The following is a 70,182-nucleotide window of genomic DNA, read 5'->3' on the forward strand; positions in this document are numbered from 1 at the left end:
TCTGAGGGCCTTCCCATTCGGTCTTAACTTTCTTCAACTGGGCGGCGATGTGTCCACTCATTACGGAGTAATCGGCCCCTGTGTCGACTAAGGCAGTGACTGCGTGGCCGTCGAGAAGCACGTCGAGGTCGGTTGTTCTTTGTCTAGCATTGCAGTTAGGTCTTGGCGTTGGATCACGGCTACGTCGTGTTGAACTGAAGTTGGAACGTCGCGTCGTCAAGTCGTCGTTCGTCGGTGTGGTCTTGCCTTCCTGACTTCGTCGGGACGGCGGCATGTCGTAGTTATGTCGTCGAGATCGTTTCTTCGTCGTCTTCGTCGGCGGCGGAGGATCTTCGTCAGTTCGACGAACAGCAACCGCACCTCCATCGGTTGCTGCTTTTAGTTTTCCGGGTATGGGCTTGCAGAGCGGCCCCGGGCTGGGCCAGTGTATGGACGGCGCTGCGGCGACAGGTAGCGGCCTGGTGACGGCGAACGGGACGGTCGTCGAGAGTTCCACTGAGTGGCGGCTAGGTAATCGGCAATGTCACGTGGGCGCTCCCCAAGCTGTGGACGCGGCGCGTTGACGGCGAACCCTCTCAGTCCCATGTCGCGGTATGGGCATCGGCGGTACACATGGCCGGCTGCTCCGCAGTGATAGCAGAGCGGGCGGTGGTCGGGGGCTCGCCAAATGTCCGTCTTCCTCGCATAGGTGCGCTGGGCGACGGGTGGGCGCGCTGGCGGCGGCGGCGGCGGACGACGGAATTGCGGTGTTGCAGGACCTTGGAGCGGTCGCGCAGGGGGGCCTTGACGGCGGGCGACGGCGGCGGCGTAGGTCATTGCTTCCGGCTGCGGTGGTTCGGGTTGCACCTCAGGAACTCCAAGGGATCGGTGCACCTCTTCTTTCACGATGTCGGCGATAGAGGCCACTTGAGGCTGCGACGAAGGCAAGACCTTGCGCAGTTCTTCGCGCACAATGGCCCTGATGGTCTCGCGCAGATCGTCCGTGGCCAGTGATTGAATTCCTGCGTAGTGGGTAGAGCTTGTGCGGCGGTTGAATTGCCGGTTCCGCATTTCGAGTGTCTTCTCAATGTCGGTGGCCTCGCGAAGGAACTCTACTACGGTCGTCGGTGGGCTTCGTACCATTGCGCCGAAAAGTTCTTCCTTCACACCACGCATGAGTAGGCGTACTTTCTTTTCCTCGGCCATATCCGGGTCGCCGTGGCGGAACAGACGGCTCATTTCTTCCGTAAAGATGGCAACGTTCTCATTTGGTAGCTGCACTCGGGCGTCCAGCATAGCTTCGGCCCTTTCCTTGCGCACGACACTTGTAAAGGTGCGCAGGAAGGCGCTACGGAACAGGTCCCACGTTGTCAAGGTCGACTCCCTGTTCTCAAACCAAGTTCTGGCGGCGTATTCTAAGGCGAAGTAGACATGCCGCAGCTTGTCGTCGGGGTCCCAGTTGTTGAATGTCGCGATCCGTTCGTAGGTTTCCAGCCATGATTCCGGGTCTTCGAATGTTGAACCGCGGAACGTTGGAGGCTCCCTGGGCTGCTGCAGCACGATGGGGGACGCTGGGGCTGCCATTGGGGTTTCCTTGGCCACAATCTTCTTGGTCTTCTCAGGTAGAAGTCCGTGCTCCGGGGGCAGCTGTTGAAGACGGCGGCTTGCTCGATGTTCCGGGACGGCGCTGGTGTTGTCTTTGCGGTCTGGGCTTGGATTACGGCTTGTCGGGGGCGTCCGGTACATGGACGTAAAGCAGCTCCACCAGATGTCACGTGGTAGTGACGGTGAAGAAAGAAGCAATACGGTGAAACACAAAACTAGCTTTTATTGGGCGAACCTGTGCCCACAAAAACAGGCTACACTTATAGCACAACGATAGCGGCGAACACGGTCAGCGATCGTCGGAAATCTCCTCAGCGGGTCAAGCGCGTCGGCTTTTATAGAGCAGTCGTCGAATGTTCCAGACTAATCGTTCGGACCCGCGTGCCTTCCACAATGTTCTACACCATTCGCGTTACGCGATGGAATCAGATAACACAAGGTTCGGCGACAACAGACAGCCGGGTAGAAGCATCGATAACTTTCCAGAAACGTCGGATACATGCAGGCGTGTCCCTCGCTGTGCGATTACATTTGTTAAGCGGCGAAACGTGGTCGCCCGATAAAGATAAGTACACGTGTCAATATATTGACCCATTTCATGCAAAAGAAGAAAAAGGGAACAAGCACTCGCTACCACCACTATCAAGAAGAACAAGAACGATAAAAGAATCATGAAGGTTTCATAATTGACCACAACGCATGACACAGCTGTGGTAAAGTGAATATGCATTACTTGTAGACATCAGGGCTTCCAACCTCAGGCGTTTCCAGTTATCTCGAAGTGACATTAGGAGGCATTCAAAACGAGGTTGAATGCCCTGTGAAAAGCCTTTAATGCTCACAGACGCCAGGTTGCACATTCAGCATGCAGATAGCTGAGGTGAGCGTGCACCGAAGGTTCTACGCCGCAGGTCGCATTTCAGTGCCATGGATAGGTAGTGCAGAAGCCGGTTCCCTGAAACACATAAGTGATTGCACGTCGTTTTATTTTTTTTTTATTTTTTGAATGCGCCATGACCTGCTTTTTAATACGGAGCCTTTTGGTCAAAGCGTCTAAACACAATGAGCGCTTCACAGCTTCCCCAGGTTCGCCATTCGCCATGTTCTTTGCCAGTGCCCGCAGTACAGTGTGCAGGGACAATCGCTTTCAATTGTTCTGAACCAGTTGGACGACGAGCCTTTGTCGGAAGAAATAATTTTACAACATCGACGCGACTTAAAGGGACACTAAAGGTTACTATTAAGTGAACGTGTACTGTTGAAATACCATCCCAGAAACCTCGAAACGCATGTTTCGTGCCAAGGAGAGACTTATTTTAAGAGAAAATGCGTTCTGAAGCGTCCGCGTACCTCTAGTGCAGTTCAAATCGCCCGCCCTCCGATCAAGGAGTACTGACATCATGGTCTCATAGTGACGTTCCGCCATCGATGAGTAGAACGGCGTCCGCAGACGGCGCTACGGCTTTTCCGCGCAAAACGCAAACGCGCGGCCAGAAACAGAGCCAAGACAGAGCCGACAGCAGAGCGAAAGCGGGAGTATGGTGGCTAGCGGAAGGAGAAACGCGCTACCATAAGCCGGTGCTTTATTCTATGACGCAAACTTCGACGCTCGTCGCAATGGACCCTGACAACGACAGATTGGCTCGCGATGCTGGGCTCAACTTCAGCGATTTGAGCACTGACGAGCGCGACCTGCTGCTGAAGGCTCGCGCTGCCGGCGTCGTTGCGTACTATGACGGCGGCCTCGACACCGGCTCTCCGGAGCGGGAAAGCAACGAGGGCTTCCCACGACATCACAAGGACGTGGCATTCTCACTGCTTGTTCGAAATGAAAGTTTCGCGAGCCAGCAGAACCCGCACAGCACGACGCAATAACGAAACTACTGAAACTCCAAAGCGTGCGCGGCGCAGAGTCGAGCGCGCAGAGTCGAGCGAAAACGAAACCTTTCGACCACCCATGCTACAGAAGGGTAACGTCAAATGTTATTTTTTTCTTAGAATCGAATAGACGTACAAAAGTAGCATTTTCTTCCGTCTTATAATCGGATGAAATGATATTTTCAGTACGAGTAGTTGAGTATTAGTAACACAAATTATGAGGAGTGCTTTCGTCATCGGGCTAGTACCGGAATGTCGCCGGGGGGTCTCAAATCGTGTCAAGCATTTACCTCAATTTCTCGATTACTAAAGCTCTGTTCGCGATTATATTGACGCCTTAGACGTTCTAGAACATTGCTCTACCACTTTAACTTGACTTTCTGGTAACCTTTAGTGTCCCTTTAACATTGCATCAAAAAGCCGTGCAAGCGCTACTCTGCTTGATGAGATTGACCGGTCTGTGACTTGAGCGCTTTTTCTGTTACCTGGTTTCATTTTTCTTATTCTTTTTTTACTTTTCTTTCCTCTCGCTCTCTGTCGTCTCTAGGAACCCTATATCCCCCAACCCAGTGCAGGGTAGCCAACCGGAAACTCGCCTCCGGTTAACCTCCCTGTCTTTCCTCCCCCCTCTCTCCCTCCATAGCTTCCCTCTGCTTTCTCTGCCTTAGCTTTTCGCATCCTTTTTTTTTTCAAAGGGGGGCATCCCGTCTCATTAGTGACGACAACCTAATGTTTGCTGTATCTTCTGGACTGTAGACGAGGCGACCAAGTCTAAACGACCTGCCGTCGTTGCTTAGTGGCTGTATGGTGTTGGGCTGCTAAGCACGAGTTGTCGGGATGGAATCCAGGCCACGGCGGCCGCATTTAGATGGGGGCGAAACGCGAAAACACCTGCGTACTTAAATTTAGGTGCACGTTAAAGAACCGCAGGTAGTTCAGATTTCAGGAGTCCCCCACTAAGGCGTGCCTCATAATGAGATCGTGGTTTTGGCACGTGAAACCCTGTAATATAACAATCTAGTGTGAGTTTAAATTCGGAAGCGCTTACTAAAGGCGCAGTGATATCAAGCAAAACAAGAAAAAAAAACATAGTAATTGCTCCGAAACTGCAGTAAACAAAGCGCGCTTGCTTATCTTCTCCGTCGAACAGCCGCGATCCACCGTCGCTCTTACTCGTGAAGCAGCATCGGAAAGTAGGTGTGTGCCTGGCGAGTTTTTGTACGTTTTAGAACACCAACTTGCGCAACAGTTGTTTCAAGACATCGCTGAAGGCTGACAGAAGCGTTAAATCACGATCAAGAACGCAAACATGACAGCACGCGCGCAGGCGCTGACGGGAACAGCATAGAATAAAGAACCAACATTAGAGAAGGGAAACTATACCTTGCGCAGTGGTTCGAAAATAAGCAGCGGCAGCGCATGGAAATTACTTAGGTGGACGCCTGATGGCGCTGATCAACCCGGAAGCGGAAGTCTGCTTTTTTACAGCAAAATTCAATATGGCCGCTTTTTGCCGGTAGCATTACAGTGTACTATAATAGGGGCAGTGTAAGAAAGGGGCTGAGGCGCTTCATGTAGATAGCACGAGATGGCGCTGTAGGAACATGGGCCGTACGGAACGTACGGCGCAGCGCCAGCGCTGCAGGTTGATATTTTGATAATCATTTTCTGTCGCAGTCAAATAGACGACAGAATAACATCAGCAAATGTTCAGCTGATGTTAAGATGCATCCCCGAAACTCACTTCACATAAGAGATTAATTGTATGTGCACTCCTAGCGCATCTCAACGCCCATTACACGGATTTATTAACCTGACAGCAAAGGTTTTGCAAACACCGAAGTAGTGGCGTAAAGCCGTTAAATTTCTTTTGAGGCACGCTGCCACGTAACCAGAAATTATTCGGACGGAAAAGTCAGACGAAAATAACGCCGTAGTAAAGGACATCGAATTCATTTAAACCAACTCGAATTCCAGGTGCACACATTTTATTTTGCGGTTCGCATTCATTAAAAAAGTGGTCGCGGATGCGTCAAGCACTTAGTTCCTCAGCTGCTGTTGTAGAAGAGAAGGCAAAACAACATGTACGTGCATAGCCCAAAGCCAAACAGCTTCCCTGCTTGGCATTTACCTACTTTCGCCATAAGCATTTGTCCCTCATTCTTACATACTGTTTCGCGAACCCCCCGCTGCCCCACAACTAGATTTGCACAATTTATTCGTGAATATTTTTATTTACACCATGAAGTGTGCCCGAACGTCAGGCTCATGTGCGAGTATGAGACACACCGACATCCTACATTTCTATGGAAGGAATAAAACAGGTAGGAAAGACGCCAAGTAAAAGGGATCTTTGCAAAACTACACACAGTATGCCAAACACAGAACTACAGGGCAAGTACATTCCTACCCAAACAATGGAGTCCTAGAATGGATTATTATGCGCAAATGAATTACTTAATTCATTTTTAATTATATTCACAAAATTAGCTTTCTGAATGCACCAGAAAAACTTGTGCATTCAGACAAAAAAAGACAAAGAAGGGTCAGCATACATATGTTGCACCAGCCTGCTAAGAACAGTATAGCTAACTTTAAAATGCAATTTCTTTTTTCGTCGTGCTTCTCTTCACTGGTTAACACCTTTAACGTAAAAGTGCAGCCTTGTTAGGACATAAAACGCACAACTGCTGATGTGAAATTATGAGCATGTAATTAGCAGCGTATGGCATAGCCAGATTTAAAGCTTTCACTAGAATCATGACATCAACTATGCTGTCGCTGTAAAGCTCCTCTTTGCTAAAGAAGTTTGTGAATATATTCCCTCAAGTTATTTAGTGCTTCAAAAAGCAACTTGAAGGGATACAGCAATCCTCCCCCGTCACAAATTTCGTGAATTTTGAGACTCTGCTACTGACACTAGAATTCTGCAAAAGAAGAGAGCGGCAGTCCTCACGTTTCTTGCGAGTAAAAAATTTCTGCGCGACATACCCTGCCATATATAATGGATGAAGTGGTCATCGCTCCTTTCCTCCACATAAGCCCGGTGCTCTGCCGGAGTATTGTTTAGCCTTTGCTCTACCAGCGTCAGATTTCCAGCTTCAACTAACTCGTCAATTGTGACGCAACGTCCCCTTCCTTGTCAGAATTATCAGGTGAGTGAAGTAGCGATACCAAATCATTACTGACTTCGGTGTTCCCTGTTTGCATTGCCTTCGCCAAGATATAAAAAGGCAATTCACAACAATCAAAATTGAGACGGCGTTGGGTGATCGTTGGACCCGCACGACTACCCTCACAAGAAGTTCTCCAACTTTTATTGGCTTAGTCTAGATGTCAATAGGTATTTAAAACCCTCTCCTTCCAAGTATTCTAACAGAGCCAAAGTGCTGCACAATGTCACACGGAGCCCACCTGCCGTCGACTGCTCAAGCCGCAAAGTCCTTTTGCAATGGAAAGCATATTTAGCGCCAGCGAACGAGGACAAAAGGGAGACGACACCACAATGCGCTAACTTCAACAACTTGATTTTCAGGAAACACCCACCTATTTAACCCATGAACAGTTAAATAGGCGGGTGTTTCCTGACAATCAAGTTGAAATTAGCGCATTGTGGTATCATCTCCCTTCTGTCCTTGCTCGCTGGCGCTAAATATGCTTTCCAAGTCAGTCTACCAACACGCCCAACAAATAGCAATCCTTTTGCATGTGACTCCCAACGAGACAGAAACTCGAGGAATTCCTTCAGAGCCCTTCAAAGCAAGCACTTGGCAATCACATGGCAAGCACGCTGCAACTGGCCGCAACACACGGAGAACGCGTCCGTACAGCCCGTGCGACTGCAGCGCCGCCGCATACATCCGGGACCTGTCTACGCTCTTGGCTTCAAAGCAGTGCGTGGCGTGCTCCGCCGTCTGAACACACTGCCCCTACTCTAGTACACTGCAGTAGCATGGAGCAACGTTCTTAGACATACTTCAGTTTCACAGCTCCGCTCGGGAGATGGCCGAAGTGGTGGTCACGCGAACTAGCGGCGCTGCGATCGCGTCTTTCGTCACTTTTTGTTTCGTTTCTGGTAGATTTCCGGTTTCCATTTTGAGAAGTAGTTATTTCACAGTTCTTAATTTTGAGCCTCCTTGTGAAAATTTGTCATATCTGAGCTAGGTATTGTAAATGCGTTTCTGGTAATGAACTTGAAACTTGACTTCTGCTTTCGCTTCTGGTTTCATGTTGGTTGCGCTGCATCGTCTGCCGTTATCCTTCTCCGTTTTGTAGGTGTTGTGTGATGTGTCGTGATTTGCTCTCTTGAAAAGTTTCTTGAAGAAGCGTTTCCGCGTTTCATGACAGCAAAAAGTTCCCTATGCCATGCTGTTTGCCCCCGGCTGCACCAGCGGCCCGAGACACGATCGATGCCGCTGGTCACCATTTTTTCGCACCGCCGCAAGACGCTGGAGAGTTTAAAAGTTGGGAACGCATGCTACACCGAAAAGACAAGCGCCTCACAAACAAATCAAAAGTGTGTGAACGCCACTTTGAGGACGGCGACATCTTGAAATACTACAAGCATGTTGTGGGTAACAAAGAAATATTGATTCCTCGCGGAAAATGGATGCTTGTTCCCGTCCCACTTCTTCGGCTCTTTCCTGGGCTGCCTGAGCACATCTCAAAGCCAAAAAATGTGAAGCGAAACCGACGAACACCAAAGAACGAGCGCAAGTGCTGGCAAGTACATCGAGCGAAGCTTGTGACAGCGCTTCAACTTCAAACCTGCTGTTGGGCTTGGACCTGCTGTTGGGCTCGGAAGAAGGAACTTGAGAAATATGCGCTACATGTACACTTGGTGCTCAACGAACTCACGAACGTGACACTGCCTTCTGCGCTCTGGAAGTTCGAAATTGTTGAGGACGACGGAACACAGAAGCGATGCGGAGTATCTTATATGAGGCAACTGGTAGCCGGGCATCTGCGAGTAATGAAAACTGTTGTGCTTGAAGAGGATGGTACTCGCTGCATAAACGGCTACAGCAAAATTCACAAGAGGCTATAGTATTTTGAGCTGCGACTAGCATTGCAAGTGTGGAAAGAATCCTGAGAGAAGCAGACAGCTTGAACATATGTGCGGGCGTGAAAGCAGGCCAGCGTGACACGGCGACATCAGATAATATGCACCACAAGCAGTGCAATGTACTTACAAAGCAACTAGTCTGCGCGCGTTGTCTCCGTCTACAGAGGAAACTTCGACTGAGCATTAAGGCTCCGAGCGCAACGCTCAAACGATATCAGAAACTACGCAATGTGAAGAAGAGGTTGCTTAGGGCAGCTGCTGCGCATCAAAAGCAAAAGAATGAAATTTTGGCTCTGAAGAAAAGGCTTTCTGAAATGCCCGATGACAGAATCGAGGGAGCGTTGGCCGAACTTCCTTGCATTTATGACATCGTTTAAACAGTTGAAAGCAAAGTCTCCGTGTGGCGCGCGGTACCAATGCGGACTGGCTTCTGAATTCTTTAATGCTGAGGATAGCGAGCCCTCAAGCATATAAGCTTCTATCTGACATGAATATGCTGCCCTTGACCTCCCTGAGCCGTCTCACACAAATTCTGAAAGGAATACCATGCAAGTACGGTTTCAATCCTCTTGTATGGAAGCTATTGGAAAACAGCTGGGCAGCAGAGCAGACGGGAAGAAATTTGGCTCACTGATTTTGGATGAAATTAAGTTACGCCAGGCGTACAATTTCAACAAGTCAACCTTCAAACTTGATGGTTTGGTGGACTATACGGTGGTATTTCAAGTGAAGGAACTGACCAACTTGCAGATCATGCCCTCGAACTGATGTTCGTACCACTTCTGGAGAGCTGGGTGCGACCGATTGCCACCTTTGCCACAAAAGGTGCTGCGCCTGGCAGGATTTTAGCAGAGCTGGTGTTGCAAGAAGTAATTCAATTGCATAAACATGGTGCTATGGTGATCGCCGTAGTCATTGACGGAGCTGGGAACAATCGCTCGATGTGGCAGCAGATGGGAATCAGCGGCAGCGTAACCTCACCTTCTCACAAGATTCCACATCCATGCCTGCCTGAGCGCGCGTACCTTTATTTCCTGTGCGATGTGCCACATGCCCTGAAGTGTGTACGCAACCATTTGCCCAAGCACAAATATGGACAGGTGAGCTAGCGTAGTTTATTTCATATATAACCTGTGCTGATTGGCGTCGATAACTATCTCACAGAGCAGGCGCAAGCAGCCAGAAAGAGGGCAAAATTGCTTTGAGCAAAAGTTGCTCAAAATTACTTTTTTGTGCACAAAAGTAAATAAAAAGTGTCACTGTGTTTGTTGTTTGGTTTGTTCGTCAAAAAAGAAAATGAATTAAGCTTTGACCTAAATATTTTCATAGTATTTAACTTCGTCCTTGCCACTGCTGCCAGATCACTTCCAACGCATTGGCACGTATCTGCGGACAACTATAAAACGTACATGTGTCAATTAAATTTATTAGGCGAAGAAGCGTTGACGGGGGTGGATCAATTCACCACAGCGTTGTCTCAAGCGACTGCTGGGCGTGATGCGTTAATGTCCCCACGTCTGCACAGGCGCTCGCCGTCTTTAATTAATACACATCTTAAGAATAAGCAGCAAATAACAAAGCCCCTGCTGAAGGGAGCACCGTGGAGCTTTTATAGGGAAAAAGTTGGTTGAGAAGCGGAATCGCAGTGCACGAGCGCTCATTTGCGGTGTAGTTGCAGCCTTTGAAGACTAGCTAGACATGTCATTCAAAGGTCCTTGGCATAAAATATTGTCCGGGCAGCCAAAACACAGTCGTCAAAGAGCGAACGGCCCAGGCCAGTTGGGGAAAAGGACCCACTGCAGAGATGACGTCGCAGGAGTAGACGATGCGCGCTGCGTGAGAGATAGGTCATTGCAGCGCCGATAGTGCACAGACACCGTGAAGTCCCCGTTACCTACGCGCGGCAGGTTTGTCACAAAACTCAGACTGCGTATCTAAACTACATTTACCGACGGATAAGCGCCTACATGCCTGTTGGTGCAAACGACGCGTCGCAGCAGGAGCAGACGACGCGCGGCGCATGACGAAAGATGCTACTGCAGCGCCGGTAGTTTCAGTGACACCCGCTGCGGCCACGTCGGCCAATGGGCTCGCATAGGGAGCTGCGAAACTAAAGTATGTCTAAGAACGTTGGCATGGAGGAAGGAAACTGAGGGGAGGCCCTACCCCCTCCGTGCGCTAGGAGAAAAGTGTGGAGGAAATGTGCGTAGTAGGTTCTCCTTTTTTTGCTGATTTTTTTATTTCTTTGCTGTAGCGGCCACGCCTTTCGGACCACGATGGCGGCTTTGTTATTCTGTGCGCTCACACGTGTTGCTCCGTAGGTTTCGTACCGTGGCAAAGGCGCCGTGCGGGCAGGTTTGCGTTGGTCTCCGTGTTTTGTTGCGCTGCGTTATCTGGACCGTGCTCTACGGGATGTTGCGGTGGCCAGGTGGGAGAGGAGGAACTAAAGTTCGTGAAATGAACGCGCATGCAACGCTGTACGCAATGTACCGCGCCATGGCAACGGCAACGGACGAAGGAATATCCGCGGGAAATTTTGCCTTCTTTGGCGGAATCATGCTAACGTGCTAACGATTGCTTAGTATTGCTGCGGAGCGCGCGCGGCCAAGCAGTACGGTTGCGCACAGCGCGGCGTGATTTCGTGAGAGATGTAAACGAGAGGAGAGCTGGCCCGATAGGCGGAGCAACGCCATGAACAACGCCAACTTCCGGCTTCACTTTAGCTTCACAAAGAGTGACGTCAGGGCCTCTCCTCAGTTTCCTTCCTCCGTGGCCGGTAGCGTACGCTGGTACGCGCAGTGTTTAAATTGCCCTGCCGGCTATGCGGCATGCGTCAATGCCTTGGCTGCCGCGTAGCTGGTGCGTTATAATTGCCAGGAGACCAAAGTGTCTCTACTGACGCCCATACAAACAAGTCACAAGTGAGTGAACAGAACGTGCGACTTTATTGGCAGAAGACAAGCAGTGTACATTCTCGTGCAATAGCAGAAATAAAATTTGCATGTCGAGATACGCTGGAATCATTGACGCGAGCTCGTAAACGGCTCACCGTCGTCATCACACATGGCGGTGTAAATTGGGAGTCTATGTCGCTGCGCGCACTGCAAGAGCAAATGCTTACTTCGAGAGACTGCTTCCTAATGCAACTGACCAGGCCGCCATATTCGAAAAACATAACACAGCGACCGTAACCAAGTGAGATAATAGCAAAATTAAACAACAATCAATCACCGCATGAGGTTCAGACAATACATTATACATTGGCTACGAACCATATGGCAACATTGAGCATTCACATACACGGGTCTCTTAGGATACATTCAGCCGCCTACTTACAGGCATAATGCTTGCCTTTGTCGCATGTGGTGGTCTGGTAACGAGCGACAACCAGCGGTACAAACATTGGACAGAGCGTCGCACCTGTTTGAACCGACAGTTGCCGTTGAAGATGAACAACTTCCATTGCGAAGCAATCAGGTGACGCAGGCATCTGCTGCCGCAACCAACACAGTGACATGGACTACCCGGCATTTCAGCGCTAACTCCTTTCCAAACTGCACGCTTATTTTCTTTCGAGGGCCGCTAATGTGTGGCTCACAGTTGGTGTCCCACTTTGTCTCAATATGTACAAGTCGCTTTCGTGGGCATCACCTTCGACAGCCATTTTTGCGGGCCTTTCTACCCATACAGCTATCAACTTCATACACTTCGAACCGTGTGAGCACATATGCTGGTCTCCGTTTTGAGCAAATCATGGCCAAGGTAGGCTACAAGCACAATTTGCCCATGGCTGCAGCAGGAAAAAACGAACGGGGAGCACCAGTTACGGTGTGTGTATATTGGGAGTATATGTCGCTGTGCAGACTGCAGGAGCAAATGCTTACCTCTAGAGACTGCTTACCACTGCAACTGAGCAGGCCCCCACATCCGAGAAACGTAACACGGCTACCACAACCAAGTGGGGCAGCAACACCAGATTGTGCAATCAATCACTTCAGTGTAGCTTGCACAAAGACCCAGGCTATCGATGAAGAAGAGCAATCATCAAGGAGACTAGGAATATGGAAAATGAGAAAGCTTGCATTCAAGAGGCCAAAAACATTAAGTAATATATTCCATAGCAAACGGTGCGTAGGTTAATTCAAGACACATGTCGATGTTGCATCAGCTATTTCATGAGAGGAATTGTGCATGACAACATACACTAAAAGGTACTGCTACAGATATGTTATGCTACTAGACAGTGACTGGTAGTATTAATTATCAGCGAAGAATCGGTTGACCTTTATGTTTGGATGAATATGAGTGATCTCTAATGAGAATAGGCAATGAAAAAGCTTGCATATATAGAAGAAAAATTACACTTGGCACAAATGGAATTGACATGGCCGGGAAGCTGATTAAGGGCAAACTGACGGAATTCTTTTGACCAGCGTCGTCTGTGCTTGGTCAGAAGTTGCAGGTGGATCTGAAGACGAAGAGCTTCTAGAAAGTTCTTTCTGAGTTACCTGGATGACTCAACCAAATGTTCGTGCTGGTGGAATGGTGGCTGAAGCTCTTTTCAGTCTTGACATAGTCCTCTGTAGACTTGATATCTCATCGAAAATCCTCTGCATGCACTTCTTTGTTCGTGGCGTAAAAGCCTTGCAAATTCGGCTCCAGCCGCTTCTTGTTGGTGTAGATAGGAGCTCCTGTGATGACCAAGATGTGCTTGGCATAAACTCTGTTGGGGCAGAACGGTGACACATGAGATACAGCACTGATTAGCCAAACTGATGTGTGTTTTCTTTTATGTTCGACCCAATCATACTGAACCATAAGTATGAACAAACATTCATATTTGCTGCAAACAGCAAGCCAATACAAAATATATCAAGCATATTTATTTCTGAACCATGTGTTGTTTACCTTGTAGTAGCAGCCAACGTCCACACAATGGCTTTGTTGTAGCAAGCAGCAGCTTCTGTTTAGTGCATGGAGCATGTTGCTTTATACTGGTGCCATCCTCGTTACTGCATGTCTGGAACAGAAATTTTGACTGAATCAGAAATTGAAAAAGCACAATTTTGCAATATAAAATGCAAAAAGGCGTGACATATATGTTGTAATGGTTTACGTCTACAGAACACATGCAAATGTACATTGTCTGTTCTAGGGTGCCTAAGCAGCATGTTAAATAAATATTGCTATTGTCCACAAAATTGATGTCTGCCTAACTGCAATACATGTCAACAGCTTAAGTATTATTAAGATCACAAATGAGAACATTTCTGCGTTCATTTATACGCAGAGTAAATGCATGAAAGTGATGAAGCTATTAGAACTGATGCATTATTTTTCTTCACGAACGTGATGCACCGCTTCGCTACTGCAAAAATAAATGCCCTACGGTAAACCAAACTGAACAGCAAGAACATTTGGAACCAACAAGTACGAAATATGGGTGAATTATCATGCTTGCAACTGTTTAACACATTAAATTCTGTACTTTCACTTCATTTTACCAAAGGATTATTCTGTTTTGTGGACGAAAGAAGTTGCCGGCGGACTCGAAAAAAAGTTTTATATGTATATTGATAAGGCTACTCAGTCACCTGTGACCACGGCTACAATAAGATGAAAATTGAGACGCGCGTTCCGATATCGCTCTTTCTTTCCTGATTGTGTGTGCATAACAACAGCCTCGCAAGTAAAGGTTTATTTAGGAAACAGCAACTGAGATCCTGACTGCCCATATGTAATGCAGGATCTAGTTCGTTAACTTGTCCCCGCCTGTAAGTTAATGAGACGGATATTATATAACGATTCAAGCATTCCGAATGGCTCACGACCGATACCTAACTTCCGGGCTTGCATGTCCGCTTGCGAACACGTCACTTCACCCCAAGTTAAATAACGCGAGACATCGAAGCTCAATAAACTAGTTTTAGAAACAACGAAGCAACCAGCCTGAGTGTCCGAAGAATGAATACGTGCCGCCGTGCAGTCGAAAATACCGGTAAAATACCAGGCCAGAGGTCACATGAAAGATCGATGATGCTGAACGCTATTTGCGTTTATATGACGAAGAAACAATAAACTTACTAACAAAGAGTACAATACCTAATTAGCAATGATAACATTGCCCTCTTTTTTATGTAATAAAAATGCTTCGGTAAATATAAGAGAAAGTTTCTAAGACAAAAGTGCGCTTATTACGGCGCTTCTAGCGGGAAATGTTGGAATTAACTTAAGCATCCCGAAGTCATTCTACTATGCTGGTTTTGTTAGCAGCGGCGCGCGGTCTATTTTTTCGCCCTCAGTGGCCATTTGTTGAACTTGAGAGTGTGCTACCCCTGAGAACAGTGCTCGCGCGAACCCACGATGCGTGCCCGAACCCGCCTACGCTTCGCAGCCTTCGCGACAGGTGGCGTTGTCAGCGTTTTGCGCATGGCGTGTACCGCAGTCACACGCTAAAGCACATTATATGCTTAGTCTTAGTTCAAAGCAATGGCTTTTTTTTTACCTTTTGCAAAGCAGCGATCTCAGTATCCGTGGTTTCCATGTCGGTGGCCATAGCAGACGACGCCGACCGTCGGAGCGGCGTCTAAGACTTCATAGAGGAGTCTATTTTTCCAGAACAGCTCTATAACGTATAGCACACTCAGTTACGAAGTCATAGCAGTATTCTACTGATTGCGTGGAAGTGAAATACGATACTGATAAAAAATAGACGACGCGAAAGCGGCTGCGGGTTGAGCAAGAGAGGGCTGGCGGAGCAATCCCGTTCTTTTTCGTCACACGGATGACTCCACATGGCGGCGCCACGGTATGTTCTCGCCCCCATAGATCGCCCCCAATGTTACTGATAATGATGCAAGGTTATGTTATTGTCTTATACGGAAACGCTTAATGATGATGGTGATGATGGCTTATTACGCATAATTTTTCGCCAGGGTTCCTTTCATCAGGACTTATGAGGTAGCGGAGTCAGCTTACTGAGCGATATTACTAGCTGCGACTGTCCCCTTATTAAAAAAAGAAAACATCAAACGCCACAATGAAAACGTAATGTAGCATCATCCTACATATTCAAGAAGAGGACGTGCTATCATGCAAAAGACGACGAAAGCGAAGAAAAAGCGTTCACTTTGCGACGACGATGTCTCGTCCCTGCCGCAACTTGATTGCGAAAGAATTCATGGCCACGACCGACTGCGTGGTCCGAACGGCGGACGGCGGTGAGTTCCCAGCGCACCGTGCGCTGCTCGCAGCGACCAGCGGTTACTTCCGGGCTGCGTTCAGCGGTGCCTCCAGGGACGTGATGCTGGACGGTGTGTCGGCACTCGTGTTCGAGGAACTGCTCTACTTCCTCTACACAGACAGCGTGAGTTGCCTCAACCTATAAGCCCTTGCACTGAGCAGTGGCTCCGAGCGGATGTGTAATTTAAGCTGGTGGAGGATCGGGGAGGGGGGGGGGGGAGGGCAGGAGTCGGGACTTTTCACTGACGCAAGCTATTCTTGTTTTGTGGAACTAAGGCTCAATTTTCTGTAATGGAGCAGGGTCGGGACTGTGTTCAGGACGAGTGCTTTCACCTGCAATGAAACCTGTGGGAGTGCTTGCCCTGCCTTCGCAAAAAATTTAATCAAATGTTGTGGCGTTACGCGCCAAAACCGTGGGACAATTATGAGGCCCGCAGCAATGGGGGACTTGTGAATAAATACAAGCACCCCGAGTGGTCTAACGTGCACCTAAATCTAGGGGCACGAGCGCCTTTGTAGTTCGCTCCCGTCGAAACACTGCATCCGCGGCCGGAATCGAACCCACAATCTCGAGCTCGCCGATGCGACGGCGGGTAAGAAAATTTGGAGGACGCTTAAGCGTCGCCCTTTAAAGTGGAACGCGATCGCATTCAAAGATTCCTGACTGCTTCTCACGCTTCCCGGAAACTGCAGCGTATGTCACCTGTGGTATTGACTGAAGGTGGAAGTCAGGCTCCAGCCGTCCCGATGTAAAAAGCCGTTTATTCAACGTATATAACCATATATATATATATATATATATATATATATATATATATATATATATATATATATATATATATATATATATATATATATATAATGAAGAACAGAAGCGCCCCCTGGGGAATAAAGAACTCAAATGAATAACGAAGCTAAATACAACATACTCCCTCCCTTATTTTTAGTGATTAGTTCTTAGTAAGTATTAGTAAGGAAAACCCCAAGGCATGCACACTGTACTTATTTAGACATATTTGCAGAATATGTACGCAACGTCAGACCGCCAACTAGTCAGTCTGATAATCTTGGAGCCAGGCCGGTGGCCGGCGCTCTCGGGTCGGCCGCTTTGGACGTCGCACTGGCGACGATGGCGGCGGGCTCGTAGACTGCTGCTGCAGTATGCCAGGAGACCGCGCCTGCGTCCTGGGAGAAGCCGGCTGTAGCACGGTAGGCTGCCGCACATCAGGGGACCGCGGCTGCGGCGTGGCGGACTGCAGCGTATCAGGAAGCTGCGGCGTGGCGGGCTGTAGCGCATCAGGAAACCGCACTTCAGTTTGAGCAGGCGGCTGAAGAGCTAAAGGAGCTTTCTGCATCGGTAGAAGCAATTTCATTGCGGCAGTGTCGTAAACCATCTCATCTTCGTCGCCAATGTGGCATTGACCGAAGGTGGAAGTCAGGCTCCAGTCGTCCCGATGTAAAAAGCCGTTTATTCAACATATACAACCATATATACATAATATGAAGAACAGAAGCGCCCCCTGGGGAATAACGAACTCAAATGAATAACGAAACTAAATACAGCATAACCGTAGGTGGTGGTGAAACTTCACTATTACAGAAATCGTTGCGCGGTTTATTCCTGGGTGGTTCCCTCTGAGAGGGCTCCACTGGCGATCGCGGCTCGCCGGGCCTGGTCGAGGGTCGCCATTTGGCTTCCCAGGCCTAGTTCGGAGAGTCTCGCCTCCCAAGACCACGTAGTGAGTGTGTGTGCTGGGACTCGTGGCGAAATGCGTCGACCGGATGGTCGGTGTATTCGTGTGTTATGCGCGCGAGTGTCGCTGTGTGGTTGGTACACCAGGGGCATGTCCGGAATGTAAACGTTAGTAGACCAATTTAATTCCTTTTTCTCGTCTACTGCAGCAAGCTTGTCCGGTAATACGGCTAGTTATTGTATGCCACAATCGGTAGTTGACTCTGCATTCCTGCCTGAGTGCACCGAGGATGATATTCGCTATATTTTATTTAACTTAAAACAGCACAAGTCGGTTGGATTAGATGGTGTATCTGTGGACGTCCTTCGCAGAAATTTCGAGGCCCTGAAGAATGTTATTTTAGCAATTATAAATAACATTATAACCACAAAAGAAATACCGCCTGGCCTTAAGGAAGCGCTTGTAGTTCCTCTCTTCAAAAGCGGACAGGTCAATGTTGTCACAAACTACAGGCCAATTTCGATACTTTCGTGCATTGCTCTTATACTTGAAAAGCATATTTTTCACGTAATGCAGAGCTTCATTGATGCGCACAACATAATGTCGCCTAATCAGTACGGATTTACTTGTGGGCGTGGCACTAGATTAGCATTAGATGAATTAACGAATTTCCTCAATAGTACTCTTGAAATTAGTGCATTCGCTTGTGCATTATTTCTAGATGTATCAAAAGCTTTTGACTCCGTCAACCATGAAATTTTACTTTGTAAACTTCATAGCTATGGCTTCCGAGGGGCTTTTCTAACTTTCCTCGAGAATTATTTGCACGGTCGAATTCAAGTAGTAGTTCTCGGAAATATTAAAAGCAAACCTAGACAGTTGAGCGCTGGAGTTCCCCAAGGGTCGATTTTAGCTCCCCTTTTATTCAACTTGTACGTTAATGATCTCAGTCAAGCAATTTTTCGCTGTCGGGTGTTTCAATACGCAGATGACACGCTCTTAGTATCTCGTCATACTAATTACCATCAAGCCGTGGCTGAATTACAAACTGACACTACAAATGTTATCAGTTGGTACCGTAAAAACTTAATTTCTATTAACCAGAATAAAACTAAATTAGTATGTTTTCACGATCCGCTGAAATCTATTCCTGTCATCACTCCACTGTTTCTTCATTCTCCTCTGTGTAACAATTGCTCTTGCTCTCCTATTCCATACCTCTCAAGTGTCAATTATCTCGGTGTTTATTTCGATTCTAACATGTCCTGGAACACTCACTTGGCTAACGTTTGTGAAAGGCTGCGCAAAATAGCCTGCCTACTGCATTCTATTAAAGCACTATGCCCAATTTACGTAAGGAAAACAATAGCACATGCATTAGCGTACAGTGTGCTGAGATATGGAATCTGTTCTTTTTATTTCTGTTCAGTGTTTTGGCGCAATAAAGTTGATTCTTTACTAAAATCCATAATTCGGGCGGTGATGTATGGTGTGCACATTACTAACGATTCCAGTCTTTTTTCATGCTCGCACAAAGCCTCGTTCAGGCTGTTATTCAAAGAAACGGTAATCCTTTTGTATATATGGAACAATGAGTTCTGCCTCCCGTATGTCCCCGCCAGAGCATTACGTACACGCGACCGCTTTACCTTACCAAGAGTACGGACAAGATATGGCAAACGTCTCCGTGCCTTCTATGTACCTGATGTGTTAAATGACCTGCCAGATAAAGTTTTATCTTCCAGCACACGGAAAGAAGTTGAATCTTATATTTTTGATTTGTATGTGTAATTTCGTTTCTTTCCTTTCTTTCTTTCTTTCATTCTTTCTTTCTTTCTTTCTTTCTTTCTTAAGTTTTATTTTGAGTCTTGTACATAATTGATTTACTGTGCCGCTCCCTGGCTTGCTCCATTCTGCCGAGCGCTGCCCCACAAGCCCATTGTTGGCTTGGGCAGGCTCGTATTTGTATGTCATTTTCGAAATAAATAAATAATTTATATATAAAAAAAATATCTGTCTGGTGAAACGGCTTGTAGACGAGACAAGTGTGGGTATGTGTTTGTTTGCAGGCGGCGCCAGTCCCTAGCCTGGAGTTTATTGAGAGCTTTGTATGGGGAAGCATATTGTGTTCTTTCGAGACGGTGGTCTTGCAGTATTTGTTGACTTGTGGTTAATAACTCGTGGGTCGCTCGTCGGTCTGTCGGGGGCTGAAGAACGACGTGGTCTGTCGCTCGGCTAATGAGAAATCGAGCTGCGCAGTCAGCCTCTTCGTTGCCCGCAGGCCTTCATGCCCGCAGCACCAGACGATACCGTGGATACATTCTAGTGAGCGGCCCAGGATTTGAATGGCTTGTATAGAGAGTGTTCCATTCATGTATAAACGACACGCCGCTTGTGAGTCCGTAAGGACGCGGGCAGATCTTCACTTGCTCTCGGCGTCGCAAAGTGCGAGAGTGATCGCTGCTGCTTCTGCTGCTGTGCTGCATGTGGCGTGGATGGAGGCAGAGACTACCAGGTTCCCCTGATTGACGACGGCGATTGTGTATTTCCTCTCGTGACGGGGCGACGAGGGATACGGGCTAGCGTCCGTGTAGTATGTACCTGGGTCTCTGAAACAGCGTTTGTGCAACATGCGGGCACACGCTCCTCTCCTCTCTTGATTGTGGGTGAGGGGCATGTTCTTGGGGATAGGGTCTACTACGATGTTCTCTCTAATTTGGTTAGGCAGGAGTTGTTTCTTCTTCGCAGTGCAGGGGTGTCAGCGGGTACCCTAGCCGTTGAAGAAGGTGCCTTCCCTGTTGTGTCTTGTTGAGTCGCTCCCTCTGCACTATGAGCGTGGCGCTTGCTAGCTCATCAAAGGTGTTGTATACTCCTAGCGCTAGTAATTTATTTGTGTTTGTGCTTGACGGTAACTGTAAGACCGTGTTGTACGCCGTTCTTAAAGAGTGTCCATGCGCTCGGTCTCGCTTTTGCGCTTGACTTGGCACGGGAGTGCGTACGTGATACGGCTGATGACGAGGGCTTGTACCAGCCTTAAGGTTACGTCCTTTGTGAAACCAGCTTTTCTGCGCGCTACTCTGGGGATGAGTGATGCGATGCTTCTTATAACGTGATTTAATTTCTATGAGGCTGCCTTTATACCGTTGTTCCCCTGGACGTGCATACCTAGCAGGCGTGTTGTCGGGACGCGCTTTATAGGTTGCCCGGCAATCTAGAGATGTATTGGCAGGGCTCGATGTTTCTTAGCTTGCTTGGGCCGGTGTTGAAGGTACTCCGACTTGTTTGGGGGCACATCTCATTTCTGCAGCGGTTAGGTATGACTCGATGTGTTCGATAGCTGTCAGTAATGTGTTTCCTCTGTCGCTGTATGAACCCTTGGTTGCCCATAGGGTGATATCGTCGGCATAGAAGGCCCATCCGAGTTTCGAGATGTTTTCCCGTTGTAATGCATTTTTTCTAAGTCCGATGTTGAAGAGGAAAGGAGACATTATTGATCCTTGCGGAGTACCCTTCTGCGGTAGATCGTATATAGTTTAGCTCGCCTTTGTGTCCGTCGGTTGGATTAAGCAGTCCGCACCGTCTCCAGATGGGTCTGTCCGGGTTTGGGTACACTTCGGTGGCCCTTTTCCCTGCAGATCATGCAGACTTGGAGCGTCGGTCTAAATGAGTAGCAGCGGAGTTCACCTCCGTAGTACTACACAAATCGTGGAAGATGGGGCCCATTAAAGGTCAGCGCTGCACTTTGAGTGGCACCGATCGTCGTGGCTGTAAGGATTTCCACGCCTTGTGTTCTCACTCTGAGATGGGCCATGAGGGTTTTGGTGGTCGCGTGCAAGGATATTCCATGTACCACTCCCCTAAGGGTGCCTTGTCCTTGGGCGGTGTATGCGCGCACTGCGTGACTTCTGCTGCTAAGTATTTAGGTGTGGATGTGTGTGCTTTTCCGGCTACCTCTTCGTACTGGGTCGATAGGATGGCTATGCTGGATCCCGGTTGGTTCTCAGAATAAATTTGTCATCCGTGAACTCGTTCTTGCGCGCGTCGAAGATCGCTCGTGCGAGTCTATGAGCGAGCACGTTTCTTAATGGTAGTCCTTGATTTGGACGAATGAATATTTTGTAGTCATTTTTAGGAAGCGGTGGAGGTCTAGCGACTCTCCGCGTTGTTGCTGATGTCTTTGTGGTGGTTGCGGGGCCACTACCGCGTCGCCTCTACAAGACTTCTCGCTTGCTTTGCTTTTGTGTTCGGACTCATTGGCAGGAAACATCTCTCACGGTGTCATGGTACAGAGCTGCTTGGCTCACCGGCTTGGTAGTCTGGTCCATGCGTTCTTCTTCGGGTCCTCCGAAGTTCTATGCAGGAGTTCGACGATCGTAGTCGCTTCGTTCACCACGGTTAGGCCAAGTGCCGTCGCGGGAATCCCCGTCGGCGAGGCGAGCGGCTGCTGCCGCCGGTTAGCGTTAGCGGCTCACCCGTGGTGACGAAACTTCCAAGAATCCTCCTGGGGTCCTCGGTGTCGGATTTCCACGCGGGTAGTGTCGATACGGCTCTTAGAATGTTAGAAAGTTGGTGAAAGCGTCTCGAGGCGTTTTCTGTTGAAAACGCCATCGAAAACTCGCGAGACTGCGGAGCCCGATGCGAGCCCGTGTTGACTCGACGCGACGCCTATGTAACCGTAATTTTAACCGGGAAACGCTCGTGGCGAACGCTCTCGAGTTAATCGGGCGGGCACCGAATCGATGAGAAAACTGGCGTTCACACCTCAGGAGATGCCGAAAAATACCGTCATCCAAAAGGAGTAAAAAAGGCAGCAAACTGTTGACCACCGAATAGCTGTCAAGTCTCAACATTGATTTGGCAGCACTTTAGGATGTGTGTGAGGATTGATGGCGTGGGCTGGGAGGGGGGTATGCCGCTTAGTTTCGGGAAGGCCCAGGCTCCCCCCCCCCCCTTGAGTACCTGCCTGCTTCAAAACTGGTCCAGCCCATATCACCCTGCTGAGCTTCATTTGTAGTCTTCCCGTGAGCGCCCAATGCTAGGAGTCCCGCTGACCTTTTGTTGCAATCGAGTCCGATTGTACCCCTGATGTCAAGCGATGCGGTGGAGGCGAGCGCAATCTGGAAGTGCTTCAAGGAAGCGGGCACGCTGCTTGGTGGACTCCCAGATACTTACACGCTGCACTGCGCAAGTGCTGGACGTCGTCTCCAGTCTATTAATTGTAGAAAGGCTGGAAAAGGGGTTTGTTTGAGATGTCGCGTAACATAATTATGTTTTCTCGTATATTCAAATTTCAATCCGAGAGCTATGATGTCTGTAGGTTGTGTGTAAGTTGTAGTTTACGATTTTTCTACGTATTTTAGCTTGAGAAATTCAATTATTTCAGTCAATTCTTTGCCTCACATGGACGGCCTGGGTATGTGTGGTTCGAAAATCTTTTTCACGAAACGACGTTCGAGAGCGGATTTTCCGCAACACGGGCTCCTTAACGTTAACGCGGCAAACTGTTGTCCGATGCATCCCCGCGCTGTGTGGTGCCACGGTTATAAAGGAAAGCGACTGGTCCTCCGCCTGACATGATATCGCCGCCGTTCATCTACAGATATGCTTGGGCAGCGACAACGTGCTGCAGATTCTCGAGGCAGCCGACTACCTGATGATGGACGAGGCGCGGGACAAGTGCCTGCAATACCTAATCGGGGAGACGCGCCAGGACAACTGCCTCGGCTTTGCCGCGCTGGCGAAACCACACTACGCGCCTTTCTTCAAGGAGGCGCTGTTGAAATTCATACGGGAGCACTTCGATGAGGTGAGCCGGAGGCGTTTTGACATCCCTTCCACTCGCCGTGTACGCAATGTTTCCTTTTTTTTCTTGCTCTGCTTTTCCGTAGTGGTAAAGAAGAAAAAGATGAAAAAAAAAAGGCGGCAATTGTACTTCGGGCAAATCGTACGCTCTGCTATTATAGTGATGCTCGAGCACGCATCAGAATGCAGTGTATCGCAACATACGAACACTTTGCTGAAACCGCTACCATCTTTGACGAAATGTTCGGCTTGCAGCGCGTTCTGCTATAGCGAAACTCTTGCATCGTTGCTATAGCAACGCTGAAAGGGTAACATATCTTGTCGCGTAAGTTTGTAATGCCTGCAGGAAATATTTACCATGAACGCGCGCTTTTGAGGCGGGAATTCAATACTGTTTGCAAAGAAACGCAGCTAGCATGACAGACTTCACTGTATATACATATTTCATTCCTCTGCAATTGTAATGGATCACTAGAAAACACGTATGGCTTGATCCTGCTACCTTGATTTGCATTGAAAGCGACTGTATAGAGACTTAAAATTAAAATATGTAAACTTTAGATATTTATTGGCCGTCTGTCCTAATTCGTGACTCAGGGTTTAACGTCAGGAGAAATTAAGAAGGAATGTAGAGGTGCTCTACACTGTAAAATAATTTACGCCCTTAAAAGTGAAAAGGAGTGTAAATATATCTGTAACTCACACCTTTAGAGTGTGATTTACATAATTGACACCCTAAGGGTGTGAGTTGTTGACACATTTACACCCTTTTTCACTTTTAAGGGCGTAAATTATTTTACATTGTAGAGGCTGACAGTAGTAGGATAAGGAAGGGGGGGGGGATATAGCACTGTCCAAAAGACTCCTTGTTGACCTGTTTGCAGGGTCAGAGTAAAAGTTGCACTGTCGTTATTATTCCAGTTTACGAAATGGTGTCACTTTTTGTACTGTTTCGGTGATTAAAAAACTGCTGTAGCACTTTGGATGTGGCCTGGAAGAAAAATATAAAAACCTAACCTAATTCTATATCGATCTAACAGAGTGCCCTGTCTTCTAAAAACCCTTGTATGTAAATTTTGTAGCATATTGCGTTTTGTCCTTTTCATAATTATCTCAGAAGCGATTTCTTTAATTATTCATATAGGATATGAATGCAGATGCGTGCATAACTGCGTTGGAGTGATTTCATCATATTTCTTCCATAAGCTTTGAATAAAACTGACGCCACTTTGATGTAGACAGACCGCTGTGCCATCGCACACGAGGAAAAGCACCCAGGAGGTGCGTTTGAAGCACCGCGAGGTGATATAGAAATTCTAGATGTGGCATGGAACGTACCACTGCACCGCGCGGCGCTGCATTTTAATGTATGTGCTTATACAAACAAAAGCGGTATTTAGGATAACGAACAGTAGGAGACGGTTACAATTACCCGCGTACATGGCGGTGTTGGTTTGAATTATTAACCGTATTTCTTTTTTTGTTCTTCAAGCAGGTTTTTTAGTTCTTTACATACCGGTACGTAATTAAAATGGAATTCAAAAGCGATTATTATACATCTCAGCTACCTTCATATCCCAGAAAGACATAAAGAGAAGACGACGCAACTGAACGCCCCTTGCATTCTCATTGGAATTAGAATACAGGGTACATTGAGTTGCGTCGTCAACAAAACTTGCGAAGATACTCTTTTTCTTTTTTTGAGCGACGAAGCTGTAACTGCGTAGTTTTGTCTCAAGGACTGGAGGAATTGAGGGATTCCAGTGAGTGAAGTCACCAAAGAAGAAGGCTATGTGCCAGGGCACCAAGAAGGGAATACAGGTTTGTGTTTTAGAGCAAATAATGTACTTTTTGGTGTGAAGTTTTCTGGAGAGTAATAGGACATGGAAAAGCAAAAAAAGAATGAAGCATGTTCATTTTGTAGACGGGAACAAGATGCTAACTAGTGTGCTCATCCGGGTAGGCTTATTCATTATAGTTTACATTATAGCGGCATAGGAAAAAGCGTAAAGCTTCCGCTACATCAAGACGTTAGTGTGGCGTCCACAAGTTAACCCGGCCTCTGTTATGCATCAGTAAATTACTGCTGATATTGTTGTAGTGGCTTGTTCAGAAGTATCCGGTACTTTAGAGGCAACATAACAGAAATGTCGAAATGCACATATATACGGATGCTCACACGCAGCTTCAAACGCACATCCGCACTTTGATGCAAGCACAGAATATCCAATGGGTATCTCGCTATAGAAATAAGTACACGTACCTTTGTTATATAGACCACACCTCTGCTGCACAGTTTCGATCCGGTCATTTTGACAACTTGGTTTTCTTCTCCACTTTTGCACTTGCACAGTGAGCCTAAAGCGTTATCGCAGGAAGCAACACACATTTGTGACGCTCAGAGCACTATGTTATTACTGGAATTGTTCTTTGTCACGTTTCTGCCTGAAATAAACGCTCTAGCTTGTATTTAGCACTTGTAAAACTCTAGCATGTCGTTCTGAGATATAAGGCTGAAGACGAGTAAGCCTGCCGACGGAAAGGAAACGTCGTTGGATATGGCATTGAATATACGGGAATACAGGAGGAATGCGCAAATGACAGTGACCACGTGTGACCGATGCCAAGGTAACGCGCCTTCACGATGCCCATGAATTACCTTGGGGCTTATCAACTTTTACGAAATCTTGAGCGTCCGAGACGTGACAGAGGTCTCCTTTACTCACAAGGTGATGTCACGAGCACTTGTTTCGCTCAGGTTTGGCGCCACAGCGACGAGTTCCTGCACACCAGGCCCGAGCTCCTCTGCGAGGTGCTTTCGTCGGACGAGCTGAACGTGCGGAATGAGGCGGACCTGCTACGCGCGCTCGACCGGTGGACTTCGTCAGCCACGGACGAAGACCTGACCGCGCTCCCAGCGCTTCTTCAGTGCGTCCGCGTCGGCCTCTGCAGTCAGTCGTGAGTTGGAGACCTCTGTGACAGAGAGGAACTGCGAGGATTGCGCAATACCGCGCAATATGACGCATGCGTAAAATGCTTCAGCAAACATCTGTAAAGCCCTAAGCAAAGCAAATGCGCGATACGCGAACAAGACGAACTCAATAGTGTTCACGTTCTTCTTGTGCTTCTAGAAATATTATTTCCAATCAGCTAAAGTAGTTTGATAAACTTCATTACCTAACGAATAAAGTGTTCAGTTAAACAGCACTATAAACGGAGCAGTTGTAGAGCCCGTTGAGGAATACACCGTCACTTTGTTTCCATGGCCATTGCTCTGTCGTGTACAATGTTCTGTGTGCAAAAACCACTCCGCATTTTCACCATTGCACAAGCTTTCGATTAGGCTTTTGTTGCACGCAGAAGAAATGTCTAAATTAGCCATAAGAAGTAGTGAATGCTTCCATTGCCCCCACTGCTATGCGCAACTGGTCAATAACAAAACAATAAGACAACGTTGAGTAACCACGCGCCCTTTATCGCTAACGGCGTAATTATTTTGAAATTATTTCTGAATTTTTTTTGATATCGCCTGTGGAAGATGGCGTAATTATTGTCCTTAAGCTAGATTATTCGAAGCGGCGGGCATTAGTAGCAGGCGCAATTGAAACAAATTCGACTAATTAACAAAATATACTAAATAACTTACTTAAAGCTACTTTACAGCACATATTGTAGCCGGTGAGCTTGCAAGATGTATTGACTTAAAATCAATCTCTAGGATGACAGCAGTTTCGGGAACTTATTTCCCAAAGTGTGCGACGAAATGCATGGGCGTTCCCGTCGCTTTTGTGCTTCAGTGCATAAATGAGCGTCTTGTTAAAAAAAGCAAGTGGAACAATAATTCACTTTTGCGGCGAGTTTGATGGCGTATATCTCCAAACGAGACTGATTCCAAGTGGATACGCCTTGCAAACTTACCGGCTATAATTTGTAAATTGCAATATGTACCGTAAAGTAATTAATGAGGGAGTTAATTAGTGAATTGTTTTATTGCGTTGAATATATCTTTCAATTTCTCATTCAGTGCAGCTCGATAATACAGCTCAATGACAAGGATTGCGCTAACTGCAGCAGGCGGTTTCGAAAATTTCGCGAAGCTCATGAATGACCACCTCACACTGTGGCCCCATTGTATCGTGACCAAAATGATTCCAGAAAGACCCAGTTAATTACCACGGGTCTTGCGGGAAGTTTTCAAACCATGAACACATTATTTTGAAGATTGGCAAAACTGATTGCCCAGAGAAGTCGTTGGCATGCCTTTGCATGCATCCTGCAAATTCTGTACCTTACATGTTGCTTCTAGGCCCAAATAATACAGTTAGAAGTTAATATTTTCTGCTTAGTAAACAAAACTCAAAGCTATGAATAATTCTAAATTGCTCAAGAGAACTCTGAAGAATACTTCATCGGTGGCGTTCGGGCACGGCGTTCATGCAATGTTGAAGGCTTTGAGAATACGCCAGTTTCATCTATTCTTATGCTAAAAAGTGGGTAATATGGCGGATTACAGAAATGTTCATTATAACAGATACAGTAGCTTGCAGGCACGTATAATTACTGCAAAAAGTAGTCTCTGCTGTGATATTTTTTAAGGTGTGTTGTTTATTTAAAGCGCACGGTCTACGTGCGTGAAGTCAGCGTTTTATGTAGGCGCAATGTCCCAGGGAAAAATTAGGAAAGTCAACACCATAAAGGTGAACAGAAATTCAGAGTTACATAAACAGGCTTCCAGCTCAGTAACCGGCGGCGGGCTTTGAACCGGAAGGCGAAACGATCAGAAGTGTGGCGCACTAAAGAACGCTTTAAATTGCTTTAGCAAAGTAAGCCTAAAGGTATTTCAATTGCCACATTAAAACAAGACGTAAATGTACAGCTCTGCTCTAGTGGACCGTCGTTTTGGCTTCACTTATTACGCCGAGATCAGGAAATGATCGCCGTAAATATATCGCAGATTTCAACGTCTTGCTTTTCTGTATGCGAAGCAAACTGATCCGAGTAAAATTCAGAGCCGCACTTGCACACCAACAAGATGTACATTCGTAAGGCACGCTTGGTGGCATGACAAATGCACCATATCGATCTCAAAGCTAGGCGCCTAAAAATTAGTGCGCAGGCAATATAACTTTTTAATGCGTAAGCATCCCTTGGCGAACTCCCGAGCCCTGTCCTACTGAAAGCGTAATGCCTTGTATATGCACAAAAATGCATAATTGCAAAGTGAAGATATTTAACCTTTATGGTTGTGTAACTGTAGATTATTGGTAGCTTTTAAGCGATAAGGAACAATTTAAAGTAAAAAAAAATCAAATAAGACAGTACCCATATAGGTACACTGGGCTCCTTAGAAAATGCATGGGGAAGTTTGTAGTAGGGGTGGGCCAAGTGAAATTTGGGGGTGGGTCAACTTCAAATTTGGAGGTGGGCCAGCTTGAAATTTGTGGGTGGTCTAACTTGCAATGTGGGGTGGCCCAACCTAAATTATGGAGTGGGCCAACTTAAAATTTGGGGGTGGACCTACTTAAGTTAGGGTGTGGGCCAACTGGAAATTTGGGTGTGGGCCAAATAGAGATCTTGGGGTGCCCCGATGTCCAACCTGAATGCTGTTGAGCGCCCTTCGAGTTATGAACACCTCACGGGCAAGCCAGCGCGTTGAGATGCTTGTAGCGTTTTCATTGGAGCTTACCGAGAGAGGAAGTCAGGACGAAGGCGCGAGCTTGCGTGAACAAGCAACGTCCGCATAACCAATGCCTCCTTTAGAAGATGCCTGCCGCTTGAGCTGAGAATATGGTTCTGGCCCCTCTCCTCTTTCCTCCTCTCCACCAGCGTCGGCTGCAAGTGCTAGTTGTGGCGGCTGCTCCAAACTTGAATCGCGTTCCCTTGCCTCCGACATTTTAGCGACGTCTCTTGCGATCCCGGAGGCAGCACCTGCGGTCTCTTATCAAGCCATTGGTCGGGCGCGCGCCAGCCTAGTAATCGTCACTTCCTCCGCAAGAGGAAGTAGGGTTAAAGCCCCTTAAACTTTGTAAAGTAGTGCCGCGCTTTGCAGAATACCGCCTCCTCCTCGCGCGCTCTGGCCGAGGCCGCGTCGCTATTGGCCTAATAGCATCACGTGGACCCTCGCGCATTGCTTCAGCGAGATTTTTGCTCGAGAAGCGTCTACGGAGTGGCGAGGAGCAAATGTTGGCGCCGTTGCTAAGCTCGAGCAGTGTAGGTGGCGCCACGGTCGAGGAGGGAGCGTGAAAGAGAGGAGAAACGAGGAGGAGTGAAGGCGGAGGAGGAGAGTGCCGCTACTTTACAAAGTTTAAGGGGCTTTAAGTAGGGTCGGCAGCGAGCGCCGTCTCTCTGCGACTACCCTGAACTACAGGAACCTCCACTCCAATGGGAAAACTAGCGACGCGGAAGCATCTAGTGAAGGAGGCATTGGCATAACGCAGGCTTGCGAGTGACAGCGAAGGTGGCATGCTGCATGACATCGCGGTGGTGCGCTCTCCCCTCACGCAACGCGTCGCGCACTACTGCGGCAGCTGGTGTTTTCTTTCGAGCGCTCCGCTCTGTAAAGGCGCGGTCGTGCCCGGCGTTCCGGTTCATTTGGTACGATTGAATTGAAGATGTTCGGGGCGGCCATGGAAGGGCGGCCTGCTCGAACGTTTAATGACGAAAATAATAACGAATTTAAGAACGCGTTCTTGTGCGGCCTAGGCTTTGTCTGTGGAACATTTAAGAACGCGTTCTTAAATTAATTATTATTTTCGTTATTGAATGGTCGTGCAAACCGCCCCTGAAAATCTCACAGTTGTCTACTGAAGCCTAAGCTATCTTTGCCACCGGCAAGGCCCTCGGTTGACGCGCATACGCTAGCAAAAACAAGTAAGCAAAACTAAGCAATAAGGAAGTCACAGCCGAGTCAAACAATGCGCACGCATTAGTAGACAATTCCCAAAATATATGTAGCCCCTTTAGGCACCATGCTGCATGTTTGGCTCATGTGGATGATTAACGCGCAGCGTTCTTCAAACGACTGTCCCCCTTTACATGTCGTCGATGCAGGGTCACCGCTACTGCTTGAATATGCAGGGAAGTCTTTACCCTCGTTACACGGGCACTTTGAGCTGCCGTTGAACGGTAGCTCGAACTGTCATTGACATAAGAATGGCAGTTGACATTAACTTAGATCGGCGATCCTAGTTGAACCAAGTCAACTGCGAAGATGGCTGCCGTCAAAGTTGCGAGTGTGGATAACGTGGTGCCACAAGTTGCTTCTTCTACGCATGCCAAGCAGTTTGCTTGATCAGAGTCAATAACCGACATACATATCGGTATTTGGGAGGCGTCTTTCAGTAAGGGTTGCGCAATGATACTTTGCAGGTTATATCATGATATGATACAGGATACTCGGGCAACGAGTATTTCAGATACAGATACAAGATACTACCGCAATTATTGTACCCGATACACTACTTTCCATTTGTACCTTAAGATAGTTCGATGCATTCCCAAACACCTTATTATACATGTATATAATAGACAGTTTTAGTATTGCGTCATGACGATACGTACGCAGCACGCAAGCGCTTTGCGGAACGTGGGAGCGCGTGTCACGTCAGAGCTTTTAGTACTGGAAATGCGTACGCACGTGAGTGGGCGAGCGTTGTTAGACGTCGGACGCGTCGGAGCGCGTCGGCCGCGTTCGCCAGTGCGTCGAATGATCGGTCGAACTTTAGATGCTGTTGATCTCGCCAACGTTATGCAACGTGTTCGCGTTCACGCTATGTCGAACGATATTTACGCGTTTAAAAGACTGTACATTTATTATGGATGCAATACGCGAATCATAACGAGAAAAATAAAAACCGAGTACTCGCTTTCTGAGGCTGGCACGATCATTTGCGACGAACAGCGCCAACAGGAGGTCGAGCCTTTCGCACTAACAGCGCCCACTGAACTCTTTCTCAAAAACAATGTTCCTATGTTCTTTATGCATTTCCACTGTGCAGGATCCAGGAATGGCTTGTGCGCGTTCACTTCACGCAGCAAAGTCAGATCGTAGGCCATTGAAAAGTACAGCCTTCCGCTGGTCGCCTTTGACGCCGCCATTTTGCGAAACCCTTTTGTCTCATGCTCTCCCGAACAAGAGAGAACCACGAGAACAGCACGCAAGGCTCCCCACGTACGCACGCAAAACTTGGATGCGTGCGTACGCAGCGACCGCGTACGCATCATGTATCGTTCGTGTTGCGTTCTGTACATGCAAACTCTGCAGAACGTAGCGATCTTACGTACTCAACGCCGCTGCATACGCAACGTACGCACTACTAAAACTGTCTAGTAGAAGCAAACGCATATGCACAAAAATATTTGCTGGCACATTTTTTAACTCCGACCAACCTCGTTTCATTTGAATGAAATGTCTGTTAGCATCTCAAAACTTCTTTCTTACTCGAAGTATAATATTTTCATTCCAAAACAATTATATTGGGTTGATTTAGCTGCCTAATATGAAAGCTCTTTATACGCTGTGGTGTCAGTGGTTTTTGTTCGTCGCTGTTGTAATTGGCGGGAGTCACTGCTCTGCTTGTCGGACAGTTAGCGGGTCGCCTTCCGATTACAAGAACATCGAAGGGAAGCCTCCGCATGAAGGCGCAAATGCCGCTGTGGAGTTTTGCACTGTCTGTAAACGTACTAACGTTTACGCAATACCGGATCACCGGACAGGTGTACAGCAGCAACAGCGCTGGTAGCGACATTTTTTTTACGCATCCTGTGTACAGAGAACAGATAAAGCTGCAATATGACCTTTTTAATTCCACTTATCTGCTGGCGTAAAGCGTTCGTTAGTGACATATTCATTAACGTGCAACACCTTTACGATGTTTCTTCTACGAGAAAACTTGTGCAGCCCAAAAACAGTTCATACGTATTGTAGTGGCACAAGGCGTCGTATGATACCGCCACTATTCACACTACTGGCACTTATAGTTCTGATTACCTGGTTATTTGTAACAATAAGAAATTTAAGTAGACCCGCCGCGGTTGCTCAGTGGCTATGGTGTTAGGCTGCTGAGCACGAGGTCGCGGGATCGAATCCCGGCCACGGCGGCCGCATTTCGATGAGGGCGAAACGCGAAAACCCCGTGTGCTTAGATTTAGGTGCACGTTAAGGAACCCCAGGTGGTCGAAATTTCCGGAGTACTCCACTACGGCGTGCCCCATAATAAGAAAGTGGTTTTGGCACGTAAAACCCCATAATTTAATTTAATTAAATTTAAGTATAAGCTAAAAAAGAGTATATCTAAATAAAATAGGAAGGCGCTTCCAATACAGACAATCACAGTGAGTACGTAGAAACATGATGCAGGTGGCACCACTGATAGATATGACATTTACACATGAAGTATTGTCAACTTACCTGTTAGGGTCAGACAATAGAAGATTCAGTGCCCGTGGAAATTGAGGTGGCTTAGTTGCCAGCAGTATCAGCTGAATAAGCGGAGTTCAGCCAACGTTTATAGTTTTGCATGGTGATGTTGCGGTAGCCAGTATCTTGTATATTAAGATACGCGATACTCTTTCATGCATCGGAAATACAGATACTGATGCACATCTCGCCAAACGTATGACAATACAGGTAGCAGATACCAAACGAGTATCTGAGGTAGTATGTAAGATACATCTATCTTTGATACGACCAAGCACTAATTTCAGTGAGCGTCGCTCGTCGTACAGTGCACATCACAAAAGCTAGCGTGGACACTCCGAAAAAAGCAGGTAAAACAAGGAAACCTGTGAATATTTAGATTGTCTTCGCTTTTTACCTTGCAGTTAGTTTAATTTCATGGTCAAAAAAGCTCAACTTTAACACATAAGGACAGAGAAACATGTTAAACTTGCGCGTTTTCGACCCTGAATCTGAGCTAACCTTGCTTTTAGTTTACCGAAAAAATAGGCCATTGCAAAACTGAGTAAAAAATTACTTGCCAACAATAACAAAAAATATGTTATTGTCAGAAGCATACTAGAGGAAGCTTTTTTAAGTCATTTCCAGATTAGTCCACGTTGCTGTCACGTGACAACGTGTGCTCAACTGAACTGAAAGAAAGAGCGCCTTAACTCTGCGTAGACTGCTGTTCAGTCCAACGGCAATTTGTGCATCGACTGCCGTTCAGCTCATCGGCAGTTAACGTTCCCGTGGAACAGGGGTATTGAATAGCCATGAGTGGTTTTACCATCTGACCAAAACAAACAAGAGTGTATAACATTCGGCTGATTTCGGCATTTTAAACTGAAACATTCTGTGCCAATGCTTCCAGAAAGGCACAATAGTATCATCCCTACTGTGTCTCTATTACGAGAACGTGTTTATAACGAAGTGCAAAAATGCGCTAACAATGCCAAGAAAAAAAAAAAAAGGTGAGGAGTGAGGTTAGTACCTGAAAGGAACGCTGTTCCATTAATAAAAGTAAGACAGCACGCAAGAAAGAATAAAACAGTTAGCACTTCCACGCAGAGATAGCGTACAACTTCGTGCAAAGGTCATGTATCACTGCACGCTGTCAAAGTGAACGTAGGCACAAGATAAATCGTGGGATTTCACATCGCGATGCTGCAGAGTTGGTCATCAGGGATGCCGTAGTGGATGGGTCCAGAATAACTTTCACCTCCCGGGTTCTTATTATGCACCGAAAACACGCCCCGCGAGTGTATTTCGCGTTCTCCTCCACCATATGCACAAGTTAGCTTCGCGCATACTGACCGGCCTCCAAGACCAGAAGATCTGTTAGCAACGTTGCTTAGCCAGGTGAAAGGCTACAAGCAAGTGCGCCATTCAACAGCTACATTTGTAGCTGTGAAGTGAGTAATACGTCATGCGCAAAACGCCGACAACGCCGCCTGTTGCCAAGGCTAGGAAGCGGGCTCGGGCGAGCACTGTTCCCGTCAGCGCCTATGCGCGTGCTGTCATGCTTGCGTTCTTGATCGTAATTTAACGCTTCTGTCACCTTTCAGCGATGTCTTGAAGCAAGTGTTGCGTAGTTGGGCGCTTTAACACGTACGAAAACTCGTCATGCACACACTCACTTTCCGGTGCTGCTTCACGAGCAAGAGCGGCGGTGGATCGCGGTGGTTCGACAGAGAAAAGCAATTTCGCTTTGTTAATTGCAGCTTTAGAGCGGTCGCTGTGTTTTTATTTTTTGCTTGATATCGCTGTGGCTTTAGTTAGCGCTTCCACGTTTACACTTAGATTAGATTATGGTGTTTTATGTTCCAAAACCACGATCTGAACATAAACCACGCCGTAGTGGGGGTCTGCGGAAACTTGGAGCGTGCACCTGGGGTTCTTTTAATGTGCACCTAAATATAAGTACACGGGTGTTTTCGCGTTTCGCCATCGTCGAAATGCGGCCGCCATGGCCTGGATTCGATCCCGAGAACTCCTCCTCTGCACGCTCATCTGCGGCAAACATTTGGCGCGTAAGGAGACAATGTCCTCCCAGACAGCCGTGATGTCCGACACATGTCCACTGTTGTACAGTGCGATTTCCTTGCGCACACTGACACCGTAGAAGTAACTAACTGGGACGCGCACAAGCTGCAAATTGCACGCACTCACTTGAGTAATGCCTGCAGTGGAAGCAGGCGTCTTGGGCACGAGGCCCGCCTGCAGTTCCAACGGCCGCCGCTACGCGGCTTTCAGTGGCGCCCCTATATGCGCTGCACATGGCGGATAGCCTATAGTGCACACAAATTACAAACAGGTAGATTAAAATAACGTTCAATATGTAAAACACTGCCACACCACGTTTGTAAGAGCGCGAATATGAAACTACTGCGAATAACACGAAGCACACGAAGGATGAATGCCAAGGCAAAAATAGTTGTCAATATTTTTTGGAAAAACAACCTATTAGCCGAGAGCAAATGGTACGAGTACTAATGCGCATGTCTAAGGTTGTATGAAAACTGCTGTTAAAACATCTGCGGATCCTCTCGCGCCGTGGAAATTAGTTTAAGCGAAGCTTTTCTTTGTGTTTGTGAAAAGCTATTTCTGCCTAGAGACAATTTGCATATAGAGATTCAGGATCCAGATCGACACATTTTCAATGAAAGCTACCTCACTGAATTGGGTGTTAATTACCCCACAGGTCGTGCGATCGACTCCAACTAAAGAATGGGGATTCGACTGGTTCGGTTGCCTTAACTTCGCCTTATTTTACACCAAAGGTCACGTGTTCGACTCTCGGCCTTCACAATGTCAATTGGAATCTAGAGTCGAACCCACGACCTCCGTGGCAGTCAAACACCTGAGGTTCGCCCATAACTCTCATAAAAGCTCGTCGGTCTTAATTCGCCTTAATTACACCAAAGTTGGAGATTCCACTCCCACCAAATGTCGTCGGTTTTAATTAACTTTGCCTTCATTACACTACAGGTTGTGGCTTCGACTAGCACCAAAGATAGAGGGTTCGACTCCTTATGAATTTTGGTACCATAACGCCGGATAGCATAGCGACGGACATCGGATTTTTCGTCCTATGAGTCATCTGAGGTTTTTGCCTTAATATGGAAGTAACAGGAAAAATACAGCAAGTTCTTTAGTACACGTGATGAAAAACTGGCTAGACCGACTGACTGAACTTGCTGAATTTCGATAGATTGACTCAGTGAGTAAGCAAGTCAGTCGGTTATTCAATGAGAACTACGGTGGTGATTTCTTGTTTGCCAGCATACTATTGGTGCCACATTATTGTGGAGGGTCATGTAATAATGAATCTTTCTTGCTAAGAAGTTGAAGAAAGATACCCGAATCTAAATTTTTTCCTGCGCTCTTCAAATAATTCTAGCATATCGTTTTTTTATTAATTAAGATGGTCAGTCTCACAGGGAGGATTTGTTTTAGTTAAATGTATTTGATTTACGTCGAATTCTGTCGATATGTTCACATTTCCGATTGAGAAGTGATACCACAATTGCAGTTTCGAATTTGTGCCATATAATTGGAAAAAGATGGGCGAGAAGTTGAGCACTAGAGTGGGTGTATTTTAGCTTTTGTCTAAAAATAACACAGATTACAGTAGGCAGAAGAAAAAAACGCGGTAAACAAATCATATTCCGTTATCTTACGTACCAGAAACGCAATCTAATTTTAAAGCACGCCGCAGCGGGATTCTCAAGGCTAGTTTTTACCACCTGTGGTTCTCTACCAAGGCGAGTGTTTCTACAACTCCCCCCCCCCCCGCCCCCCCTCCCGATCAGAACGTGACCTCCACGGGCGCGATCGAACACACGACCTTGGACTGATCGAACTCACCCTGTTGCCACTGTGCCTCTACAGTGGGTCACGAAGAAATCCTCTTCACATGCGAATTTCACGAGGAGTTGCTAGTTAAGGTTAAACCTGCAGTGTGTCAGAATGGAACGAAAAGAAAACGAAATGAGAACGATATTTTTTGGCGAAATGATAACACGTAACCGAAACGTTATTAATTATTTTGTTGCGGAAGGAAACCGACATGTATTTTATCGATTTTGGGTTCTAGGGGAAATTAGGCCATCCGAAGCAACCGACGTCAGGCAACGTCAGCATCACCGCGTATCTCAGGCACGGCCGCTGGATAAAAAAAAAAAAAAAGAGACCAACCTTTCCCCTACGGGGAAATGGGGGGTAAACGAAGCTTGTCTTGCGTGCATCTGACCTTCATCACGGTTAAGGGACCCACAGGTAATGGTGCCGGATTGCTTCGGCCTCCCGCTCCCTCAGCTCGTGAGCTTCTCGTTGCTGGTTGATTTAAGCTCGCGCGGCTCTAACGGCTGGATCGACGCGGCGACGGCGAGCTCTTTCACGGGCGAGTTCTCGCTGCCGTTCGTCGGAGGCTTCCTATTCTTTTGTGAAACGCACAACGCGCAGCCGTCCCACCCGCTTTCCGAGACTAAACTGAACGGAAACGAAGCCGGCGCACAGAACACCTATACAAACTTAGAGAAGGGAAACTGTACCTTCCACAGTGCTACGGAAATAAGTGTAGCGGTGGCGTCGTGAACTAAAGTATGCGACCACAGGTGGCACTGTACAACAGGAAACGGAAACGGGGTTTTGCACAGTATGGCCGTTGGCTTTACCAGGTGTTCTGTGGCTTTACTGGGTTTCTGGCTGCTGCGCCTCGATCGTGCACCCGCCAGTTTAGTTGTGTGGCAGACGTAGCGCCTACATATATATGTAGGCGCTACGTTTGCCAAACAGCAACCAAACTGCCGGTAGCACGATCGAGGCGCAGCAGAATACATGTAGCGCTGAGTCATATCGAGTTGAGGCACACTCTGAACTGACTTTTAAGGGCATCCCGAGTGGGTTTTCGTTTATTACGCCGCCGTTACCCCGATTTGTGCCGCCGCGCTCCAGCTGTTGCATTTCGTGTAGGGCTACTGACAGAATGCGGTTTCCAGGTGGCACGATGGCCTCGACTGGAATAAACGCACACGACACCAAAGATTGAGTAAGCCTCAAAATATTTTATTTGCATTTTACAAGTACAACAAAGAGCACACGTCTACGCATCCACACAAACGCGGTTACATAGTCAAGAACATAGTCAAGAAATGGCTCATTAATAAGGGTAGCACAAGCGCACAAGAAAGAAGACCTAAGCTACAAAACGTACGGTCGGCTGCTAAGTATAATAATTTCCCTGTCACCGCGTGTCACTTTTGTACAGCCTCTTTACAGCAGTACCAGGCCGGGTAGTTTGGCGGAAAGAACGCAACAGCATACGGCCGTCAGCTGCCTCTTCCTTACGGGTGTCATAATTATCCTAATCTCCGCATCAACGTCGTGCAAGTCCGCAAACAGGCATCTGTATCTGAACCATATGTGCCAGCTTAATACATGTGTAGTAAAATTATGATAACCACTGCGTCTTATCAAACGTATAGGTTTTGCAAGTGCGCATTACAGCTGACGGAACGACATACTGTAAGTGAAGCACAAGAGAACAAGGACAAAAGGAGGGTACAACACTTGAAGAAGAAATGAAGAATTAGTAGGCGTACAGCAAACAAGCGATGACGGAGAACACACAATGATGCATCGGGTGTTCTGCGATATCGGTTTGCGTACTTACGGTGTTATGGAGATCAACGGCATAAAAACGTACCTTCAAGCGTACTCCCTCAACCTCCGCCGCATTCATTATGATAATCAACGCCCAAAACAAAACGAGGCACTATTTTTTGCCAAGAGTAGACCTCTTTACAGCAAGTCTATGTAATGACTCGCAGACGAAACCAGCATGCTTTCGAAAATGTTTTACCGCCGTAGTATTCGAACGCCAACGGCCAGGAAACACATCGATACCAATAGGCTGTCGGCTGTCAGTGGTTATTCAAGTACAAAAACCTTGACGCTATGACTAAAAAGCAGCTTCAACAATCGAATTTAAAAAAATCAACTGCCTATTTGTCTGAGGTAAGAAAACATCCTTAGACACCTCGATTGTTTATGTCAATGGTTTGGGTAAAGTAAAAAATCCGGCATGTTCAGCGCCCCTAGCAGAGAAAGCATAAATTAAAGTATTCGACCAAATTACAGTAGCTACACTTGCGCGCTTACGCTGAAACGCGCCTCGATTGACTTTTCGCCCTCTGTGGCCATTTGTTGAACTTGAGAGTGTGCGGGGCCTGGCCGGCGCAGCACACGCGGTACACTTTCCCGCCCATTCCCTCTCAGGCGGAAGCGAAACGACTCTGATTGGTGGCGCGCGTGGCGTGAGCGCGCGCCTATGCAGAGGAAATCCTTGATACGCTCCAGCGCTGGCGCCGCGGTCAACTCATCAAACCGCCCTTTCCCGTAGCTTCTCTGCTCCAGTAGCAACTGTTTTTTTTTTCGTGACTACGATAACGCCCTTTGTGAGTCAATACAAGTTCTTGAAAAGAAACCTGCCGAGTAATCGGTATAAAAAGTGCGTCAGGAAAGCGCCTGGAACGCCGTCGCCGACGCGTCCCGTCCCCAGCAGTTAGCGCCGTTCGACCCAGCTACCCAGCCAAACGGCCGAGAATGGAACCACGGGTGTCACGTTCGCTCCCATTGCAGCCCGCCTGACGCGGCAGGGAGCACCTTCTTCATTTCATCCGGCGGCCGTGTCTCAGGGGTCCGCATAAGCGCGTGTCTCAGGCAAAGATAGTGCCGGCAATAGCTGGTCAAATGCTCCACTAATCCATGCTTGCTGCTCGGTGCACTAGCAGATAGGCATCGCAGCAAAACCCAGGTATTGCGCGCTGAAGAGCTTATCGTTTCGTTTTCTACCGGTACAATGCTTTGTTACCGAAGTTTTATCTTTCGTTAATGTTCGTTTGAGTTCGTTTTATCGGAACCGCGGTTTCGCATTTGGCGGGTACACTCGATGATTTGCTATTTCTGAGATCGTGTCAGTGGTTCGATTCAAGGCACTGAGCATGACCTCAGAATTCGTAATTCACTTATTGAGAAATATAAATTTTATTTCTATATCGTTACTTTTCTTCTTAAATTCTTGCATGAGAACCAAAAGCCTTATGAACCGTTAAGGATCATAGTTTCTTTTTTTCGTTCCTGAGCTGAACCGGAACGGAACTTTTTTCGCTGGAACGAAACTAAAAAGCGAAACGAAAAACAATTCATTCTGACGCCCTGCGCCTGCATACTTGCAAACCTAGCTTTTTATTGGCTGGCGCCTGATGAACATTCGTTACGACTGATGGCGACTGGTGAACAGGGAACTGGACGAAATCCGGCAGCGATGTCCGGATTTGGTCCGTACCAAGGAATACCAGGAGGCCGTTGAGGAAGCCCTGCAGCGGGGTCTCTGTCGCTGCCAGCCCAGTCCGCTGGTGCTGCGGGCCACCCTAACACCAGGTGAGATATGGAAGTTGAAGACATGCGCTTCGTGTACGAAGCTCCGATTCTCCGGCTAAGCAATTAGTGAATATCACCCAGTATGGTGTCACGTTGTAGCAAGAGCGGAGAACAGAAGAGCGAAAAGCGATAGTTTAAGATTTATCTTTTTGTGGTCCAGCAGAACAAGTAACACTGGTTGCACAAGGATAACGGCGATGGAGTCGTCATTTGTTAAAATCTGGTCAATGGGTAACTTTACCTGGTTAGTTATGCATGATTCATCACACATACGAAGTAATCACTGGTGCTCGCGTATGTTCCAGAATGTAGGTACCCGTTCACGTAACGTTTGCAATTAGAAGAAATCGTAACAGTGCGCACACTGGCACCGTAGAAGCCATGTCACCTGTAACTCGTCTTCTGTTCCTAGAGCAGGTTGGTTTCTATTCCTATTATGGTTACAAAAATGATAATCGCTTCATTGTAGTGCTGCCGTGCCCAAAAGTGCTTTATTTGTCATTCGCTTCTCTATGTCTGCTGTTATCTGGTGACATTGAGACAAATCCAGGTCTTAGCACAGCAGCACTCTCGAAAGAACTGTTTGACAGGCAACAAGCCATCAAAACGGATTTAGAAGCCTTGGGCGAAAGAATAAAACAAGTTGGGAAGACGGTGCAGGTTGTCAGGGACCAAGGCAAAGTGATAGCTGAGTTGAATAAGGCAAACAAAACCCTGAACGCGTCTGTAAAAACGCTGGACGATAGGCTTGTGTCATTGCAAGACAGAAGAACACGAAATAACCTCATGGGTTTTCGAAATCCCGGAGGGCAAAAAGGAAACAACTGAAGAATTATCTACAAAAGGGCTCATCGATTTATTTGATAAACAGCTGAACGTAACTCTGCACACAGTTGAACGAATACATAGGATCGGGAAACGGCAGAGCAAACAGCCGCGACCTGTTATTCTAAAGCTTTACGATTCCAGAGAAAAGTCAAAAGTATACAAAAACTGTAAAAAACTAAAGGGAACTGGCATATCCATTGCTGATAACTACAGCAAGGAAACAGTGACAAAACGCAAGCTTTTTTTTGGAATTCTGCGCAGGATGAACGAAAACAAGGACAGCGCGTGCGCCTTCACTATGTTAAACTGTCCATCGATGGTGACATGTACTGTTGGGACGACGAAAAGAACCCTCGAGTCAAGGTCAGGCGTAATCAGCAGTAAGCCAGGACTGACCGAAACAGAGAGGGCATCATGAATTTCGTCTAGCTATTTTTAATGCTAGAAGCATCGTGAATAATAATGCAGCCTTAAAGTACACTTTAGTAAATTATGATCCAGACGTTGTTAAGATCACAGAGACATGGTTGCGTTCAGAGATTCAAGATAATGAGATATTACCTCCCGGATGCCACAGAGTACGTCGGGATCGACAGTCTCGAGGAGGCGGCGTTGTAATAATGAAAGAAAATATTCAAATCAAAACACTAAGCGGTATCCCAGGACACGAAAGAATTTGGTGTAAAATGAATTTTGGAACGTCACCAGTACTTCTCGGTATAGTGCACCGACCGCGAAACTCGCCTTTCTCATTCTTAGAGAAGTTACGGAGTTACTTAGAAGCAAACAAAAAGCGCAACTGCCGGCTACTCCTAACCGGTGACTTCAATTTACCTGCGATTAGCTGGGACACATTCGCAACAGAGTCGCGGGAATAGGCACACTGCGATTTGCTCCTTGACGCTGCATTCACCCATGACCTTTCACAAATTGTTCATCAAAGTACGCGAAAGTCAGGGGAAAGTCCGTCTATCCTGGATCTGGTATTCCTTGACGGGCGCTTCGACCGGTTTGACGTGTCGGTTGAGAAGGGTATCTCGACCATGAAGGTGTCTTCGTTCAGATGGCACATAACGAAACAATGTCAGCACGTAAACAGGCGATTACATATGTTCCCAATTCTTTCGAAGCTGATGACACAAGTATCATTGGCTGCTTGTCATTTTCACTGGGCAGTTTTGATTCTTACGGTGATATCAATACCATGTGGGAATCGTTCAAGCATATTATTTTGCATTGTATTAGCAAATTCGTGCCGCTTCGTAAAAGAAGGAAAACAAAGCGGAACCCTTGGATCAAAAGGAAAATCATCCATCTAAAGCGTAGAATAACACGCCAGAAACGGAAATAAAAGACCCCGCAAAAATAACTGAGTTGTCTGCACAACTGCGTTCTACGATTACTGAAGCTAAAAATAGATATTACAAAGAAACATTGACAGATTTCATGAGGTCGTCTCCCGATAAATTTTGGCGTGACATGTCGAAAAAGGACAAAGATTCACAAAGCATTGTAGTTAATAACAATGTAGTTACTGATCCTGCAGTGATTGCTCCTTCTTACAACGAGTTCTTTCAGTCGGTGTTTTTTTCCCCGTCACAATTCAGTATTGAGTATAGCATTGGAGAGATTGCCTCTTCCTGCCTGACGCCTTTCTTTATTGGGATTTTGTTGCTTTCTTTTGGAGGACTACGGTGGCTGCGGAGCCGCTATAAATTTCGTTCAGTATCTTTACTTACGGGTCGTCAACACCCTGATTCCGTAATGCTTCCATAACTGCTGAGGTTTCGACTGAATCAAACGCTTTCTCGTAATCAATGAAAGCTATATATAAGGGTTGGTTATATTCCGCACATTTCTCTATCACCTGATTGATAGTGGGAATATGGTCTACTGTTGGGTAGCCTTTACGGAATCCTGCCTGGTCCATTAGTTGACAGAAGTCTAAGGTGTTCCTGATTCTATTTGCGATTACCTTAGTAAATACTTCGTAGGCAACGGACAGTAAGCTGATCGGTCTATAATTTTTCAAGTCTTTGGCGGCCCCTTTCTTATGGATTCCCTTTCTTATGGATTAGGATTATGTTAGCGTTCTTCCAAGATTCCGGTACACTCGATGCCATGAGGCATTGCGTATACAGGGTGGCCAGTTTTTCAGTGGCCAGTTTTTCTGGAACAATCTGCCCACCATCTTTCAACAAATCTGCTGTTACCTGATCTTCCCCAGCTGCCTTCCCCCTTTGCATAGCTCCCAAGGATTTACTTCTTCCGGCGTTACTTGTGGAACTTGAAATTCCTCTAGACTGTTCTCTCTTCCATTATCGTCGTGGGTGCCACTGGTACTGTATAAATCTCTATAGAACTCCTCAGTCACTTGAACTATCTCATCCAGATTAGTAATGATATTGCCGGCTTTGTCTCTAACGCATACATTGATTCTCGCCCATTCCTAGTTTCTTCTTCACTGCTTTTAGGCTTCCTCCGTTCCTGAGAGCATGTTCAATTCTATCATATTATACTTCCTTATGTCAGCTGTCTTACGCTTATTGATTAACTTCGAAAGTTCTGCCAGTTCTATTCTAGCTGTAGGATTAGAGGATTTCATACATTGGCGTTTCTTGATCATATCTTTCGTCTCCTGCAATAGCTTACTGGTATCCTGTCTAACGGAGTTACCACCGACTTCTATTGCACACTCCTTAATGATACCCATAAGATTGTCGTTTATTGTTTCAACACTATGGTCCTCTTCCTGAGTTAAAGCCGAATACCTGTTCTGCAGCTTTATCCGGAATCCCTCTATTTTCCCTCTTACCGCTAACTCATTGATCGGCTTCTTATGTACCAGTTTCTTCGGTTCCCTCCTCAAGTCTAGGGTAATTCTAGTTCTTACCATCCTATGGTCACTGCAGCGCACCTTGCCGAGCACGTGCACATATTGAATGATGCCAGGGTTAGCGCAGGGTCTAAGGTCTCTCATTTCTAGTCTCGCAATTCGGACTCCTCAACGTCCACTTTCGGCTATCCCGCTTGAGGAAAACGGTATTCATTATCCGCATATTATTCTTTTCTGCAAAGTCTACTAATAACTCTCCCCTACTATTCTTAGAGCCTATGCCATATTTCCCCACTGACTTGTATCCAGCCCGCTTCTTGCCTACCCTGACATTGAAGCCGCCCATCAGTATAGTGTATTTTGTTTTGACTTTACCCATCGCCGATTCCATGTCTTCATAGAAGCTTTCGACTTCCTGGTCATCATTACTGGATGTAGGGGCGTAGACCTGTACGACCTCTTATTAAGTTTCACAACAAGGCCTGCCAACCTCTCGTTAATGCTATAGAGTTCCTGTATGTTACCAGCTATATTCTTACTAATCAGGAATCCGACTCTAGTTCACCTCTCTCCGCTAAGCTCCGGTAGCACAGGGCATGCCCGCTTTTTATCACTGTATATGCTTCATTTGTCCTCCTAACTTCACTGAGCCCTTTTATATTCCATTTACTGCCCTTAGTTCCTCCAATAGCACTGCTAGACTCGCCTCCCTAGATAACGTTCTGGCGTCAAACGTTGCCAGGTTCCAATGGCGGCCTGTCCGGATCCAGGGGTTCTTAGCACCCTCTGCTACGTCACAGGTCTCACCGCCGCCGTGGTCAGTTGCTTCGTAGCTGCTGGGGACTGAGGGCCGGGGTTTCATTGTTGTATTCATATGGGAGGTTGTGGCCAAATACTGCACCAGGGTGGCCAATCCTGCTCTGGTGAGGGAGTGCGTTATCTGTTTTTGTCATCGTGATCAGGCCGCACTCCAGGCCTGTTCATGCAATTTTATCAACACGCGGATTTTTTTTCATCGGGTGGAAAACTTGCGCGGCACCGAAATTCGAACCATGGTCCTCTTGCACGCGAGGCGGATGCTCTACCTCTACGCCACCGCTGCACCTCTCGCTTCCTCGTACCGAAACGTTTTATGCCCCTTTTTAATCATGAGTCATTGTCATTATTTTGATGCTTATATATTTTACGCAGTTTACATTGACCTGATTTTATGCCTCTCGCAGCCACATGACGTCTAGGTTTGCAACTCAATTTCATCCTTTAATACATATTACTTACACAATTTATTACCATATGTCACAGCGCTCTTTGGTCATTGCTTGCCTTTCCGCCATTAAACGCCATACATCGTCACTGCGCTAAGCACCATTCCGCTGGTACCACGCTCGATGTAGCTGCCAGTTATTGTGAAGCCAGTAAAGCAGCCGTCTCGTCAGTACAAAAATTAAATAGCGCACAAGCAATAACGGCTACCAAAGAAAGACGTCACCCCGGTCGTTGGTCCCCGTTGTTGCTTCTGCACTGTTTTATTTCCGTAATCGGGCACCAAGCAGCCCAGCAGGTCTCCAGTATTTCGTTTCGTCAGGCTGTTGAGTGCTGCAGCTTTTATACGGTGGTTCTTTTCATTCCGATCACGGGAACATAAACAATCGTCTTGCTGACTGATTCTTAAAGAAAGACACAATAAAGGTGGCGCGGCGCATTGTCTTTTTATTTTCGGCACTGACACTCAGTGGGCTTTACCAGGGTTTCTGAATACATTTATTGAAGGACCCTGGCTTTATTATTTCACTTGGCGAAGACGATCTCCATTCAGCGAACACCATGAGGGAAAATAATAAATGTCTGCAGAGTTCCGTCCTGATTAATTTATGAGCCATTATCTGCCATAACACTTGGCAAGGACGCAATCTAATTCGCCGATATCGCGTGGCTACGATAGGCGTGGGCACTGATGCAATCGTCACTATTCTTTTACAGCTACGTTGTTGTTCCGACTAAATGTGATGCAGAATGCCTATTCTGAAAGCTCCCAAATGCCGTAGGTCCCAAACGCTGCATTTTTCTATGCGGCACAGTTATAACGCTCCGGATAACCTGCATACGTATTTGACCGCTAAGGCGCCTGTCATTTCTCCACACACATTGAACTTTTTTTTTCACATTACATATAACCTACCGCTAATTTGAAACAAAACAATCTGTCATTTGTAGTTCACCGAGAACAACGTACACGCCTATTATAAACCCCGTATAACGGAAAAAATAGCGTAAGAAAGGAAAGTCCAGTAATTATTTTCAACGCTTGTAATCCGGCCATGGAAAATATACGTTTTGTCAAATATCGCAATGAATATAAACTCCTCTTTCCAGTAAACGTAAACATGCTGTAAAATAGAGTTAAAGAGCTGGCTTTATTAGGAAGCATGGCTGATAACGGCAGTATGACACTTTCGAGCGTTTGCCTAATTTTTTTATCAAATTCGGTATTCATTTCAAGAGCAATTACCTTGGCACAAAAAAAATTGCTGTAGTGGTCCCTCCACTTTTGTTAATTTAATTAGGTGGCAGTCAGGCCACCCAAGTCAGGCCACCACAGTCAGTCAGCCAGGCAAACGGGCCAAAGCCGGCGTTAAGACAGTCATACCGCGCCAGAGCGCTCGCATATGTAATATTCTGCTAAAGCAACAATGAAGCCACCAGTTCTGAACATTGCGTACACATTATTCATTACCTGGGTATTGCTTTAAGCGAACAGAAACAATATCACCCCCTTCAGTTAGCCAAGGAAAGCAGGCAAACATCTTAGCACGCATTGAAATACCGTAAAAAACGAGGATTCATCATTTTTGTAACGCTTCTTATTAAGCCAGTAACATTAAAATTTCAATTCACATTGCACATGAAGGCCACTAATTGCTTTTAAATATGAAAATTTGGTAAAGCAGTTCCTCGGAAAACTGGAAGTTGCAGCCAATAAGGGCAGCGTGACATTTGGAAGCACTGTTTTAAAAACTTTCTTCCAAAAGCTGTATTGGATCCACAGAATTTAACTTCACACACATTTTCTATTCTAGTCCGCCTATTGTTCGTAAGTTTGATCTTGGTTGCATTTGTAGTTGTGTGATGGCTACTTTCAAAATTTTGCGCCGTTCGCCGAATTACACATGCTCTAGCTTTAGCACTTCGCTACTCATTTTATTACAGAGGACGTATTCGGCGAAACACTATTAATTTTGTGTATAGATTACCCATAGCCTGCCCATACTTTTGCTCAGTGTATACGTTTCGTAACGTAGGGTTCCCTCGGGCCACTCGGAAACATAGCGCAGGCAGTTAACATATCTCTTTCAAGCACATGGCCAAGAATTTTTCAATTAAAAGTTGCATTTAACGCATAGGTATTTCACTTCGCACAGTATTGGGAAGACATTTTACAACATCTTGGCTAAATTTGACTTTGGTGGAGTTTGTTGTTATATCAGGACAGCGGGCTAAGTTATGCGCCGCTCGTAAAATACACTCACGACTCTTCAGACAGCTTGCATAATTAAATGTTTTTCAATAGTTGCCACCAGTCAACTGACATCGAACATTTTTTGCACGTCACACATCGCCTGGCCTTTAGTTTGACCTTACCGAAACATGGTGCATCACTTACTTCAATGAGGAAGCCTGGCCAACCTCACATAGCGTATGAAAACACGGAAAAAGAAACAGATGTTCAATAATTATTCTTTTTGACCTTACCAAAACATGGTGCATCACTTACTTCAATGAGGAAGCCTGGCCAACCTCACATAGCGTATGAAAACACGGAAAAAGAAACAGATGTTCAATAATTATTCTTAACGCTCTTGATTAGACCAGTAACCTTATAATTTAGGATGCCTCACTGGAGTCAATTATAAACATTGTGCAGTGAAATGTTTTTTCATGCATGAGGAAACGCGTATAATAAATTTGAAACGAATCCTGGATTTTTACAAGCCAGAACCCGCATTTGATTATGAGGCGCGCCGTATTAAGGGAGACCGGAACAATTTTGACCACCTTGGTTTCTTTAACGTGCACGGTACACGGGCTTTTTCGCGCTTCACCGCCACCGAAGTGGGGCCGCCGCGGTTGCAATTCGATCCCACGCTCTATAGGCTTATTAGCGCACAGCCATAGCCATACGCCACCCTGGCGGGTAAGGCAGCGAATACGGGCAGCGTGACATTTGGGAGCAATGTTTTTGATTCTTTTTGTTTGTAAAGACTGTATTTGATGCACACATATTGAACTTCGCAAACAGAATTCCCATAAGGGCTCACATGTTCCCACAAAGTTGGATGCTGGTTGGTTGTGATTATTTAATGGCGGTGAGTTGAATGCCGGTGGTCAAACTCATAACGCTCCTGAGCGACTTACATGCGCAATTTATAGCAAAAGCCGTAATTGGCCCATATGTTTCGAATTTTCCATTCAGTTTAGTCCATAACTTGCCACTTATTTTCACGAATTATGAACAGGTTGTCCCGTCTAGTTTATCGAGCACGCCGGATGGACGGATTGCAAACGTTCTATTGCGCCGTCGAAGCAAGGAAAAATTTCACCGACAATTACGATACTCGCCAATGCGAAATTTGAACGCAGCTCTATCATCATCATCATCAGCAGCAGCAGCAGCAGCAGCAGCAGCCTAGTTATGCCCACTGCAAGGCAAAGGCCTCCCATACTTCTCCAACTACCCCGGTCATGTACTAATTGTGGCCACGTCGTCCCTGCAAACTTCGTAATCTCAACGGCCACCTAACTTTCTGCCGCCCCCTGCTACGCTTCCCTTCCCTTGGAATCCAGTCCGTAACACTTAATGACCATGGTTATCTTCCCTCCTCATTACATGTCCTGCCCATGCATGCCCCATTTCTTTTTCTTGATTTAAACTAAGATGTCATTAACTCGCGTTTGTTCCCTCACCTAATCTGCTCTTTTCTTATGCCTTAACGTTACACCCATCGTTCTTCTTTCCATAGCTCGTTGCGTCGTCCTCAATTTAAGTAGAACCCTTTTCGTAAGCCTCCAGGTTTCTGCCCAGTACGTGAGAACTGGTAAGACACAGCTATTATACTTTCCTCTTGAGGGATAATGGCAACCTGCTGTTCATGATCTGATAATGTCTGCCAAACGCACCCCAGCCCATTCTTATTCTTCTGATTATTTCGGTCTCATGATCCGGATCCGCGGTCACTACCTGCCCTAAGTATATGTATTACCTTACAACTTCTAGTGCCTCGCTACCTATCGTAAACTGCTGTTGTACCGAGACTGTTAAAAATTTCTGCAGATTAATTTTGAAACCCACCCTTCTGCTTTGCCTCTCCAGATCAGTGAGTATGCATTGCAATTGGTCCCCCGAGTTACTAAGCAAGGCAATATCATCAGCGAATCGCAAGTTACTAAGGTATTCTCCATTAACTCTTATCCCCAATTCTTCCCAATCCAGGTCTCTGAATACCTCTGATCGCAGCTCTATACGTGTTTTCATTTCGCGATATATTGGTTGGCGCGCACATTCTGTTTCATGCGCCAGGTTCGAAACGGAGTGAAGTTTGGCGCGAAGTTTGGCACGACTGCCTCGCTAATCGGGAGATCGCGAGAGAGAGCGCGTCAGTGACGCATGGTTGCGATTCACAGCAGCCGCCGCAGACAGACCTCCGCGCACACTGTAAAATAATTTACACCCTTAAAAGTGATAAAGGGTGCAACTGTGTATATAACTCACACCCTTAGGGCGTCAGTTATATGAATCACGCCCTAAGGTTTTGAGTTATAAACAGATTTAACCCTTTTTCACGTTTAAGGGTGTAAATGATATTACAGTGCATACAGCGCTTTGTTTCCATACAGACGGCGCGCGCTACTCCGACGCTTTATCGTATAGCCATAGTCGTCACAGAGCTCGCCCTGCGCTCCGCTTCTCGCACTATCGTTCCACCAACGACGAGAGTGGCCCATCGTCCCGGGAAAATCGTGCCAGCAGTGTGAGCGGCAACGACACCCAAGGAAGCGTCACATCGAGCCTTACGCGCAGCCGGTCGCCATCACCCCTGGCAGGAGCAGTGATTCTCGTCACACACGCTGGTACAGCGGACTGATCACAGCAGCAGACGCCGTGGACGCCGCCATCTCACGCCACCTCAGCAGACGCCGCCCCCTCGAAGCGCAGGCGAGATCGCCCGCGAGGCTGTGGATGCCCGGGCCGCCGTAAATGCGGCGCATGCGCAGGCCGTCTCCCTTCCGCTCCGCTCCGCTTTCCACCTCATGGTTCCGCTGTACCTTCCGCCAGTGCTTTCCTCCTCCTATCTTCCCAATGGCCTCTGTTTTGTTCATTTGAAGCAGCCGCTCCCTCCCCCCCCCCCCAAAAAAAAAAAACACACACACACACAAAACACACGGACATGGAAGAGCGCAGGACCAGCGCTGGCCCTGTGCTTTCATATACTGTGGCGCCCCGGATTCGCCTTCATTCTTCACTGCGCTCCTTCGCTCGGTTACGACGACGTCGCCGACGCTCGCCGCAGGAACGGGCTGTTAAAAGCTGCGCTCTAAACGCGGCGGTTCAGTAATTCTACGTAAACTACGAACACGAAGGTCTCGCCACACCTACCTCTTAACATTCCAAATATTTTAACAGAAATTAAAGCTCATGTCTTGTGCAGTTGCGTTAGTACTTTGCGGATAGTACATAGGGGATTGTGGAAGCACGCTGTAATGTATTTTACATCCTTCAATTGAATGATGGTGTAAATCGGTCGGTAATTCGCACCCTTTTATTCACTTTCGAGGGTGTTAACTTCTTTACAGTGTACGACACTCTTGAGTGCTTGGATAAGTATCTTTCTACAAAGGCTGTAGTTAGGCTACACAGATGAAACATCCACCGTTCGTTACGCACATCATGTTTCTTACGTCGAAGAAATATAAACCTCTTCCATCGCATAGTTCACCAAGATCAGGGAGGAGCAACTACATGCCGTTTATCAGATATAATAAAGTGAGAGAGCACAAGTACTCAGTAATTCTTTTTTAAATCACACAGATACTCGAAAAACATAAGACACGTTGGGTACGCGTTGCCCATGTAGCGGTCCCTATCGCCTCAAACTATGAAATCTCTCCAAGGTTGAGGACTGGGCATGTTGGTATAGCATATTAGAGGCTCGATTGCGCAACATTTGGACGACACACACAGAAGAGAAACACACCACCACAGAGCGCTACTTGCAACTATCGTTTTATTCCCTTGTCAATGGAATAAATACTGGAAGGTACTCGGGGGTGGGAGGGGGGGAGGGTAACGACAAAAACAAAGATTTTTACAAACATGGCCATCCACCAATGCCAAGCCAGCTTTGTCATGTGATCATTTCTTACATCGCAAAAAAGGAACCACGATCCAAAATTGCAGATTAGCGCTTGAGGAAATCCATTTCCTCTCGCGCTTTTCCTTACGATTTTTGCAACGCGTTTCTGTAACATGACTTAACTATGGCTCGTCTTATGACTTTCGAATGCGCAGATTCGAAGGGCAACAGAGGCTTATTTGCACGCGGCTCGTATTGCCAACAACAATGACTGGAGCCCATACTTAAGCCATAGTTAAGTCATGTTACAGAAACGCGTTGCAACAATCCTGCCATCACAGCATTGCTGACAGCTTTCGGGAGCAAACGCGCAGGCTCACGGGGGCAGGTTATCCGTTCCATGTATTAGTATCTGTGGTACAATGTTTGCTCAAGGAAATCGGAACCAGGGCACCGTTATCTGGGAAGGAGCCTTGCGGTCCAAGCACACGAGAAAAAATAGTGGTGATGCCGTGCATTCATTCGATCGCGCACCGAGTTAAAAAAATTGGTAAGAGATGCGATGTAAAAGTGGTGTTTTCCGTACCGGAAAAATTGCTGAGCATGTGTGCAAAGGTATACCTAGGTGCCACACGGAAACGAGGCTGTGAAACACGACACACAAAAAAGTTCATCGACTGCATTAAGGCAGTGGTATATTCCATTCCACTTCAGTGCGGCAGAAACTATATCGGACGGACTGAACGATGTTTGAATGAAAGATTAAAAGAGCATGACTATAACGTTTCAAAAGCACTTGCCGAACACCTTGGGATACATTGCAGAAATTTCGGATGTCGGCCATTCTTTAAGAAATGCAAGACTGTGAGCAAAGATAGCAGTCAAATGATGCGAGAAATAATCGAAGTCACTGAGGTTGCACGTTTGGGAAGTATGCGCGTGAGCATTCCATCAGTCTCCCTTAGTGTAAAGGAAATATTTCCTCACGCGCTAATCCGCAATTTTGTATCGTGGTTCCTTTTTCGCGATGTCAAAAATGATCACATGACAAAGCTGGCTTGGCATTGGTGGATGGCCATGTTTGTAAGAATCTTTTTGTTTTTGTCGTTACCCTCCCCCCCCCACCCCCCTAGTATCTTCCAGTATTTATTCCATTGACAACGGAATAAAACGATAGTTGCAAGCAACGCTCTGTGGTGGTGTGCTTCTCTTCTGTGTGTGTCGTCCAAATGTTGCGCAATCGAGCCTCTAATATGAAATCTCTCCCGTTTATTTATTGTCCGCCCACGTAAAGGATAAAAATTTTTAAGCGTTTTACAGCCATGGTGCCCACGACTGCCGTATTTCGACGAGGCGAAATGCTAAAGCACCCGTGTGCTTAGATTTAGGTGCACGTGAAAGAACCCCAGGTGGTCGAAATTATTCCGGAGTCGCACACTACGGCGTGCCTGATAATCATATGCTGGTTATGGCACGTAGAAGTGCAGAATTTTAAGCCTTTCATATTGGGCTAATTCATGGTTCGTGAACGAGGCCTTAGCAATTTTAATTTAACCGGTGATTGGCACATATATAGAAAGCTTGCCTGCCTATTGCCCTTAGCAGTTCCCACATTTCTTGAAAATATAGACTTCTTTGTTGCTTTAGTTTTCGTAACAGCGTGAAAACTAACATAATAATGTTCTTGAGCGGTTCTAGTCGCAAAAACAGCTTCGTTCTAAAATTCCAAGGCTAGAAGTGTGTCGGGTGAGAGTTCGATAATGCCTCGTTTCAGAGTACTCGTACGCATAAAGCTGGTACTCAGTAGGAAAAAAAATGTGCGTTTGTAGAAACATACGGAGTATGCGAAAGTTGTTGATGTGTAGTACGGGTGCTGTAGGAAGCTTCTAATCTTTGGGACACATTCAAATGCTCTTTCAAACAGTGAATTGAATATTTTATTAGAATAATCGTTGTAGTAAGCAAAGTGTTCAATATTTATTACTATAACATTCCACATATAAGGGAAAGATTTCGCAAGCTTGAAGTCGGGCGTTTCAAGTAGATATATATATCAACATTCAGAAGTCTAAGTTTGCGATCGCTCATCAATGCCGTCGACACCGGCGCAGTGACGAAGGTGCAAGAAAGTTGTGAAGAAGCTCCACAGAAACCGCTACCGGAAGGTCTTTTCTGCCGGCCAAGGCCTCCGAGGTTATGTCGAAGAGTGCAACGGTCACTGCGCCCTGTTCTGGTGGTGCTTCGCTTCACTGGTCTTTCTCGCTCTCTTTGAGCAGAGTACGTCAACATGGAAGTATGTGTAAACACTGTTATGCTTCCTGTAAACATCGAGCAAGAACGTAGGATGGAAGTGAACCGGTTATAAAGCATGCATAAGCTTGGTTCTCTGCTTCAACTGTCCAGTCACTGCGAGTTAGTCTCGGAACTATCGCTAGCACTTCCTTATGGCAAGCAAACATGGGGCCCTATAAAGTGAAACTATTCCAATATGCTTCCATTCTAACTTCTGATGTTAGATTTGCGTAACCGCCGACGCAAGTGTCGGGCGGTGACCCGCCGCGCTGTCTGGACAGCCCAATGAAACGCTCTGTCCTATAGTGACTTCTGTTTGCTTTCAAAGCGAATAACACTGCCTACCTTGACAGGTTCTTCCAGATAATTGGCTGACAGGAGGCGAGGAGGGCAGGAGGCGATTTCGGTGGGGCCGAGCAAGCGCAGTGAAAGTAGATGACCCGATGAGGTGTGTGGTGCCGGCGTCTGCGATTGGTCCGCTTCCGCGCTTGTTTAACTTCCGATGGCTCGTCCAAACGTGGCGGCGTGCAACGGAAGGCTAAAATGCCGCTATAAAGGATCCTCAGCAAAGTAGAATTGGCAGGGCAATGTCTTATACGGGTCGAAAGGCCTCGACAACGTTATTATGCCATGCAAAAGTTTGTATTCTACGCAAGTAAGTCCATTGTGTCCGGCAGCTCCGAGTAGCCAGCGCAAGAGTCATCGGTAGACAGCGATCTCCTATTCCTTTCGGAACGAGGCATTCTTTGACTATTCCGAAAAATAGATCAGTTTTGGTCGGTATAATACAGCTTCTTTAATGCGTGCACGTCATCTTGACGGGGTGAGTTTTAGATATATTTTGACGTCGCGCGAAAGACAGGCGATGTAGGCGCGGCTCGAAAACTATTTATAAATAGTGAAAAGTTAATGGTATAAAAACGTACAAGTGCAAATAAGTATATTTCATTTGTTCGGTCTCATCACGCATGATTGGTGTGTAGACGTCATAGCAGGTTCGCTAGGTTTTCGTAGCGTCGCTTGACAGAGAGGCGAAGTGGAGTGGCCCGAAATATTTTTGACAGATCGTGGAGGCTGATTGGAGAAACTGAATAGAAACATTTGGAAGAGCTTTACGCTAATGCCCCTCTGTGTCAGCTTGCCAGCGAATGCGCCCACCTTAGAGCAGTTATACAGTACAACCGTACGCCTCCTGGTAATCACAATGAAAACGATGTACCCGGTAATAAAACCTTGTTTTGTACCTTATTATGTACGGCCGGAATCAGATGGCTATATGAAATAGCTTTCTTGCAGAGTACTGGCATAAATACAAAATGGCACTATCATTATCTTATATCCCCGGCCTTGTTCAGTACACAGAATTGCCGCTGCATAGCAATTTGATGGGCACCGCGTATGCCCTCGCCAATTGGCCCGGTACAATTTTTCATTGCTGTCTCATTCGCTTGCATCGCTTAATCGACTCGGTATATGAGCACACGCCATTAGTGAAGAGTCTCGCCTTTGGCTTTCGTTTTTCAACTCATTTTTCTCGGTGGCTTCGTTCATGCAGGTTCCCTGTTCTGTGGCGGATGCGGTGGCTCACCCCCCCACCGCTGGCGGCCACGGCTCCCGTACGAGGTGCTGGCTGTGGTGGGAGGCTGCTCCGATGACGGACAGCCGCGCGCGTCCATCGAGGTGTATGACCCCAAAGCCGACCGATGGACAGTGCACACCAACAACGATGCCGTCACACCCAGGCAATAAACTTTGTCCGCACTTGGCCTCTACCATCAGTGCGGTGTATCATGCTATCAATTAAACAGGGGCGCTAAAACGTAAAGCTATTCCAAACTTTTCCATTCCAATTCTGCAACCAGCCCTCCGCGATTGGTCAAAAACTTTTTTTGGGTCAGTTCCACTTCGCCTTTCAGTCGCGCGACGTCACGCAAACCGCGATACGTCCCCATCTGATATGACGTGTACACTCTTATCATGCTTGATAGGATTGTACAAAAGAAAAATAGTTATTCCTTATTCGACCCCTTTTCGCCATTAGCCCTCGGCTGTTGGTGAAAAGTTTTAGGGCTGCACCCACTTCACCTGCCTGTCATGCACGTCGAAAAACCGCGAAAACTCACCGCGTGAAAGTGACGTGTACGCGTTAAAGATGCGTTAATATGCCGAACAAAACTGCATTTTTCACTGAATAGCAGCAGGCTGCCCTGTTCTCCAATAAATAAAGGATGGCTGCCGCCGATGGCTCAGGCATGGCTACACGCACCTGTCGGAGAGGATGAGTTTATTTGCGTAGAATAAAGCTTTTTGCGTGGCTGTGTAACGTTTTCGACGTGGCTCAGCCAACTTTCCTTTGCAGAGGATCCTTTTTAGCGGCATTCTTAACCTTCTGTTGCATTCCGCTGCGCGTTTCGACCAGCCACCGCAAGCTAAGTAAGGGAAAACTGACCAGTTGCAGACGCCGGCACCAGCCTCTTCAACCGGTTATCGATATTCAGTGCACTGGCTCAGCCCCATCGAATCCATATCCACTTGAGCGTGCTCCTCGCCTCTTATCAGCTAATTAGATAAGACAAGCCGCTCAGTTTAGAAAATTCGTTTTTAGAGCGAACAAAAGTGACCTCCTATAAACGAGGAGAGCGTTTGATTCGTCTGTTTAGACAACCCTGCGGGTCACCGTCGGATGTTTGCGACGGCGGTTACGCACATTTGATATCAGTAGATTGGAATAAAACATATTGGAATAGTTTTATGTTATAAAGCCCCAGGCCGTTGAAAGTGCCCATTGCTAGCTGTCCAGTGAAGATGTCGGCAGCTTACGCACGGGGAGAAACGTGTGAAGTGCGACCATAGAGAGCTTGCAAGAATAATGCAGAAAAACTTCAGGTTGTGGCGCCAACGTCGTTCTGTCGTCGTTAAATACAGTTCAGGGTGCTTGCACAAGTTTGCCATTTCGCGCGAAGAGGTGCGAGTTGGCCTGAGAGCATTGCTAGAGAAGCTCCTGAGGTAATAAAAAAAATAAGGTATAGGGTTTTACATTGCAAAACCACTTTCTGATTATGAGGCACGCCGTAGTGAAGGACTCCAGAAATTTCGACCACCTGGGGTTCTTTAACGTGCACCTAAATCTAAGTACACGGGCGTGTTCGCATTTCGCCGCCATCGAAATGCGGCCGCCGTGGCCGGGATTTAATCCCGCGACTTGAGGTAATCAACATGTCCAGGGAAAGGAACTATCGTTGAGATCTGGTGACTTATTCAAATCTTGAATTTGAAAAAATCTGGCAGGACCAATGGAACAACGAATTGGACATTAATGCTATTATCAATGCAGCCACACACCGTATCGCGCACGCGAAACGTGTAGGCGTCCAGGCTCTCTCTCTCTCGCGCTGTCCACTGCACACGCTGTGCCATTTCGCGGAGCCGCCTCGAAGTGTGCGTGGGGCGTGGGTTTGATTCCGCCGAGTACAGGATAAATTTTAAAGTGTATTTATTGTCATAGAAGTGCGGCAAATGCTCAGGGGTACAAGCCCAGTTATCCAAGTTAGTGTTATTGAAGAGCAACACAGACCAAGTGGCAAAAATCTAATGCCATACACCCAGAGAGGTTCATTGAAACGCAGCGCATACCCAGTACCAAAAACCAAAAACCCAGTGAACCAAGTTGGCCTGATGGTTAGTGTCAGACCTTGTTCCTTAGTACAGCCACCCGATGCGCTACCCACTAGACAAGCGCTTCTCAAACTGCGGGTCATGACCCCAAATGGTTCATGAGACCTTTTCTGGGAGTGGCCAACCAGACACTTAATCTGATTAACCTCTCTGCCTTTCTTTTTGAAACAGAACAGCGCGGTTTTGACGGGGACAAGCAGGGAGAAACGACACGGACGAGCTCTGACTTACAACTGAAGTTTATTGCTTGGAACGAAGAATATATAACAGCTCCAACCAACACGAGAAACGAAAAAAACCACACATGTACTCACAGTCAATCGTACCTGCTGCACTCAACAAGGGAGATAACTGTAACCATCATATCCCCTCCCCCCCCCCCCCCCGCTAAATATGCCACTTGTTTGGACGTAATCGATAAGGAGGGGCTACTGACGCATGTGTCTTTTGACCAAGCGATGTGCGCTGTTTCGATGATTTTAAGTAAACATAGTAAACAACTAACGCGTGAAATCATCGAATTAGCGCACATCGCCTGGTCAAAAGACGCATGTGTCAGTAGCCCCTCCTTGACAATTACATCCAAAGAACTGGAATATTTAGCGGTGGGGGATATGATGATTACAGTTATCTCCCTTGTTGAGTGCAGCATGTATGATTGACTGTGAGTATATGTATGTTTTTTTTGTTTCTCCTGTTGGTTGGAGCTGTTATATATTCTTCGTTCCAAGCAATAAACTTCAGTTGCAAGTCAGAGCTCGTCCGTGTCGTTTCTCCCTGCTTGTCCCCGTCAAAACCGCGCTGTTCTGTTTCAAATATAGCTTAGCAACTCGCCCAAACGTCCGTTTTAACGACTCTCTGCCTTCCGCCTCTTGTTTTAATTCCTTCCTTCTGGGAGCCAGGGAGGGTCCAACTATGCCTATACTCTGGTTGGTAGAGCAGATATCAATATCTGCAGAAACCCAGTACTACAATTTTCGTGAGACAAAACTGGTTGCGGTATGGTTGGCTGCGGGTCATGACCCGCAGTTTGAGAAGCACTGCTTTAGACAGTAGCACGGCTAACGAGGTTGTTAACGCTAGAAATTGGGCTAGTTGTTGGTATATTTGCTGTGACATAGTTATAGCGCTAACAAGGCTAACGAAAGAAAAAATGGGACAGGACCGAGCGCTATACTTTAACTGTCAAGCTTTATATAAAAAAAACACGCAAAAAACCACCGTATGCTCAGACAAATGCACAGACACACGCATAAACGAATGTGCCGCATAGGAGAAAACCAAGAGCGCAAAGAAGCCGATAGGCGCCCACGGCGAGCCATTACAAAGAATTAGTGAGGTTCTTCTTAAGGTACAACAGTTCTTTATCAGTGAGTGCCAGTGATGGAGCGCTTACACATTTATCAGCAGCTTTTGAAATGCCATTCGCCTCAAATATTTTCTTAACTGCCTGGCGAACCATGTGAACATTTGCGTGTTATGAAAACACGGGGAGTATTTACATGTATACATATACGGCAGTGGTCAGCCAAGTGGGCAGCGCGTGCCAGAGCTTTTGCAGGATTCCGGTGCTCCCTAAGTCGGTCATTCAGGCACCTGCCTGTTTGTCAAATATAGAACTTTCCACTGGGAAGAGGAATTTTGTATACCACTTTCACATTGCAGTCAACAAAGCGGGTGACATGGTCCTTAGTGCATGTACCTTGACTCCCGCCGTTCTTTACCAGCCTGCACATTCTTGCGAGCTTGAGTGGTGATGAAAAAAACAACACCCAAACCGCACTTGTTACCACCTCTTTTAGGCGGTGGGACACTCCGTGAATGTATGAACACGGCCACAGGGCGCCCCCTGGGTTAGTGCGTTATTGCACTGAGATGTTGCCAGGTCAGCTTTTACCTCTTCAATGAGACTCTCATTGACTGACACCAATGTGTCATCGGGATACCTGGCCCCACGTAAACGGCACGCTTGTTGCTGAACGCTGCAGGAAACCTAGTGCACACAAGATTTAACGAGAACACCTTTCAGGCAGTTAGTAGCTATACCTCTTTTTACTAACTTGGAGTGCGCCGAACGGTCGTCAAGCAAAGGATTCTTGCTCCTAGGAGAGTAGATCCAACAAATGTAACCATCATTTAGAGTGATACAAATATCTAAGTATTGTAGGCGACCATCTACTGGCAACTGACGTGTGAACTTAGGACCTACACCACACTTTTCCAAAAAAAGAAACATGACATTTTTAGCAGCGTAGCCACTCCCCTCAGGCTTCACACCTTTCAGCGCAACAAGAAAGTCATCGACATATCTAAAAAATCGTAGCTACAAAAGTATTGTGAAGGAACGATAAAATACGATTCTCAACAGCAGATAAAAATACATCACTGAAAACAGGCGCTATGGGCGATCCGATGCAAACACAATCTTTTTGGTCAAGAATGTCCTGGTCGAAAACAACAAGGGTATAAAAACATATTAACGAAATTGTCAACAGAAAGGCCAATGGCATTTGGAAAGTCAACGGAACCAGACTCTTCGATATGCTCCCTGACGGAAATTAAAAGCTGAGCCTGGGGGAGGGAGTAAAAAAGCTATTCTACGTCAATAGAAAATGCCGACAACGATTCCCCGGTGTTATCATGCGTCGAAGGTAGTTAACCAGTTCATGAGCGTTGCGCAACACGAACGGGTCATTGACATGCAATATTTCAAGCTGTTTCTGAAGAAATTTTGACATTTCCCCTTGCCAAGACTTTCTTTCAGTTACAGTCGCTTTGAGAGGGACGTGTACTTTATGCGTCTTAACGGAAAATAATATTGTCAGACTGTTTCCCTTCGTGGCTAGCATACGCTCCCTGAGGCCATCAAGATGCAAATGCTAGTATAGTGTCAAGGCCCTCTTCTTGACCCTCGTCACTACATTAACCGACTGTACAAAGTTCTTACTGACAGCAGCACGTGCCTTTTCAAGAAACCATGTCTGCGACAAGACAACGAAGGCCCCCCTGTTTATCAGACTCCAACAAATACAGGTTATTGTCCTTTGAAAATTTAACAGACTGCTTAATTGCCTGACTAGTATTGTTAGTACGAGCCCTGGAGGGCAGGCAGTAAACACATTCCGAAACACATCTGCTTTGCTCCTGAGGGTTAGAACGGCTGGCTATTTTTCTAAGACGACCTAAGAAAGGGATAGGCGTTTGATTTGGTTCATTACAAAATTTTTGGTCATGATTTAGAACATCATGAACTTTGCTAGGTACATTGCAGCCGCCAAGGTACGTCACCTTGGGCAGACGTAGGGGCCGGATTCCCGCAGCAGGCTCATTTCCACGTTCACAACCATGAGCCTGCTGGATAAAGCTTGCTTAAATAAAGCTTACACACCTTTATTCAAGGTGACGCCATATGCAACAGTGACGCTTCGCGCTCTTTTTTGCCGATCTTGAAACTTTCGGCAGCAATGGCAGCGGTTCGTTCGTGCTCTTCGCTTGCGTAAAGTGATACTTCGTGCTCTTCGCTTGCATAAAGTGATACGAGTTATCGAGTGGAGACCTTCGGACTGTGCTTGCAAGAGCGGCAGCAGCAGCAATGCTTTACTTCGGTTCGGTAACTGAACTTATTAAATGATTAAAGGGTTCCTACTTTGCCGAAATCATGTTGCCCGATTTGAATGGTATAAACGTCAATTACGTTCATGCAGTTATTGACGGAGGTTGTTTCAGATTGGAAGCTTTTTTAGGCTTGTTAGCAACATTTTTTTTTTGCCTCTTTGAAACTTCGATGTGGTACTGACTTTGAGGCTATGACGGGGGCTTTGTAGTTCCGTTGTCGACTGGATATGCGGTTTCGATACTATACTCATCACTATGCATGACCTGTGTTAAAACGTGATCGCATAATTAACAATCGCAGATTGCTACCACAGATAATAAATGAGCGAAACCACAAAAGTATCGCCATCGCATGACAGTCGCCTAAACACCGTTCGTCGACCTCCCAAATCGGGAAAAATCTACTAATCTCCCCGCATATAGTTTATGGAAGTGTGTCCACTTCACTATTAGGCAAGAAGGCAATTCAATTAATACCCACGGCAGGTAGCAAACAAATGCGGTCGCCGAAGGTAGCCTGCAGCTTAGGCCTCTTCTGCACAATGATACAGTAAAGAGCAGACGTTTATGATGCGGTTTCAAGGGAAGTCACAAGGCAGCAAAGCAATCATCCGCAGCTCATAAGCATACATATGCAATATTTCATGAAAATTTAACATTTAATGTGGTTCCAAAATCTGGCACTGCACGCTATTATGAGTGCGAAAAATGGTGCACCACCTTTACACGCTAGCTAAATGAAAATTGCAATTTCATGTTCAAGAAATTTAGCACTGTGCGACTCGTTTCATTGTTCCTATGTGAAATGTAAGAAAGCCTCTCCGCAAATGATGGTGAACTTTAAATTACTGTTGCGTGTATTGTGTTAGTTGAACATGTATAAATTATTTAAAATTCTTTTTTGTGTAAAACAGCTTAACGTCAGTTGGGATTTATTGTGGTTTTACTGAATGAATTCTGCACTGCATGTTCTTATAACATTCTACCTTTCTCACTGTAAGGGGAAAACCTTGGATGAAGCGATTCATAGCTGTCATTGAATGTGAGCTTGAAAAGATGTAGGATTAATTTGGCTACAGAGGGAAAGCAATGACAATAGATTTGAGACAGGAAACATGGTTAAAACATGTTTGCTGAAGAGTGAGCTATCACATTTCAACTGTTTCCTTTACATAAGCCAGTGCAGCTGAAGGCTTCAATAGGCAACCTGCTATTATTTTATTATGCTAACTTACGTAGTCGTTTGTGCTACCAGCTGATCAATTGTGATCGATTGTGCATCAGCTGATCAATGTTTTCTGAATTTCAGAGGTGCTAGGAGCGACCTAGCTTCAGCTAATATGCTGCCACACTATATCAAAACAGTGGCAGACTGGCTGAAGAAACTGCTGTTAGAGCGTCATCTGCGACTCAAAGGCAAAGACGGTGCATTTTGTAACCTTAAGTACATAGAATTCTTACTGTGTTTTCTGGAATATATGTAAGAGCTATGCTTGCAATCATTGGTGGGGCACCTCTAGCTTTTTAATTGAGTTATAAATATAAGTATGAACTCTAGCTTGCCAAATGGCAATGTTTACGTGCTGTCAGCTTCAGGAAAGGAAGCTTTATGTTGTGGTATTTGTCAGTAAGAAAAGTGACCTTTCCTTTTTGTAGTTTACAATATATATATATATATATATATATATATATATATATATATATATATATATATATATATATATATATATATATATATAATCTGAATTTCACATCAAAACACAGATGATAAGGTTGTTTGTGATTATTTGTGCTGACGAGAGAGTGCTTAGTTTTTTTAAATATGCTACAAAATATTTGTCTTATTTTGTGCCAACAATGAATACCTGTCAACTCACTCAGCAATTACGCAATAGAGGCTCAATTACTTGTTTAATTATGCAGAAATATTATAATTAATGCATTAAATTTTAGTGTAACAACTCAAAACATGAGAACTGTAGTGTGGTTTTGTCCGTGAAACAGAAGTCTATTCATGTCACCAATACTCGATTTGGCAATCTCATGGTACGAGACGCAACTGATATATACACAGAAACTATGATCATGCTGCGAAAACAGATCATTCAACACTCGAATGGATAACAGGAGAGAGAATCTTCTGTATTTCAAAATGAAGCGCGCAATTGGAAGGGTTAATTTGAAGGCTTATAGTGACCAGGTCATTATGTCACCGTCGACTACGGCATTGTGCCAACTGCACCGTGCTTGAGTTGTTTGTGACACCGCATGAATTAATTCCAACTATGGTTTTGATGATGTGCCTAGTCTCCTGCTTCACGTATAAAGTAGTGATTCACTTGGAGTGCGTTTTAATTAAAGGGACCCTGAAACGATTTTGACGATTTTCTACAAACGTACTGAGTCGTTAGAGTAGGTCATTCTGATCATCCATTGACACATCTAAGTGCTCTGCGTAAAGCGTGTAATTTATTATAAGGTTTTAAAAATGCACATCGCTGCCGATCTCAGCGCACTGCTCGGCGGAATTTTAAGCCGTCCCTACCCATATGACCGAAATCACCCATATGACGTCAGTGGGGCGAGCTATCCGATTGGCTGACCAGGGCGCGTGATCGATAATTTTCCAACTTTATGGTAAACAAATGATGTTCGTAATAGTTGGAATGTTAGTTAATTTCTTTTTATAAAAAGAAAGTAACATAGAGAGAATGCACAAGAGCAATTTTTCAGTAAATTTAAGCACTTCCGGCACACAGCAAGTGTCGTCTGCTTGTGTTACAGTGCTCCGTCTTTGACGAGAGCTCCGCCGTCAGTATGGGTTTGTCTTTTCGCGAGCGCTTTGATTCGACTTTGTTGCGTTGTGGACTGCAGGCGTAGCGACTGGCAATATGTCAAGCTGCGACATCGTGTCCCTCTGCAAGCCAGTACACGAGCTCACTGGCTGCAGCGCATCGGACTGCCACTATCCGATCGGCGCCAGGATTTGTGCGATTGCGGCCGTCACTTTACACCGGAAGATTACTAACGCAATAGCGTTTCGCGAGTCCGGTATTAGGGCAAACGCAAGCGCAAGGGGACAGGGCCTGGCCGCTTGACTGTGCCGTTTAACGGGTGAGCAGATGCGCAAATGTGAATGTGAAGTGGACAGAGCCTGGCCGACCACGAGGTCGCGGGATCGAATCCCGACCACGGCGGCCGCATCTCGATGGGGGCGAAATGCGAAAATACCCGTGTACTTAAATTTAGGTGCACGTTAAAGAACTCCAGGTGGGCTAAATTTCCGGAGCCCTCGACTACGGCGTGCCTCATAATCAGAAAGTGGTTTTGGCACGTAAAACCAAATAATTTAATTTAATTTAGAGCCTGGCCGTGTCCCCTTGCGTGTCGTTTGAGGTGCAGAAGAGCAAATGTGAATGGTCTGCACGGTTCAGCCACCTGGTGGCATAGAGCTCAACCACACACAGTAGCAGTAACAAAATATATTCTTTGCTGCTGGTGTAAATTTTTCGCAGGAGTGTAATCGTTAACACGTTGTTTTTGTAAATGTTTAAAATATTTTACACTTGGTTAGAGCAATATTAGCTCTTTATTTGGCTGGTTAAGCTCTACGCCAACGGGGCCAACGGGTGGCTGGACCGTGGAGGCAGGCACCCGTATCAGGCAGCTCACGTACGTCTACGCTAAAGTTCCTTCATCAGCTTGAGTTTATGCCTCCACCGTTCCGTCGAAATATTCAGGTAATGTGTGATTACCGGAATACCAGACACGTTCGGCGCTACGACAGAATGCTTGCAACGCACGCTGCTTCGATAGCTTTCGCTTGGGGTCGACGGCCAAGCGGCTAGCGGAGAGGTTTCTCGCGGTCGGGGGCGGGCTCCAAAACGACCGGAAGTGGACGATGTGACGTCGCATCGTGACGCAGAGCCAGTGAAGGCGGAGCTTAGCCCCGATCGCTCGGCGAACGAGTTGAGGAGGAAAAGCATGGCTAGGGAGGAGGGTAACTTGTAATCGCTTCTAGCTCCATTAATACGTAACGCTTCACTTAAATTGTGGTGCGAATGTTCTACTTAAGCTGTACCCTACGCGTTTACAAAATTTGTCCGAACCGTTTCAGGGGCCCTTTAATCTAGCTGCATAAAATCTGATGTAGTACTATCTGTGCTGCTCAAGAAATTGAAGCTTCATGCCATAATTGTGAGGTCGGCAACTACCCTACCACAAAAGTGGGGCAAAACTTTTTTTCTGTCAGTACTCTCAATGAATTTCTCCTAGGTGCAATAATTGATTTTAAAAGAGAGTAATAATTTTAATAGACATTTGTTTTATGTTGTTGATCTTTTGTTTTAACTCGTGCGGAATGCTAGAAACCATTGAGCCCGCCAGTGCTGCGTAAACGGCTGCATTTTTCTCCGAGGTGGCGCGAAGAAGGAAGTTCCGCAGCTGTGACGTCATCGACCAACTTTATGCATGGGAGTTCGAGTTGTCCGTAGAAGTTTGCAATAAATCATTCCAGGGTTAAAATTTAGCCTTTCCGGTTAGCAGAAATGGTAGGTCTTCTAATCAAAACATGGCTCCTGGGCCCACAACGAGCTTTTTGCGATAGGCCAGCCATAGTTGTAATTCAAACTGGTAACTTCTGAAAACACCACAAATCAATTTTGTGTGGGTGTTGTGACAATGGTATAGTTTTTGCAGCCATTATTCAGGCAAAACAACTCTTAGAACATTAGTAACCGGAAAGAGAACATTGTGAATGCGCAGGTTGTCTGTAAAGAATTTGCCTTTACTAAGGACCCGCTGTATTAGTCATAATCATAGCAACCACACTGAATCACACTTCTATTTAAGAAATAAACTGCATTTTTTACTGCTCCTTTAAGCATCGATGAGCCATTATGGAAGGTTGTGTCTGTGTAGAGACAGGAAACAGCCTTTCTGCAAGCTTCTTTATCTTCCTTAAAATGCACTCTCCACACACTTGCACTCAGTTCTGCTGCGATTAGTACTGCACGAAACCGTTTATAGTGCAGTTTACCTGAGGCGGTACCGGTATTTATTGGTGGTGTTTGGTCGTGGAAATGGTATACGTGCTTTTTGCATATAGATCCATCCATGTTCATACCAGTGCAAGTCTACTGGTACATAATATGCACCTAGAGTGAAACCTACTCATGGCCTGTGGAACAAGGGATATAGAATCATACATTTGAGCAATAATTCAGACAGACATGCTCATTAAATGCAGTGCTACAGCCGGCATGCATGGTATAGTATGCTAATACTGATCCACTATTATCACAAAACAATGGTCCTTTCTGACTCTGAAAACGTACAACTATTTACAGACACGGTCCTTGAACCTTGAGAATGATTGAGCAAAATGAGTGGACTGCAATGCATTTTGTTCAGTGTGTGCTTAAGCGGAACAGCTACGCTTCTTTAGGCTTTATCGTAAATTCCTAAAAATAAAGGAGCATAAGGAAATGTCGCTTGTTCTACTGCGCATGTGTAGCGGCAGATGTCATACTTTGCATGAGAATCTCTGATAATGTTTTATTACCAACTTTGCTACACTATAAAGTTGATTAGTCCTGACGTCATTTGATCACTTGAAATGCTTATACTTGCAAGAGCTCAGGCAAAAACAGTTGTTTTGCAGTTTACAACGAAGGTGTGGCAGAAAAATATACAGAGGACAAATAAATTTCTTTGTCAATCTTGGTATAACTATTTCGATACTGGTGCTAAGTATTGACAAAATAATTTAGTTGTTTCACTGTATTTATTACTTCTTTAAATGATTATCACTGTGTTATTTGTGCAATATTAGAGTGGCATGAAATCAAGCGCTTGAGAACAGCTCATCTGGTTGGAAGATGACACAAGAAAGTCACTGACCACAAAGTCAAAATTTTACTGTGGTCGTCGCCTTTCTTGTGCTTTTGTAGTGACATGTAAAATAGGGATTCAACGTTTCAGGATTGCAGACATAGTAAGTAGACTTAACTAAAGCACCTGCGAAGCCGTTAAGAGCTTGGACATTTGATGTCTGCACCTCAGCTACAGCAGTGCTTACCAAGGTGGCTACTAGCCGTAAGTGGAGGCAGCATTAGCAGAGATACCAGCTGGCTTGTAGAGGTTTAGAGTACAGCTTACAACAGACGGCACTAGCTGTGGCCTTGGCTAGCCTTAGCTAGGTCAAGCTGGAAAGTAGACGTCTACTAGCTAGGTGCGCGGTTCCTGGAAACAAACAAAACACAAGACAAAAGAATAATCTACAACTAAATAATTAAATTTGCACAGCACCCGTCTAACTGTCGATATTCAGAGTTCTGGGAGAGGATAGCACCGCGGCCCTCTACGCTGTCGTATGCTTCTACGGAGCGCTTCTTGAGGTGCTTGTTGCTCGGTGATGCATGTTTAAGAGGATGACTAAGGGGTCGCTGTCGCACTCTCGGTCTGTCAGGAGAAAACCTATCCTCTTGATCTGAGGTGCTCTTTCGTGCGTCGTACATGCCGTCCATTCTCTGGGCGACGACGCAAGAGTGTGGTGTACTTGCAGGGCCTATGACGATTGCTGGTACCCATGTCCTCTGTGTGGTATCGTAAACGGTCACCGTAGAGCCACTGCAGATATGTGGTAGATTTCGCGTAATTCTGTTGCAGAATACGCGTTGTTTACGTCGTATTTCGTCCAGTCGTTTTCCGGCAATTTCGGCCGGCTCGGTTTGTGTTCAGGTGACAATGTAGTACTGGCAGTTTAGTCCTTCTCTGACGGCTCATGAGTCTTTGTGCGGGTGATTTTAGGCGGTAATCCCTTTGTATATTCCTCCATTTTAGCAAGGCACTGTAGAACTCCAGCGTCGCAAATCATGACTTCTTGAGCAGTTCTTTTGCTTTTGTATGGTCTCTTCAGTTATGCCGTTGCCACGAGGGTAACGCGGACTGGAAGTAACGTGGACGATGCGCAGCTGTAGAAAATACGCTTTAATAACCACAGATCGCGTGCCAATACGCTTCCTCACCTACCATTATCCAGACATATTCGCTTACCAGGGCATTCTTTCGAAAAACTCAGGGCCACTATACTTGAATCAGGCTTTCATTCCCATCACGATCGCGAAGTCCGCGAGCCTTAACTAATCTATAAGTTGAACACCGTGTCATCTGACATTAACGAAAGCGAAAGCACAGTAACCAGCGTGCCCACTAAGCATCCTTGACATTAGCCGTGACTCCTTATGTATGCCATGAGACAGAGCTTTCTTTCAAGAACCCTCTATTATTCTTTCCCTCTTTTTTCGCTGTTATATAAATTTTGTTTCACATAATGTCCATAGTCTGCACACGACACTGTATTCCACTGTACACATGCCAATAAAAGCCTTGATCATTCATCCTGCTCGCTATGACGACTACTGAGCTGTGCGCTTCACCTGCACCCTGAATGTACTGTAGCGCGGTGCCTTATTATATTCATGTTTCTTTCTATTTTAATATTTTTTATTTTTTGTTGATTCCAAGTGGTTTACATTGTAATAGTGAGTAAACGAACAATTCACTTCTGCACTTTGCGCCACGTGTGTGTGGTATTACTATCGCCAGTGGTATCGCTATATTTATGTTGTTTTTCTCGTTATTATTGCGCACAACTTCATCTCGTGTATCGCGGTTTTATAAGAAAGCCCAAAAGCATGTACATGTTACTTTAACAAAGGCTGGTCCACCAGCCGAAACGTCAGTGAAATGTACTGTGCTAATTCAACGTTCGCCGTAGTCTCTTTCTTCAGTATATATATATATATATATATATATATATATATATATATATATATATATATATATATATATATATATATATATATATATATATTGACGAACAGAACTGATATCGAATCGCCGTCCAAGACTGGGGGATATAGTAAAAGCAGCGGAAGAATTCTATACTGACCTGTACAGTACCCAGAGGAGTCAGGATACCTCAATTAGAAACAGTAATGAACAGGATACAGGAACTCCTATAACTAGCGACGAGGTTAGAAGGGCCCTGCAAGACATGAAACGAGGAAGAGCGGCAGGCGAAGATGGAATAACAGTCGATTCAGTCAAAGATGGAGGAGACATAATGCTTGAAATACTGGAGGCTCTTTATACGAAGTGTCTATCGACTGCAAGGGTCCTAGAGAACTGTAAGAATGCAAACATTCTATTAATCCACAAAAAGGGAGACGTTAAAGCATTGAAAAATTATAGGCCCATTAGCTTACTCCAAGTATTACATAAAATATTTACCAAAATTATCTCCAATAGAATAAGGGCAACAATGGACTTTAGTAAACCAAGGGAACAGGCTGGTTTCAGGAAGGGATACTCTACAATGGATCGCATCCATGTCATTAATCAGGTTATCGAGAAATCCGCAGAGTACAATAAGCCTCTCTATATGGCTTTCATAGATTGCGAAAAGGCATTTGACTCAGTAGAGATACCAGCAGTCATAGAGGCATTACGTAAGCAAGGAGTGCAGAACGCTTACGTAAATACCTTAGAAAATGTCTACACAGGTTCTGCAGCTACCTTAATACTACACAAGAAAATCAGGAAGATACATATAAAGAAAGGGGTCAGGCGGGGACATACAATCTCTCCAATGGTATTCACTGCGTGCTTAGAAGTATTCAAGCTATTAAACTAGGGAGGCTTAGGAGTAAAGATCGACGGCGAATATCTCAGCAACCTCTGGTTCGCCGATAACATTGTTCTATGCAGCAACAACGGAGACGAGTTACAACAAATGATTGCGGACCTTAACAGAGAAGGTGTAAAAGTGGGGTTGAAGATTAATATGCAGAAGACAAAGATAATGATAAATAGCCGTGCAAAGGAACATGAGTTCAGGATCGTTGGTCGGCCTCTAGAGTCTGTGAAGGCGTACGTTTACCTAGGTCAATAATTCACAGGGAACATTGATCATGAGAAGGAAATTCACAGAAGAACGAAAATGGGTTGGATCGCATACGGCAGACATTGCCAGCTCCTGACTGTAAGCTTACCATTACCATTGATAAGGAAGGTGAACAATCAGTGCATTTTACCGGTGCTGCGATATGGGGCAGAGACTTGGAGACTGACAAAGAAGCTTGGGAACAAGTTAAGGACCGCGCAAAGAGCGATGGAACCAAGAATGCTAGGTCATAACTTCAAGAGACAGAGAGAGAGCGGTTTGGAATAGAGAGCAAACGGGTATAGACGATATTCTAATTTGCATTAATAGAAAAACATGGAGCTTGGCAGGTCATCTAATGCGCCGAGTATGATAACCGTTGGATCGTTAGGGCTACAGAATGGATACCAAAAGAAGGGAAACGCAGTCGAGGACGGCACAAGACTAGGAGGAGCGATGAAATTAGGAAATTCGCGGGCCCTAGTTGGAATTG

The 70,182-nt window shown here is 46.1% G+C and overlaps 1 protein-coding gene and 1 long non-coding RNA gene across 2 annotated transcripts; both read left to right on the forward strand.

The window, feature by feature from the left end:
• The first annotated feature begins 15,707 nt into the window (after positions 1-15,707).
• On the forward strand, positions 15,708-26,227 carry LOC142578479 (kelch-like protein 17). Its single transcript, XM_075687861.1, has 3 exons — positions 15,708-15,893; positions 23,063-23,269; positions 26,024-26,227. The coding sequence occupies exons 1-3, from the start codon at positions 15,708-15,710 to the stop codon at positions 26,225-26,227; spliced, it is 597 nt and encodes a 198-aa protein (XP_075543976.1).
• A 13,042-nt stretch (positions 26,228-39,269) lies between these two features.
• LOC142578111 (uncharacterized) lies at positions 39,270-55,219 on the forward strand. Its single transcript, XR_012827171.1, has 3 exons — positions 39,270-39,521; positions 40,008-40,147; positions 55,008-55,219. It is a non-coding gene; the product is annotated as an uncharacterized LOC142578111 (long non-coding RNA).
• The last annotated feature ends 14,963 nt before the right edge of the window (positions 55,220-70,182 follow it).

Source organism: Dermacentor variabilis, chromosome 4 (genome assembly GCF_050947875.1).
Source record: "Dermacentor variabilis isolate Ectoservices chromosome 4, ASM5094787v1, whole genome shotgun sequence".
NCBI classification, from domain to species: Eukaryota; Metazoa; Arthropoda; class Arachnida; order Ixodida; family Ixodidae; genus Dermacentor; species Dermacentor variabilis.

What these genes read in the sequence shown, in the direction of transcription:
- LOC142578479 (XM_075687861.1), top strand. Translation starts at nt 15,708, where the DNA reads ATGGCCACGACCGACTGCGTGGTCCGAACGGCGGACGGCGGTGAGTTC. An exon ending in ACTTCCTCTACACAGACAGC is followed by an intron (nt 15,894 to 23,062) that starts GTGAGTTGCCTC and finishes GTTCATCTACAG; the next exon opens with ATATGCTTGGGCAGCGACAA. An exon ending in TACGGGAGCACTTCGATGAG is followed by an intron (nt 23,270 to 26,023) that starts GTGAGCCGGAGG and finishes TGTTTCGCTCAG; the next exon opens with GTTTGGCGCCACAGCGACGA.